Source organism: Amblyraja radiata, chromosome 15 (genome assembly GCF_010909765.2).
Source record: "Amblyraja radiata isolate CabotCenter1 chromosome 15, sAmbRad1.1.pri, whole genome shotgun sequence".
NCBI lineage: Eukaryota > Metazoa > Chordata > Chondrichthyes > Rajiformes > Rajidae > Amblyraja > Amblyraja radiata.
This window is the reverse complement of record NC_045970.1, coordinates 39,177,147-39,248,601: the sequence shown is the minus strand read 5'-3', so window position 1 is coordinate 39,248,601 and position 71,455 is coordinate 39,177,147. Positions and strand designations below refer to the sequence as shown.

Here is a 71,455-nt window from a genome sequence, read left to right as displayed (position 1 = left end):
AGCCCGGCCCCCCCGTGGTCAGCTCCAAGCCCACGTTGTGTGACACCAGAGGGATAAACGCAAAGGCCAGCCAGTGAGGAGCAGAGGAACCTTCACACACATACTCCTGATGCGCACCTAACATGCACACACACACATCCGTGTACACACACATTTATACATGCTTGGACACACACATGCATACAAACATACACACACAAGGGCACTACATACACACACATGCACGCATATACATACATACACACATTTATGCCTACACACACATATTCACGCACGCATTCACTCCCATATTCACACACACTCTTTTATCTCTACACTAAGCTTAATAAAGGTATATTGGGTGGGATAGATGTGACCGGCGTTGGTTTGCTGTCGGGACAAGGTGTGGCGGAGGGCCGTACGTGACGAGGTCTGGTCCCCTGCCTCGCTGTACCCGGGACCGGGCATCGAAAGCGGCCGCTGTCCCCAAACCCTGTCCGATGGTGTTCCTCAGCCCTGTGGCAGCAGAGCAGGCTGGGCTGGAGCTGTCCCTGGTACTGAAAGACCCCGTCTCTCGGCACTAAGGCCAGGAGGAGCATCGCAGGGAGTCTCGGACACATCTGCCGACAGATGCAATGCGAGGTCGTCGGCTAATGCACGGGTGGCATCATTGACGGTGGACGTGTCGTACAACAAAGTGGGTGTCACCCCCCCCCCCCCCATCCCACCCTCGCCCCCAGGACACCACGGGGTGGGGGCCAACACAAGGACCTGTCCAGCATTCCCCACCCCACCAGTCATCACGACCTCAGATGCCCTCAACTCCGCTTCTGTGCCTGATCCCCCTCAACCTCAATCTCCCCGATATTTATGGGCCAAATGCGGACAGGTGGGACTCGTGTAGTTGGGCATCGTGGTCGGCATGAAGGAGTTGGGCCGAAGGGCCTGTTTCCGTGCTGTATGACTCTCATCTCTCTGGCTGGCTGCCTCACAATGTCCATCCCCTCACAGCCCTTCCCCACACCCTTTGTCCCCCCCTCCCTTTTCCCCGCACCTCTTCTCCCATTGTCTCACCACCCCTTTGATCACCCACCTACTCCCGTCCACCCCCACCCACCCTATCCATTGTCTCCCCTGCACCCCCGTCCCGTACACCCTTTGTCACCTCCACACCTCGTCTCCTCCACACCCCTTCCCTCCACACACCCCTTCCCTCCACACCCCTTCACCCCACACCCCTTCCCTCCACACCCCTTCACCCCACACCTTCCCCACACCCCTTCCTCCCCCACACCCCTTCCTCCACACCCCTTCCCCCCACACCCCTTCCCCCCCACCCCTTCCCCCCACAACCCCTTCCCCCCACAACCCTTCCCCCCACACCCCTTCCCCCCACACCCCTTCCCCCACAACCCTTCCCCACACCCCTCCCCCCCACACCCCTTCCCCACACCCCTCCCCCCCACACCCCTTCCCCACACCCCTCCCCCCCACACCCCTTCCCCACACCCCTTCCCCCCACACCCCTGTCTCCCCCACCCCTTCCCACCACCCCTCCCCCCCACACCCCTGTCTCCACCACCCCTTCCCCACACCCCTCCCCCCCCACACCCCTTCCCCCCCACCCCCTGTCTCCCCCACCCCTTCCCCACACCCCTTCCCCCCCCACCCCTTCCCTCCACACCCCTTCCCCCCCACCCCTGTCTCCCACACCCCTTCCCCCCCACCCCTTCCCTCCACACCCCTTCCCCCCCACCCCTGTCTCCCACACCCCTTCCCCCCACACCCCTTCCCCCCCACCCTTCCCCCCCACCCCTTCACTCCACACCCCTTCCACCCCTTAACTCCACACCCCTTCCCCCCCACCCCTTCACCCCCCCCACCCACCCCTTCACTCCACACCCCTTCCCCCCCCCCACCCACCCCTTCACTCCACACCCCTTCCCCCCACACCCCTTCCCTCTGCACCCCCCTCTCCCCCGTCTCCCCATCCCCCTTTGCCCTGCATCCATGGTGTTACTCCCTCTACGATCCCCGCTGTCATTATTCCCTCTGACAATGAGGACAGGCACAGACGTGGAACAAAAAAGGCAAAGCATTCACGGAGTTAGCCCCAGAGTTGGGAGGAAATCTCCAAACTCGTTTCACTACAAACAAAAAAACATTCAGATTTGCTGGAAAAACGCCGCCATATTCCAAATCTGAGATCTTAGTGTTCCAACAGCAATGATGTCATCAGTTTACGCCGGGATATGATGACATAGTGTTATGCTGAGTGTGATGTCATAATGTTGTGCCTGGATATGATGTCATATTTTGCCCAAGTATGATGTCATCGCACCTGTGCCTGGATATGATATCATCATGCTGCGATGGGTTGGGATATGATGTCATTGTGTACTTGAATGTGATGTCATTATATTGCACCTAGAGATGATGTCATGGTGTGCTCGAGTATTATGTCATTGCATTGGTATTTGGGCTTGGTGTCATTGGGGGGGGGGGGGGGGGGGGGGGGGGTTGGGACTAGGAGAGGGCTATTGCCCATGGGCAGATGTGTCTCAGAGGGACATGCACACATTACCTGATCAAGGGCAAGCAATGGGAGTTCTAAAGTTCAGCATCTCCTACCGTTGATGTTACATCTCCAAGCAAGCAATGATCTCAGTGAGATAGACATGCCTCTTGACATAGAAGGGTCGGCACAGTGCAGTTTAAAAGATTTAGCGGTGCAGTGGGCAAGCAACTGGATCAGCAAGCAAAAGCCAAAGGGAACTACGTGGGTTTAAATCCCATAACTGCAACTAATTTCAGGCAGTTAAATAAAATCTACAATTATAAAGTTAGAATGTAATAAAAAAGGAACTGCAGATCTTCAGTCTGCAGAAGGGTCCCGACCTGAAACGCCACCTATCCATGATTTCCAGAGATGCTGCCTGACCCGCTGACTTACTCCAGCATTTTGTGTATCTATTTATGAATTTAATATTGATAACATTCACCATCAAACCCCAATTGCCACGGCGGCATGGTGACGCAGGTGGATGGAGCTACTGCCTCGCACTGCCAGACACCCAGGTTTGATCCTGACCTCGGGTGCTGTTCGTATGGAGTTTGCATGATCTCCCTTACTCTGCCCGGGGCCTCCTCCACTGTGAAGCTACAGTACATGCATATTTTGCTTGGGTGGCTTACAACGCAGTGGTATGACATTGATTTACCTACTTTCAAGTAACCCCTGATTTCTCTACTTTCAAGTAACCCCTGCATTCTCTCCCCCTCCCCCTTGCCGACCATCGATCACTCGTCCACACTAGTTCTATGTTATCCCACTTTCCCATTGCAGAGGGATAATTTACCGACACACCAGCACGTCTTTGGGATGTGGGAGGAAACCCACCTGGTCACAGGGAGAACATGCAAACTCCACACAGATATCATCCGAGGTCAGGATTGAACCTGAATCTCTGGCACTGTGAGGCAGCTGAGCCACTGTGAAATAATACTGGTGTGTTTTCTGCTCCTTGAAGTGATTTCAGGTCATTAGGTATGAGTGTTTAAAGGTGAGTGCAAGCCAGAATTTGGGGCATGCACACAATTCCAACACATGTTCCCTGTTACAGTGAGAGGGAACTGACGTTTTGACATTTGGGGAGAGTAGGTCAGGAAGAGATTATGCATACATCATTACAATTACAAGGAAAGATCTTAATGTGGTTTCCAATGCGTTCTCCAAATAAATTGCTGAAAAGCACATGAACAGGCCCTGCGGCCCATACTGTCCATGCTGAATATGATGCCTAATCTCTTCTCCCTGCACTTGATCAATATCCCCACGGAGAGCTATCCAAAAGTCTCTTAAACGCCACTATTGTATCTGCCTCCACCACCAGTCCCAGCAGCATTTTCCAGGCATCAACCACCCTCCGTGTAAAACATTTACCCGGTACATGTCCTTTAAATTCTGCCACCATTATGCCCTCAAGGTTGTGCCCTCTAGTCTTTGACATTTCCATCTTGGGGGTGGGAATAAAGATTCTGACTGTCTTATTCTATCTTTGCCTCTCATGACTTTATTTATTTTTATCGGGAAGGAAAATTGATTTATTATTTTACAAGATGTGGACAAGGCAGCACTGATTGTTAAAAAAAAACACAAGACACAACCTACCCACACCGACCAACACTAGTCCCACCTGCTACAGCTTGTTCCACACATACACACACCACCATTTGTGTGAAAATGTTACCCCTCAGTTCCCCCACCCCTCACCTTAAACCATGTAATTCTAGAAAGATGCCGGCAACAAATGTTTTGCACCCTGGGTGTGTTTGGGTTAGGTATCTGGGAGGCAGATATGAAGTGGTGAGTGTTTGTTTCTCAGTCACGTTATTATTCCGGGAACGCAATGGTGCTGATTCACTTGAAACCATGTCTGATATAACGACTCACTGCAAAGGCGAAAGGCTGTTGCTCTGTCCCCGTAAATAAATGCCAGACTACTGTGGGTGGGCATGTGGTACAGCCCGCGGCTCCATACCTTCTGGTTCATCTGGAAACACACACGTTCACGCACACTCATGCACAGACTCACGCGTGAACACACCCTCATGCACACACATTCTCGCAATATATGGATAAAAACACACACATAACTAAAAATACAAATTTATTTATAATTACTGCACACATATAATTCATCAAAACACACATGCATATAAACACAGAAACGTAATATGTGAAAATGTGCGCGCACACACACAATACAATAAAAACGCACACATACATATATACAAAAGAAACAGTCACACATAGATATACAAACAAGTCTCACATATATAACCATACACAAAGACGAACAGATAAGCACACCTATAAACACACTCTCGTGAACACACACTCAAACGAACATATACTCGAACAAACACACGTACCCAGCTGATGTGGCCAAAAGAAGATGAACACAATCAATGAGACTGTTGCAAAAACCATTGCATTTCCCTGGGTGACCTGTAGGCCGTTGTTAAGCATCGATCTGAATCAGCTGGGGAATCTGGCCGCTCATCACGTTTTCAATGTCTTTACTGATTGGTACAAAAGAAGACGCTTGAACCTTGACGCTGGAGGGGAGAAGGCAGGAACGGGGGTACTGATTGGGGATGATCACATTGAATGGCGGTGCTGGCCCGAAGGGCCAAATGACCTACTCCTGTACCTATTGTCGATTGAACCTGGTTCGTCAGCCCCGCCTGTACCTCGCTGCACACTCCCACTTTTCCCAATGTCCCTCAATAACGTTATTACCCCCAAGTCTCAGTGTTACGATTAGCAACAGGTGCTGTTTGTGCAGTTCCAAACTTGGCCTGGTATGGCAATTCCAACGCACAGGAACACAGGAGGCAGCAGGTGGACACAGCCCGGTCCACCCCACTGTTGAAAGCATCTACGCCAGGCACTGCCCCAAGAAGGCAGCATCTGCCATCAAGGATCTTCACAATCCGGGCCATGCTTCTTCTCGCTGCCTGAAGTCAGACATCACGGAGTTCACGGCTTCCGACAGGAGTCAAACGGTGCCGAACAGCCTAGGCTGCTGGGGGGACCGAGATACCGGCATGCAAAATTGGCCTCGGAAGTCATCTATGGGAACGAATCTGCCGACTCCGGCCAGGCTGGAGTTCCACAGCCCCGGCCGCAGGGAGCAAATTCAACTTGTTGCCCAGCGTGGAAGTCCCGATGAGGACGAGGTCGGCCTGGGCGCCACATTTTCGGGGGGATTTCAAGAGCATTCTCATAATTTTGTCCGGCTTAAAGGATGCCGGACCATCAGTTGACGGAAAATTGGTGATGGACCTGTAATATATGTATGATTTATGTCTGTGTTGCCTAGGTCCATGTGCCTGTGATGCCGCTGCAAGCAGTATTTTCATTGTACCTGTACCTCACCATACCATTGCCAATTTTAAACATGTGACTTGAGATTTTTGGTCAATAAAGTTGTTGAGAAAAGTGGGAATACAGGTGCATAGGACGATTGTCTCAACTTGATTTGACCCATGATGATTGCAGGCTAATTAAAAATATCACCGACACAAAATGCCATCTCATTCTCTGCTCCGTGTGTAGGAAGGAACTGGGAAATGCTGGTTTATACCAGACAGACACAACGTGCTGGAGAAACTCAGCGGGTCAGGCAGCATCTCTGGAGAACATGGACAGGTAACGTTTCGAGTCGGGACCCTTCTTCAGACAGATGGAGTAAAGAGAGGGAGTGAAGTAAAGAGATGGAGTAAAGGATGGTGGGGGTGAAACTGTAAGAGAGGTCAAGGCAAAGCCAGGTGAATAAGTGGTGGATACAGGAGAGGGGTTTTAATCGGCAGATTGCGGGACAAAGTCCAATGAAAGACCAAAAAGTGGGCCTCGAGCATGATGTGTTCTGGCCTTTTCCTCACCCCAGATCCCCCCTCCACTTTCAGGCTGAAGAAAAGCTCCGACCCGAAACCCCACCCATCCCTTTGCTCCAGAGATGCTGCCTGACCCGCAGTTACTCCAGCACTTTGTGTCCATCTTCGTTTGGTATGAACCAGCATCTGCAGTGCCTTCCTACACACGGTCATCTATCCCTTCTCTCCAGAGATGCTGCCTGACCCCCTAAGTTACTCCTGGACCTTTTGCCGCCGCCCCGTAAACCAGCACCTGCAGTTCCTTGTTTCTAATTAAAACATCGTCCAGCTGAAGGCATCTTGATGGATGTGGCTGCAATTCCTGGCAGGTCTGAAATGGCATGCAGATAATGTCCCACTGCAGCAACTGTGTGGGAATAAGGGTGCTATTGTAACAATGCCAATCTGCTCACAGCACGTCACTCACACGTAGCCCAACAGCCGCTATATCTGGCTGTGGCCGTGTTGTACTAATGTGCCACCTAGTGGGCACTTTGCCCACCGTGCGATTCACAGCAGACCAATGAATGATGCCTGAGTCTAGTTTAGTTAAATTCTATGATCAAACCTACACTAGCGTTCGTAGCACTCATTTCCCCTCGCAGTCCCACCCTAGTCATCCAGCAATTCCTCCCTCATCCTAGTCGTCGTCCCCCCACCCCACCAGTTCTACGGTTCACATTCCTGTATCCCTTCGTTATCACCTCTTCCACAGCCAACAATGGACCATTGTGGGCTCCATCCTCCCTTGTTCATCTATTGCCGGCATGATTTGATCTGGTCTTTTCCCACTTGCACTCCCCCCGACCTGAAACGTCACCCATCCCTTATCTCCAGAGATGCTGCCTGACCCGCTGCGTTACTCCAGCACTTTGTGTCTATCTTCGGTATAAACCAGTATCTGCAGTTCCGTCCGACACGCTGTCTCATGAGTTTACCCCTATAACCGACTCTCTCTCACACGTTCAAGTGTTTAATTGTCTTATGTACCAACTGAACAATGAAATCCTTACTTGCTGCAGCTTAACTGGCCCGTTAACACAACACAGATAAATATTATAATTATCAATACAATAAATTAATAACAGTGATATTAGGTAACCATAATAGTTCGAAACCAATGTCCATAGTGCAACCAGAGACAGTCTGTAAACGATCGCAGTTGCTGAGGTTAGTGTTGTGCAGTGTTCAAGAGCCTAATGGTTGCTGGGAAGAAGCTGTTCTTGAACCTGGAGGTCGCGGTTTTCAGGCTCCTGTACCTTCTTCCCGATGGTAGCAGCGAGCGTGGCCAGGGTGGTGTGGGTCTTTGATGATGCTAGATGTCTTTGTGAGACAGCACTTCGTGTAGATCCCTTTGATGGTCAGTACCTGTGATGGCCCATTGTCCACCACTCTCTGTGGTCTCCTTCGCTCCTGGGCATTCGAGTTACTGAACCAGGCCGTGATGTGACCAGTGTATGTCCTCTCTACCGTACACCTGTAGATGTTTGCATCATTTGCCACTTCTCCTGGCACCCACCTGCACGGGGGGGGGGGGGGAAGTTGAGCACCCAGGGGAAACCCCCGTAGTGACAGGGAGACACATGCAAGCTCCACACAGACAGCACAAGGTCAGGATGGAAACCCGGTCCCCTGGAGCCGTTGGAACTACTACCTTCACTGGTCCCTTAAAGTGGATCAGTCCCATAAGTCATTCAGCACAGAATCAGGCCCTTCGGCCCAACTCGTCCATGCCAACCAAGATGCCTCATCTTCGCTAGTCCCAACTGCCCGCTATCCCTCTAAACTTTTCCTGAACGTGTGCCAATGCAAATTATTTTAAATGCAGTTATAGCACCAGCGTCAACTACCAACTCTGGAAGCTCGTTCCATACACCCACCATCAAAGTTTGTCCAATAGCTGTAAATCTTTCTCCCTGCAGCTTCACAGGAATTTGGTTTGGCCACATTTGGGGTATTGTGTGCAGTTCTGGTCACCCCATTACAGTAAGGAAAAGTAAGGAAAGGTTGCCAGCCAGGTATCTGTTAAACCATTCCCCTCGCCTTAAACCTGTGCCCTCCGTTTGTTGATACCCCTTCCCTGGGAGAGAAACTTGTCGTAAGGTAGTTGTGAAAGAACAGATGGCAATTACAATAAAATGAGATCTAACAGGTAACAAGACATCTCGCGGTCTCCCCAAAGATGGACACAAAACGTTCGTGTAACTCAGCGGAACCAGGCAGCATCACTGCAGATAAACATAGAAAACAGGTGCCATTCGGCCCTTGGAGCCAGCACCACCATTCAATGTGATCATGGCTGATCATCCAAAATCAGTACCCCAGTTCCTGCTTTTTTTTCACATCACTTGATTCCATTAGCCCTAAGAACTATATCCAACTCTCCCTTGAAAACATCCAGAAGGAAAGGGTGACATTTCGGGTCAAGACCCTTCTTCAGACTCTGTCTCCCACTGGGTGTGATTGAAATGTATTTGTTAACGTGCGGCTTCCAGTGGTGATCGATCCATGATTGTTATAGGACCATGTAACCATCGCGTGCCTGCGGGAAGGAGCTGCACATCAAAAGGGAACTCGGTATATAAGGAGCAGATGGGTTGGATTGTTCCCAACAATTGTTGTAATAGTGCTCTTTAATAAAGTCTTGACTGTCCTGACCGATCTTGTTGCGCGTTTAAAGTCAGGTCCAGTGACCAATGACAAGGGATGGAGGGAGATGGATCAAGTGCAGGAAGATGCGAGAAGTGTCCCTTGGCATCATGGTCATCTATTAACTCAATCACAGATTCGATGGGTTGAATGGCCTGCTGTGAGGTGACAATTGATAGCACATCTTCCACTTCAAGATGAATTGCCAGACCTTTTCATGGAAGTGGATGGGATTATGGTTTGGTCACCCTGCTATAGTAAACACGTCATCAAGCTGGAAAGAATGCAAAGGTTTACGAGGATGTTGTCATGGGGAGTGCTATGGGGAGAGGTTGGGCAGGCTAGGGTTTGTTCCTTGGAGCACAGGATGATGAGGGGTGATCTTATTGAGATGTATAAAATCTTGTGTGGGAATAGATAGGGCGAATGCTGTCTTTTACCCAGGATTGGGGAATCAAGACCCAGAGGATAGTTTAATAGACGATAGGTGCGGGAGTAGGCCATTTGGCCCTTCGAGCCAGCACCGCCATTTAGTGATCATGGCTGATTATCCACAATCTCCGTTCCTGCCCTCTCCCCATATCCCCTGACTCAGGTATCTTTAAGAGCTCTATCTAACTCTCTCTTGAAAGCATCCAGAGAACAGGCCTCCACTGCCTTCTGAGGCAGTGAATTCCACAGATTCACAACCCTCTGTGTGAAAAGGTTTTCCTCATCTTTATTCTAAATGGCTCGAAACCTCTTATTCTTAAACTGTGGCCCCTGGTTCTGGACTCCCTTAATAATCTTAAGTTTCAATAAGATCCTCTCTCATCCTTCTAAATTCCAGAGTATACAAGCCCAGCTGATCCATTCTATCAACATATGACAGTCCTGCCATCCTGGGAATTAACCTTGTGAACCTACACTGCACTCCCTCAATAGCAAGAATGTCCTTCCTCAAGTTTGGAGACCAAAACTGCACACCATACTCCAAGTGTGGTCTCATTAGGGCCCTGTACAACTGCAGAAGGGCCTATTTGCTCCTATACTCAATTCCTCTTGTTATGAAGGCCAACATGCCATTCGCTTTCTTCACTGCCTGCTGTACTTGCATGCTTACTTTCAGTAACTGATGCACAAGGACCCCCAAATCTTGTTGTACCTCCCCTTTTCCCAACTTGGCACCATTCAGATAATCTGCCTTCCTGTTTTTGCCACCAAAGTGGATAACCTCACATTTATCCACATTAAACTGCATCTGCCATGCATCTGCCCACTCACCCAACCTAACTCACCCTGCATCCTCATAAGATCCTCCTCACAGTTCACACTGCCAACCAGCCTTGTGTCATCTGCAAATGTGCTAATGTTACTTTTAATCCCTTCATCTAAATCATTAATGTATATTGTAAATAACAGCAGTCCCAGCACCGAGCCTTGCGATACCCCACTGGTCACTACCTACCATTCTGAAAGGGACCCGTTAATCCCTACTTAGAAACATAGAAATTAGGTGCAGGAGTAGGCCATTCGGCCCTCCGAGCCTGCACCACCATTCAATATGATCATGGCTGATCATCCAACTCAGTATCCCGTACCTGTCTTCTCTCCATACCCTCTGATACCCTTAGCCACATCTAACTCCCTCTTAAATATAGCCAATGAACTGGCCTCAACTACCCTCTGTGGCAGAGAGTTCCAGAGATTCAACTCTCTGTGTGAAAAAAGTTTTTCGCATCTCGGTTTTAAAGGATTTCCCCCTTATCCTTAAGCTGTGACCCCTTGTCCTGGACTTCCCCAACATCGGGAACAATCTTCCTGCATCTAGCCTGTCCAACCCCTTAAGAATTTTGTAAGTTTCTATAAGATCCCCCCTCAATCTCCTAACTCTTTGTTTCCTGTCTGCCAACCAATTTTCTATCCATGTCATGTGCCCTAATTTTGCCCACTAATCTCCTATGTGGGACCTTATCAAATGCTCTCTGAAAGTCCAGGTGCACTACATCCACTGGCTCTCCTTTGTCCATTTTCCTTGTTACATCCTCAAAATATTCCTGAAGATTAGTCAACCATGACTTCCCCATCGTAAATCCATGCTGACTCGGACCAATTCTGTTACTGCTATCCAAATGTGCGGCTATTTCATCTTTTATAATTGACTCCAGCACCTTCCCCAGCACCAATGCCAGGCTAACTGGTCTATAATTCCGTTTTCTCTCTCCCGCCTTTCTTAAAAAGTGGGATAACATTAGCTACCCTCCAATCCACAGGAACTGATCCTGAATCTACAGAACATTGGAAAATTATCACCAATGCGTCCACGATTTCTAGAACCACTTCCTTAAGTACCCTGGGATGCAGACCATCAGGCCCTGGGGATTTATCAGCCTTCAGTCCCATCAGTCTACCCAACACCATTTCCTGCCTGATGTGAACTTCCTTCAGTTCCTCCATCACCCTATATCTTATGGCCACTAGTACATCAGGGATATTGTTTGTGTCTTCCTTAGACAGATCCAAAGTACCTGTTCAATTCATCTGCCATTTCCTTGTTTCCCATAATAAATTCACCTGTTTCAGTCTTCAAGGGTTCCACTTTGGTCTTAACTAATTTTTTCCTCTTCACATACCTAAAGAAGCTTTTACTATTCTTTATACTCTTGGCTAGCTTACCTTCATACCTCATCTTTTCTCCCCGTATTGCCTTTTTAGTTACCTTCTGTTGCTCTTTAAAGGTTTCCCAATCCTTTGGCTTCCCGCTCCTTTGCTGTTATATTTATCTTTTAATTTTATACTATCCCTGACATCCCTTGTCAGCCACGATCGCCCCTTACTTCCCTTGGAATCTTTCTTCCTCTTTGGAATGAACCGATCCTGCAGCTTCTGAATTATTCCCAAAAATACCTGCCATTGTTGTTCCACCGTCATCCCTGCTAGTGTATCTTTCCGGTCAACTTTGGCCAACTCCTCCCTCATTACTCCATAGTCCTTTGTTCAACTATAATACTGACACTTCCGATTTTCCCTTCTCTCTCTCAAATTGTAGATTAAAACGCATCATATTATGGCCACTGCCGCCTAATGGTTCCTTTACCTCGAGTACCCTCAGGTTCATTACACAACACTAAATCCAGAATTGCCTTATCCCTGGTAGGCTCCTGTAAAAGCTGCTCTAAGAATCCATCACTGAGGCACTCCACAAACTCCCTTTCTTGGGTCCAGTACCAGCCTGATTTACCCAGTCTACCTGCATGTTGAAATATCCCATCACAACCGTAGCATTACCTTTGCAACATGCCAATTATAACTCCCGATTCAACTTGCACCCTATATCCAGGCTACTGTTTGGGGGCCTGTAGATAACTCCCATTAGGGTCTTTTTACCCTGACAATTCCTGTTCTATCCATACTGACTCTACACCACCTGATTCTATGTCACCCCTTGCAAGGGCCTGAATTTCATTCCTCATCAACAGAGCTACCCCACCCCCACTGCACACCTGTCTGTCTTTTCGATAGGACCTTTACCCTTGAATATTCAGTCCCCAGCCCTGGCCCTCTTGCAGCCATGTCTCTGTAATTCCCACATCATACTTGCCAATTTCTAACTGAGCCTCAAGCTCGTCCACTTTATTTCTTATACTTAGCGCGTTCATATTCAACACTGAACCACCTCCCCTCTCACACCGGTCACTATTGCCCCCGACCTCTTATCCCTTCTCAAACTTTCCTTCCCATTAATTCGGGAGTCTTTGGTAATTTTCCCTGTACTCACTTCCCCTTTAACTCCATCTTTATACTCCCAATTTGTCAATCCCTCCCCTCCACTATGTAGTTTAAACCCACACGTGTAGCACTAGCAAACCTGCCTGCCAGAATGTCGGTCCCCCTCCAGTTAAGGTGTAACCCGTCCCTTTTGTACAGGTCACCCCTACCCCAGAAGAGATCCCAGTGGTCTATAAATCTAAATCCTTGCTCCCTGCACCAACCCCTCAGCCACACATTCAGATCCCCTATCTCCCTGTTCCTGCCCTCACTAACACAAGGGAATGGAAGCAATCTAGAGATAACCACCCTAGAAGTCTTGCTTCACAGTCTTCTGCCCAACTTCTTCCCTCTCGAGGATGTTCTGAAGTCGGTTGAACAGACTATCCTCGATTCTTACCTGCCGACACAGAATCTTCCAGTCCGCACCTTGGAAATTTGAGTCACCCACTACTATAGCTCTGCCCGATGTCGGTCTCGCCAGTTGAGTCTCATCACTAGGATTGGAGCCACCGACTAGTCCAGCGCTCGGACTGGAAGCGTCGTCTGCCCTGACAGCTCCCAAGAGAGCGTACCTGTTTTCATTCGGCACAGCCACCTGGGTCTCCTGCACTCCACGTTTACTCTCCTTTCTCACAGTCACACACCTTCGCTCTTCCTGTATCATTGGCATGATGACCTCACTGTAGGTCCTGTCCAGGGAACTCTCGTTTTCCCAGATGGCCCTGAGGCCATCCAGCTGCTTCTCCAGTTCAACATGTTCATTCAGGAGCTGCACTTGGACACAATTTCTGCAGGTGTAGCTTCCAGAAGCTCCCTGACTTCCCACATCCTGCAGGAAACACACTGCACCAACATGCCTGCCATTTCTTCAGTGGACAAAATTCACAAATTTCAAACAAGTGCAGCCTCCTTTCCTCAGTCTCCTTGCCGAAGACTCTCGAGCCAAAGACTCGCACTTTACTCACAATGCCGCTCCCCTAGAGCAAACCTTGCTTATATTGGCTGATTATTTGCCTAATTTGCCAATTTACCAATTTGCGAATTAAATTCCTCAGCCAATCCCCGCACTCCTTCAACAGCCGCTCCTGCTGACGATATAGGACCGTGCCTTGGCGCTCTTTTTAAACTGTCTTTCCCTGTCATTCACCTTCTTTCTCACAGACTTTCAAGCCAATAGTCTCTTCTCTCTGCTTCTGCTTTCTGCTTCTCCGAGCTCCACGTAAGGTGAGAGGGGGGAGATTCAAATAGGAACCTGAAGGGCAACTTATTCCACACAGAGAGTGGTGTTTATATGGAACCAGAGGAGATAGTTGAGACAGGTTTTAAAAGACACTTGGACAGCTCATGGATAGGAGAGGTTAAGAGGGATATGGGCCAAACGTGGGCAAATGGGACTGGCTTGGATGAGTTGGGTTTCGGGCGGAGAGGGCGAGCGTGGACGTTTGGGGGGTGTTGGATGCGGGTAGGGTGAGGGGGTTTAGGGGCAGGTAGGTGGGCGACAGGGTGGAGGTCTACTTCTTCTTGCGAATGATACATAAACCAAAGGAATAGTTAGATCTCACGCCGGGTGTTGAGCAGCCAGGTAGTTGTCTCTGCGTCAATGTCTGCCGGGCCCTGAGCTCCATTTATTTAAGAAGGAACCGCAGATGCTGGAAAATCGAAGGTAGGCAAAAAATGCTGGGGAAACTCAGCGGGTGAGGCAGCATCTATGGAGCGAAGGAAATAGGCAACGTTTCGGAACAAAACCCTTCTTCAGACTCTCGACCCGAAACGTTGCCTATGTTGCCTCACCCGCTGAGTTTCTCCAGCATTTTAGTCTACCTGAGCTCCATTTGGTGGGTGGTAGAGCGGGCACCCAGAGATGGCATGGTTGGCTGTTTAGGGAGGGGAAAGGAAGGGTTGGGGTAGAGTTAGGGATAAGGTTTATCTGATTTAATTGGATAGCGTACAAAAACACTCTACCTTGGTACCCGTGACAATAATAAATACAAACCTATAAATGGGAACCAGCCCAATTATGGCAACTTGGTCGGCACGGACAAGGTGGGCCGAATAATGGCCTTTTTCGTTTTGTATGTCTCTATGGCGCTGGAAAGGCGACCGCATTGGGACCGTATGACAGGAATCATTATTATCTCCTTACAGAACGGCCAAACACATGAGCGAGACTGTGAGCTGTTTCTCAACAGTCCTTCAGGAAGCAGCATAGCTGGGCAGACACAAAGTGCTGGAGTAGCTCAGCGGGTCAGGCAGCATCGCTGGAGAAAAGGAACAGGTGACGTTTCAGGTCGGGACCCTTCTTCCGACCCAAAACGTCACCTACCTGTGTTCTCCAGAGATGCTGCCTGACCCGCTGGGTTACTCCAACATTTTACGTGTCTTCGGTATGAACCCGCATGTGCAGCTCCTTCCCCCACACGGGGCAAAGAATGAGATGGCAAAAATATCTCATCCGTGTTCTGGAACCTGACCTGTCCCCCTCTCCTCCCCCCTCCATCCCCCCTAATGCTGAGAGCCCCCCCATGAATGTTCCCCTCCCCCTCCCCATCGCTCCTATGTTAGTGTCCCTGCATTCAAATGCCAGAGGTCTCCCTCCCAGACGCTCCCCATCTCTCCCTCTACCCTCGTTCCACTCGGTGTTGCACTAGTCCACCCCCCCCCGCTGTGCCCCCTCCCCCGATGCAATTCTCGCCGCAGATTCTTGCAGGAGACAGGCGTCGCAATTCTGGGCTTCAACATAAGGAGTCACCGACACGCTCCCCCTCGCACTCTCCCCACCCTCCCCTCCCCTCCCCAATCCCTAACCTCCCCACCCCTCCGGATTAAACTCCGCAACGCAGCGATGGTTCACAATACTCTGGTGACCGCCGTCGTCGCGGGAAGACGGCCGTCCGCTCGAGGGAGCAAAGCCGGAGCCGTCGCAACCCAGGGCGCAGCGCCGCGCCGTCACTGCCCGCTGCAACTACTGCTGCTGCTGCTGCTGCCGCTGCTGCTGCACCGGTCCTCGTAGATCGCAATCTCGATCTGGGCAGTGTCAAGGAAATGCAGACAGGCAAGAGACGAGAGACGGGGCGGGGGGGGGGGGAGAGACGGGGCGGGGGAAACACGCAACGTCCGAGACAGAGAGTGATCAGTCGCCATCGAGGGGAACGGGGGAGAGGGAGGAAGGGGGAGTGGGGGGGAGAGACAAGAGGGGGGGAGAGACAAGAGGGGGGGAGAGAGGGTTGGGGAGAGAGAGGGGGGGGGAGAGAGTAGGGGGGGAGAGAGGAGGGGGAAGAGGAGGGGGGAAGAGGAGGGGAGAGAGGAGGGGGAGAGAGGAGGGGGAGAGAGGAGGGGGGCGAGAGGAGGGGGAGAGAGGAGGGGGGAGGGGGGAGGGGGGAGGGAGGAGGGGGGAGTGGGGAGAGAGGAGGGGGAGAGAGGAGGGGGAGAGAGGGTTGGAGGAGGGGGGAGGAGGGGGAAGCGAGGGTGGGGAACTCACAATGGGGACTCACCCTGAATGATAAAATCCATTAAGGATACAACTCGCAGCCCTCGTTCGATGGGGTCCGTGAGCAACAGTCCTCGAGGGGCGTAGATCTTCTCATTTTGATCTTGGATGTATTTGGAAATCTTCTTCAAAACCTGAGAAAAAAAGCAGAGCAAATACCAGAGTGGTGTCAGCAGCAAGGGTGGCGGTCTGAAGAAGGTGAAGGAACTGCTAGGAGGTAGCGACCACAATATGATAAGATTTAACCTGCAATTTGAGAGGGTGAAGATGAAATTGTGGATGTGTCGGTATTGCAGCTGATCAAAGGGGACCACAGAGGCATGAGGGAGGTTCTGCTTACAGGTGATCTCGATGTTGAACACACCGAACCTCTGGCAGGCCTGTCATACCTTCTCATAGCGAGTCTCCATGCACATGAAGATCACATAGGCCGTTACACAAGCCATGCACCCCTCAAAGTACGACGTCCCTCCGATTTTCTCTGCTTCGGCATAGTAATTGTTCAAGGTCTTCACTGTTTCCTCAAAGTAATGCCTTTCCACCTGGAACAGAGAGTTTAGGGACGTCAGTAACTCTCTCTGACCAACGATGTGGTCTGATTACAGCCGAATGGGGAATGGACTCGCGCAAATGCAACTAAACCTTCCTCTTTGTGGAGATCTTGGGGAGGGCGCCACGGTGGCGCGGCGAGCAGCGACTACCGCTATCGCAACTAGTAGTCGCTGTCTCACCGTGCCAGAGACCCTGGTTCGATCCCGACTACGGGTGATGTCTGTACGGAGTTTGTACGTTCTCCCTGTGGAGAATCCAGTTGCTCCGGTTTCCTCCCACACCCCAAAGACATGCAGATTTGCAGGCTAATTGGCTTTGGTAAAATTGTAAATTGTCTCTGGTGTGTACGATAGTGCCGGTGTAAGGGGTGATCGCTGGTCGGCGTGGACTCGGCAGTCCGAAGGGCCTGTTTCCGCGCTGTATCTCTAAACTAAAACTAATCTTGTTCTCTCTGTGTACTGGCAACGTTGGTCTTAATAACAATAGTGTTTGCTTTGGAGTAAAGAACAAACTGCTGGAGGAACTGCTGAATGTCAATAAGATGAAAAGAGTGCAGATAAGAGTAAAGTGGACGTAGCCTGGACTCGAGGGCCTGAGCTATAGGGAGAGTTTGGGCAGACTAGGACTTTATTCCTTGGATTGCAGGTGGCTGATATTATAGAGGGGTATACAATTATGAGGGGAATAGACAAAGTGAATGCACAGAGTCTTTTACCCAGAGTAGGGCGATTCAAGTGGGCATTGGATTAATATGAGAGGGGGAATGATTTAATGGGAACGAGGGGCCACGTTTTCACACAGAAGGTGGTGGTTATCTGGAACGAGTTGCCAGAGGAGATAGTTGGCATTTAAAAGACACTGGACAGGCACATGGAGAGGAAAGGTTTAGCGGGATATGGGCCAAAAGCGGTCGTGTAGATAGCAAAATAGTGTAGATGGAGCATCTTGGTTAACATGAGCAAGTTGGGCCTGAGGGTCTGTTTCCATGCTGTATGACTCTGTAACTCTAGTTGGACCAAGTATCGATGAAGAAATGGTGATATACTTGCAAATCAGGATGGTTGCAACTTTAGTTTAGTTTGGAGGTACAGCGTGGAAACAAGCCCTTCGGCCCATCGAGTCCATGCTGACCATCAACCAAAGGGCCTGGTTCCATGCTGTATCTCTAAACTAAACGAAGGCAAAACTAATCTGTACACATGACAAAATAATGAAAGGGAACTATGAGGCATGGTAATTAGGATGCTGCTGAGGGGCGCATGGGGCTGGCGGAACAATAAATCTCAGATACCCGACTCTCCAGCTCCGGAGGGAACTTCGACTGAAACTGGCAGAGGATTCCCTCGGTGTAGTCCCGCTGGATGAAGACCTTGGTGGCCAGGGATGCACTTGGCTGCAATTCCTGGAGGTTGTGGGCCTAGGGGAGAGATCGAAGGTCAGCCCAGACCATCACATCAACCAACCTTTCTCACAGTTACTCTATCTACCTCGGCAAGGCCACCAGCATAATCAAGGACCAGTCTCACCCCGGTCACTCCCTCTTCTCCCCTCTCCCATCGGGCAAGAGGTACAGAAGTGTGAAGACCCACATCTCCAAATTCGGGGACAGTTTCTTCCCAGCTGTTATCAGGCAACTGAGCCATCCTATCACCTACTACAGAGCAGTCCTGAACTACTGTCTAACCCATGAGAGACCCTCAGACTATCTTTAATCAGACTTTTCAGGACTTTATCTTGCACTAAACAATATTCACGTTATTCCTTTTATCATGTATCTGTCTACTACGGAGGGCTCGATTGTAATCATGCATTGTCTTTCTGCTGACTGGTTAGCATGCAACAAAAGCTTTTCACTGTACCTTGGTACACGTGACAATAAACTAAACTCAAACGTCAGGCATCCCTACCCCTCCTCGCTCAATACCATTGAGGGATCCCAGCAGCCCTTCCAGGTGAGTCAGAGTCCACGTGCACCTCCTCTAACCTCATCAACTCCTTCAACGATCCCAATGCAAAGTTGTGCAGCGGTAGAGTTGCTGCCGCACAGCGCCAGAGAACTGGGTTCCATCCTGTCTATACAGAGTCTGCACGTTCTTCCCGTGACCACGTGAGGTTTTTTTTTTCGTGTGCTCCGGTTTCCTCCCACACTTTGTAGGTTAATTAGCATCTGCAAATTGTCAATTGTCCCGAGTGTGTAGGATAGTGCTATTGTAAGGTAATCACTGGTCAGTGAAGACTCAGTGGGCCGAAGGGCCTGTTCCACTCTGTTTTCTCTAACGTCTAAAGTGGTCAAGCGTAGACTCTGCGACCGTTTCTGCCAAGCACGTGCGTTCGGTCGGCCAAGGCCTGTTGGATCTCCCGGTTGCGAACCATTTTAACTCTCCTTCCCATCCCCACACTGCCCATACTGTCCTGGGTCTCCTCCATTGCCAGCATGAGGCCACACAAACTGAAGGAGCAGCACCTCATATCCCCTTGGGCACGTACAACCCAACGGTTTGAGCAATTAATTCTCCAATTTTAAGTAATACACTTTTACCCCCACTAACCCACTGGAGCCAATGAATGATGATTCAGGAGTTATTGAGATTGAATAACATAATGTGCAGGAAGGAACTGCAGATGCTGCTTTACTCTGAAGATAAGACAATAAAACAATGCAGGTTCACCAAAATATTGCTGAGCTAAACGGCGAGCTTTGCTGCTCATTGCCAGACGCAAAGAATCTTTAACAAAAAGCATTAATTCAGGCCTGTATAGTGATCAGCTGATCCCCTCACACACAGTACAAAGGTTATTTTAGACAACATTTCAGTAACGTTGCCTTTCATTGGATTGTAGACTGTGATCCCATGTAATCCCTTTATAACGGGAACATGGTTACTTTAATAACGCGTCCTTATAACATACCTTATTAATTTGCTGCCGCACGCAACGCCTTACACTGTTCGATGCAGAGAGTAAAAATAAATGCACTAATGCAACATTTAAATTGCAATCACAGCGTGCATGATTTCTTTTTTTTGTTGTTGCTTAATTCAGGTGCTCGTTGCAGGCCGCATTTTGGATAGGACCTGATCCACAGGGACTGTCCTCATTCCTGAACAGCTCTGTACCATCAACAATTCATGCGTACAGCCAGATGCCCCGGTTGCTATTTTTGCTTATTTCTCCCATTGCAAAAATCGACCAGCAATCGCCCCCACCCCCCGGCCGGGCGAGGCCGGGAGGTTGCATTGAAGGGATTGCACCCCGAACGCCGCCTTACCTCAGCCATTTCCGCACCGCAATCCCCTCCCGCAGCCTCTCCGCTGGATGACAGGCGAGGGCCGCTCCAGCCCTGCAGCCGGATTCCCGGGGAACGGCGCTGACTGACAGCCGCACCTGTGCCGGCCGGGCCCCGCCGGCAGCGATCGACAGCGGCAGGTGCGGCGCCGGCGCAGCTGCACCGTTGCAACGCACGGGAAGGCGTTTGCAACCAAGCAAAACCCGTGCATGCAAGCCTGCAAACCTCAAACTGACCACTCACCTCGTGGGTTGTCATTTTCTTAAACCATTTTCTGAAATATTTAATCCCTACAAAATCATGAGGGGAATGGATAGGGGTGAATGCACAGAGTCTCTTGCCCAGAGTAGGGGAATTGAGAACCAGAGGACGTAGGTTTAAAATGAGGGGCGAAAGATTTAATAGGAACCTAATGCCCCTGTCCCACTTAGGAAACCTGAACGGAAACCTCTAAAGACTTTGCGCTCCACCCAAGGTTTCCGTGCGGTTCCCGGAGGTTTTTGTCAGTTTCCCTACCTGCTTCCACTACCTGCAACCATCTGCAACCTCCAGGAACCGCACGGAAACCTTAGGTGGGGCGCAAAGTCTCCAGAGGTTTCCGTTCAGGTTTCCTAAGTGGGACAGGGGCATGAGGAACGAGCTGTCAGAGGAGGTACACAAAATTGCTGGGGAAACTCAGCGGGTGCAGCAGCATCTATGGAGCGAAGGAAATAGGCGACGTTTCGGGCCGAAACCCTTCTTCAGAGGAGGTAGTTGAGGCAGGGACTATCGCAACGTTTAATAAACATTTGGAAGGATACATGGATAGGACAGGTTTAGTGGGATATGGACCAAATGCAGGCAGGTAGGACCAGTGTAATGCCATCTTGGTTGGTTGGGCCAAGGACCTGTTCCCACGCTGTATGACAATGACCCTCTGAGATAGTATGAAACTTAATCATGTGCTGTGTTATCTGATTGAACTTCAAATACAGTGTTAATGTTCATACCTTTTTTATGTTTGTTAGTTTTTTCTGATTTGTGCATCGTACCTATGGCATAGAAGTCCTCGTTTTGCCGTGCTGAAGATAAAATGTCCCGGCAAACCTCTCCCAATAGAAATCTGTGCAATTCAAACACTGTGTTAGAGAAAGGATAAACCAAATGGTTTTTCATTGCATGGGTGGCGCAGCAGTAGAGTTACTACCTCACAGCACCACAATCCCCAGAGTCGATCCTGACCTCGGATGCTGTCTGTGTGGAGTTTGCACGTTCTCCCTGTGACCGCATGGGTTTTCTCCAGGTGCTCCGGTTTCCTCCCACATCGCAAAGACGTGCGGGTTTGTAGGTTAATGTAAGGAGGAAGGTACTGGAGCCTGAAAAATGTAACGACCAGGTTCAGGAACAGCTACTTCCCTACAGCCATCAGGCTATTAAACACGGCAGCAAATAAGCTCTGAACTATAACAGACTACTAGACTGTGCAACCCGTTGGGTCCCAGCTTCACACGGGAGGGCTGGTCACCCAACGCAATATTCCACCTCTCCACCAATTCCAATATTGCCTGCCAGAGGGAGGGGGGGGGGCTTTCTGGAGCGCTAGCATGGTGTTGTGGGCCGAGAGGACTGGTTTCCAGAGGGCTAGTATGGACATTGTGGGCCGAATGGATTCTTGGGCTGGCAGCTCAATCACTGAGACCACTCACACACACACACACAAGCACTCACACATACACTCACACACACTCACACACTCACATACACACACACTCACATACACACACACTCACACTCACACACACATACACTCACAAACACATACACTCACTGACTCACACACCATATATATGGTAGTAAACTTTCTTGAATACTCACATGGCTGAGCGCGGCCTCTCCACTTTGGGGCTTCCGCAGTCAGCGGCACTTCCGCAATCAGCGTGACCTCTGCACTCACCGGAAATCACGCAATCAGCGCGACCTGTCCACTAAGCGGAAGTCACGAAATGAGCGGGACTTTTGAACCAAACACAGTCGGACCTAATAAAGCATTTATTCCTTCCAAACACAGTCGGACCTAATAAAGCATTGCAGTTGCAAGCACAGGCAGGGCAGCAGGCCAAACAACTCATGGCATTGCCATTAAGGGCTAACAAACATTTATTGGAAGTACATTGCAGACTCACAGTCCAGTTGATTCACAGCCTCACCCTCGCGATCTTGCAGAGTGACTGAGTCATGTCTGGGGTTTTATAGGCCTGTCCCCCCCCACCCCGGAAGGGGCCTTACTTTCATTGCGGTGATTGACAGGCGAAAGGATCTCAAGGTTTTTTAAATACTCATAACTTTTTTATTTTTCATCGATGGGAAAAATCCTCGAGGCTGGCTCAGCTTGTGAGTAAGATGGCCAAAAATCATAGCAATATATGGGAGTGTTTTTTCTAAAATCAATATACAGCGCAGACAGGAAGTGGTTAAGATGAGACTTTTAATTATATAGATTATTATTATTGTGCTGTATTTGTTTATTTACTGAGTATATGTGTGAATGTGTATATATACACACTGAACTTTTATTCTCCCATTATGTACTATGTTTACATATTCTGTTGTGCTGCAGCAAGCAAGAATTTCATTGTCCTATCTGGGACATATATGACAATAAAACACTCTTGACTCGACTAATTGGCCCTCTATTGCCCCTAGTGTGTAGGGAATGGATGAGAAAACCTAGAACTCGTGTCAACGGGTGATCGATGGTCGGAATGAACTCAGTGGGCCGAAAGGCCTGTTTCCATGCCGTGCAGTCTCTTATGTTCAACAACAGCTTCTTGCCAGCAATCATCAGACTTTTGAACACTGCACAACACTGACCTCAGCAACTGTCATCTCCTGTGGACTGTCTTTGGTTGCACTAAGTACTTTGTTCTTTTGCACCAGTATTATTTTATTTATTTATTGATTATTATATAGTAGCTGTATGCATTGTGTTTAACAGGCCTGTTAACCTGCAGCAAGTTGGAATATCATTGTCCCATGATTGGTACATAGTCATAGAGTTTTATAGCATGGAAACAGGTCCATTGACCCAACTTGCCACGGCTGACCAACATGTCCCATCCACACTAGTCCTACCTACCTGTGTTTGGCCCATATTCCTCTATCATATTCCTCTATTCTATAGTCTATCCTATCCATGCACCTGTCTAAATGTCTCTTAAACGTTGCGTAGTACCGGCCTCAACTACCTACTCCGGCAGCTCGTTTGCCACTCAGGTTCCCATTAAATGTAACCCCCCCCCCCCCCCCCCCTCCCTGCTGAAACCTATGTCCTCTGGTTCTCAATTCCCCTACTCTGGATATATAACAATTCAACTCTCTTGACATAACTCTTGCCACAGATGAGTGCACGCACCACAACCTAAGCCCTGGCACTGAGCAGTTATAAATGGAACACTTAACATTTCCACCTCTTTGTACTGGCTGTGGAAGTTGATCTCTTTGGAAGGAATGTGATTTCAAGTTACTTATGTTTCACAAAAGAAGATCTTACTTTTTTTGCTGCAATTTAATTACTACCAGATACCTGGTCCAACTTTTAATCAGAGTGCAAACACTGAACACACAATGAACTCCTGTTCTCATAGATGATGGGAGAGCACTGGGCTGCACAGTGGCGCAGCGGTAGAGTAGCTGCCTCACAGCGCCAGAGACCCGAATTAAATCCTGACTACGGGTGTTGATTGTACGCAGTTTGTACGTTCTCCCCGTGATCGCGTTTGGGTTTCCTCTGGATGCTCCAGTTTCCTCCCACACTCCAAAGACAGGTACTGATTTGTAGAAATTGTACATTGTCCCTAGTGTGTAGGATAGTGCTGGTGTACGGGGTGATCGCTGGTCGGCGCGGACTCGGTGGGCCGAAGAGCCTGTCTCTGTGCTGCATCTCTAAAGCCTAATGGGCCTGTCCCACTTAGGTGATTTTTCCACGGACTGCCGGCGACTGTCAAGTTGCCAGCACTCGCCTGAAAAACCGGGAACTCGAAATGGCGACTGTCAGAGTGGAACACACACACATGGTAAAGACGGGGGCCTGGGCAAGCAGGGGAGCGCTGTCTGAAATTCACACGGTACAAAGCCAAGGTGATACAGACACACACCACGATGAACAGGAAGGTTGGTGCTGTAATTAGGATGGCTAGCACAGTGTACGGTAAGCCCTTTAAAAGAGGGGAGAAGAAAGGGGGAGAAAACTTTTAAGAAGCCAGACAACTTATAATAAGCCAGAGATACACAGCTGTGAAGTTCGGCGGGCATTTAACATTATCGGTCGGTTATCCTTGGTTCTGAAAACTCCTGTTTACGTTTTTTTCCCACAATGAGCCAATGAAAATGACCGGTCAGCAAAGGAGATTAACTAAAACTACCTACGACTACCTCAACTATCCATAACTACATGGCCACCCCACTACAACTGCACCTACGATTACAGGATTATCGATTTTCTCCATGGCGACCAATTTTTCAACATGTTCCCAGAATGCTGGAATTCCTCGCGACCATGAAGGAGACTCACCAGAGACCAACAGCGAACATCTGGCGACCATGTGGCGAGCGCAGTCTCCTGCACGTGCCTAAAAAGTCGCCTGAGTGGGACAGGTCCATCAAACTCAGATATACAAGACTCTACCACTCTATTTCTATCTGTAGACCATTGGCGGTAGTACTATCAGCTTCCACAGGGTGTCAGTAAAACACAAGTAAAACACACCTCACCTGAGTCTGAAGAAGGGTCTCGACACGAAACGTCACCCATTCCTTCTCTCCAGAGACGCTGTCTGTCCCGCTGAGTTACTCCAGCTTTTTGTGTCGATCTTCGGTTTAAACCAACATCTGCAGTTCCTTCTTACACACCTCATATTCTGCTTGGGCAGCTTCCAATCCTACGGTATGAACATTGAATTCTCCAATTTTAGGTAACCACTAATAACCCACTCCCCCTCCAGCTTCCTATTCTCCCTCCCCTCCCCTATGCCCCACCTAGACTCACACTTTTCTCTCTCCATCCCTCCCCTTCCTCCTAATTTTCTTCCTCTAGCTTCACAATTTCTGACACACACCTTCTGCTTTAATCTCTGGCCTTTGTCCAACTATTTGCCTCTCAATCCCCCCATCCCTCGCCATTGTCCACCTATTACTTGCCATGGTCCGAGGGTCTCCAATGTAGAGATGGGAGGTCAGGACCTCTCTCTAGTTGGTGATAGGATGGTTCAGCTTGCCTGATAAGAGCTGGGAAGAAACAGTCCGTGAAACTGGAGCGTTTTCACACTTTGTGCCTCATGCCCGATGGGAGAGAGGAGAAAAGGGAGTGACTGGGGTGAGACTGGTCCTTGATTATGCCTGTGGCCTTGCTAAAGTTGCGTGAAGTGGTTTCCAAAGTTTACTTTAGTTTAGAGATACAGCAACCACTACCCTTTGTGCAAAAAACTTGCCCCGGACATCTTCTATACTATTACTAAAAGTCTCATCTTGACCACTTCCTGTCTACATTGTAAATACATTTTAGAAAAAACGCGACCTTATATCGCTATGATTTCTTTCGCCATCTTACTCACCGTCCTTCTCTCCTCCAACCGCCCCAAGGTTTTTTCCGATTGGTGAAATAATAAAAAAGTTATGAATGTTTAAAAAATCGTGGGATCAGCAGATTGGTCTTCTCGCCTGTAGGTCACCATAATGAAGGTAATGCCCCTTCCCGGGGACCAGGAGAATAAAGCCCCGGAGGCCGGATGTGAGTCAGTCACCCCGGAAGAGTTGCGTGAGAGTTGAGTCCAGAACTATGAGTCTACGCCGTGAGTGAACTGAACTGTGAGTCTGCACTGTGCATGAAGTGAATTGTTGGTCTGCACTGTGCTGCTTGAACTGAATTGAATGATTGCTCCACACTGTGTGACTTGAACTGAATTGAAGGGTTGGTCTGCACTGTGCTGCTTGAACTGAATTGAAGGGTTGGTCTGCACTGCGCTGCTTGAACTGAATGTCACGCTCATTCCGGAAGTCCCGCTCACTGCGGAAGAGGCCGCGCTCAACCGTGTGAGTAGATTCAAGAGAGTTTTACTGTCATATATATGTTGTGTGTGAGAGTGTGTAATGGATGATGTGAGTGTGTGTGAGAGATGGTGTGCGTGTGAGATGGAGGGTGTGTATGTGAGATGGAGGGTGTGTACGTGAGATGGAGGGTGTGTGTGTGAGACGGAATATGTGTGGCTGTGTGTGTGTGAGATGGAGCAAGTGTGTGTGAGATGGAGTGTGTGTGATGGAGGGTGTGTGTGTGATGGACGGTGTGTGTGTGATGGAGGGTGTCTGTGAGCCCACCAGCCGTGAGTGAGTCAACTGCCAGCCCATCATTCGTGAGTGAGTCAACTGCCAGCCCACCAGCTGTGAATGAGTCAACTGCCAGCCCACCAGCCGTGAGTGACTGAGCTGTTAGCCCACCAGGCCTGAGTGACTCAGCTGCCAGCCCACCAGGCCTGAGTGACTCAGCTGCCAGCCCACCAGGCCTGAGCTGCCAGTCCACCAGGCCTGAGTGACTGAGCTGCCAGCCCACCAGGCCTGAGTGACTGAGCTGCCAGCCCACAGTGACTGAGCTGCCAGCCCACCAGGCCCGAGTGACTGAGCTGCCAGCCTAGCAGACCCGAGTGACTGAGCTGCCAGCCCTCCAGGCTTGAGTTACTGAGCTGCCAACCCAAGAATCCATTCGGCTCACAATGTCCATACTAGCCCTCTGGAAACCAGTCTCTTCGTCCCACAACACCCATACTAGTGCTTCAGAACCTCCCCCCCCCCCCCCCCCCCCCCCCCCACTGGCCACCAATATTGGAATTGGAGGAGAGGTGAAATATTGCTTTGGGGGACCAGCCCTCCAGTGTGAACATGGGACCCAACGGGTCCCACTTGGTCTAGTTTCCTTTAAACTTCGCCCCTCTCACCTTAAAAGTTCTGTCGTCAAATAATTGTTTTTCCCATCCTGAGAACTGTCTACCCTGTCTATGCCTCTCTGTCTCTCATGCCTCGTTAATCTCTGCCTGTACATTGCCTCACATTGGCAGTAGAGTTGCTGCCTCACAGAGCTGGAGACCCAGGTTCGATCCTGACCACGGGTGCTGTCTGTACGGAGTTTGCACATTCTTCCTGCGACCGCGTGGGCTTCCTCCGGATGCTCGGGTTTCCTCCCACATTCCAAAGACGTGCAGGTCTATAGGTTAATTGGCTTCTATAAATGCTCCTCAGTGCGTGGGATAATGCTAGTGTATACACGGGTGATCGGTGTTCTACACGGGCTCGGTGGGCCCTGTGCCTTAAAATAAACTAAATTACCTTTGCCACAGTTCTGCCCGACAGCCCAGACCAGCTACATCTTCCGGAGACAATGAGTGTGCGCTGCAGCCTCTGATCTGTTGCCAACTGCTCGCTGTTTCAATTTGGTGACCTTCTCCTGAATGAACCGTTGATTGAGCCAAGGCCTCACAAAGCTCCCCACCGATGAACACAGGCATCTGTTTGGACTAGGACCCAACAATAACTCCATTGACCAGACACAGAGGCAAGTCAGTGACATCTCCAGTTTGCTTAAGCCGAACATGGCCTTTCGGCGTTTCCACACATCTGCAGCTCCATCTCCCGGGCGCTGACGCAATGGTTGTTCTCTCGCACAACGTCCCATTGTTGCGTTGTGCTCCACGCCAAGTCCACACGGAGACCATTCACCGACCTCACTGGTGACTTGCGGCCAACATTAAGTTGCGGTTAGACACAAAGCACTGGAGTAACCCAGCGGGTCATGCAGCATCCTCTGGAGAGCATGCATAGATGACGTTTCCTTCTTTAGTCTCCCAAAGTTAGATACAAAGTGCTGGAGTAACTCACTGGGCCAGGCAGCATCTCTGGAGATAAAATAATGGGTGATGTTTATCGGGTTAGACCGAAAGTAGAGGGAATGGGGTGGAGGGGGGGTGGTGGAGGTAGGAAAGGGAACTGGAGGTAGGAAAGAGCCACCTCAGAGGGGGAGAAGTGAGAAAGGAGGAGAACTTCTTCCAAGCAGGCATACCTTGAGAACAGTTCACAGTGTGTAGGAAAGAACTGCAGTTGCTGGTTTATATTAAAGATAGACTCAAAGTGTTGGAGTAACAGCGGGTCAGGCAGCATCTCTGGGGAAAGAGGATGGATGAGGTTTCGGGTCGGAAACTTTCTTCAGATTAAAGTAGATTGGGGGGAACTGGTTTTTCAGAGTTAACACACTTAGGTGTAGGTTTATTATTGTCACATGTAACGAGGTACAGTGAAAAGCTTTGTCTTGCATGCTATCCAAACACAGATCAGATAAGAGTATGGAAGAGCCGATCCTGGACTGACTCTGGACTCTGGTCCTGTACACGGGGGGGGAAATGGAGGAGGACTGGCCGAATTTTTTGCCTTCCACCACAGTGATGAATGCTGTGGTGGATGTGTGTGTTACAGTTTTATTGTGTGTTCTTTATTATTGTACTGCTGCTGACAACCCAAATTTCCACCGACCCTGGTTGTGTGGCAATAAATTATATCTATCTATCTATCTATCTATCTATCTATCTATCTATCTATCTACCAATATCGATTGATTGAAAGTCTTTGGGATACAGCATGGATACAGGCTCTTCAGCCCATCGAGTCCACACAATCACTCTAGTTCTATGTTGACCTACATTCCCTGTGTTATCCCTCTTTACATAACCTATCAATGTACCTGTCCAAATGCCTTTTAAATGTTGTTGCAGTACCTGCCTCAACTACCTCCTCTGGCAGCTCGTTCCATATACCCCCTCCACCCTCTGTGTGAAAATATTGCCCCTTCAGGTTCCAATTAAATCTCTCCCTTCTCACGTAGACCTATGCACCCCCGTTCTTGATTTCCCTACTCTGGGTAAAAGACTATGCATCAATCCTCTCTATTCCCTTCGTGATCTCTACCACAAAGATGTCCCCGCAGCCTCCTGCGGCTCCAAGGAATAAGATCCCAGCCTGCCCAACCTCTTCCTATAGCTCAGGGCCTCGAGTCCTAGCAACATCCTCGTAAATTTTCTCTCTAGCTGACCAACATCTTTCCTCCAGCAGGGTGACTAAAGCTGTAAACACATTGACACATTTACCCAGTTCCCTATTTACTGTTGTCCCAATTCCCCAATTACTGTTACACTACTGTTGTCAAGCTGGAATGAGTGTATAGACGATTTTCGTGGATGTAGCCAGAACCTGAGGGCCTGAGCTATAGGGAGAGGTCAGCAGGATAGGACTTTATTCCTTGGAGTGCAGGAGGATGAGGGGGTGATCTTATAGATCGTACAAAATCATGAGAGGAATAGATCTTATGCCCGGAGTCTTGGAATCGAGAACAAGAGGAACTAGGATTAAGGTGAGGGGAGTGTATGGAACGAGCTGCCGGAGGAGATAGTTGAGGCAGGTGCTATAGCAACATTTAAGAAACATTTAGACAGGTTCGTGGATAGGACAGGTTTAGAGGAATATGGGCCAAACACAGGCAGGTGGGACTAGTGTAGATTGGGCATGTTGGTCAACGTGGGCAAGTTTCAACGCTGTATGAGTCTCTATGACCCATGATGCCACTTTCAAGGAACTATGCAACTGTATTCCTAGATACCAGAGCCCTGCTGCTCACTGTGAAGGTCCTGCCCTGCTTTGACTTTCCAAAATATGACACCTCCTACTTATCTGCATTAAACTCTTTTCTATGTAAATCAGCATCTGCGGTGCCTTGTGTCTCCATGGAGAAATGAGTATCTGCTGCAGCCCCCCCCCCCCCCCCCCATTCCCCCGCTTGCCAATTAACTCCCATCAACTCAAGGAGACGGGCCAAACATAATCCCTGACCAACATGAACATTTCTTGGCAATTTGAACAATACACTTCTCCAGTTTCAGCTCCAGTATTCCTTCGGTGTTTCTGAGCTCAAAATGCCTTGGAAGGTGACAGATTCCTGGTCAATCAGAGGCAGCTGTTGGAACAAGCAGCCCCCCTCTGGCCGAATGCCAATCTTTGGTTCCAAGTACGCTCCGCAGATGAATCGCACTCCTCTCCCTCGACAGCAACAGGAAGGCTTCAAGTTACAGTCAATAGTCCATGTAGGGCTGTGTCTTCACCACATGGAACATCCAACAGTACAGCACATGAACAGGACCTTCGATGCCGACCATGATGCCCAGACCATCTATCATCTGTCTTCACGTGATCCATATCCCTCCATTCCCTGCATATCCATGTGCCTCTCCAAAAGCCTCTTAGACACCATGATCGCATCTGCAGTTCTTTGTTTCTACAGTACCTAGTGTTTAATTGTCGTATGGACCCAAAACTGAACAGTGAAATTCTTAGAGTGTAGAAACAAGGAACTGAAGCAAGAAGTAGAAACAAGGGACTGCAGATGCTGGTTTACAAAAAGGGACACCAAAGAGCTGGAGGTTGCGTAATTTGCGTGCCAAGGACACGCAAATGGGACAGGCCCTTTTACTCAATGGATCAGGCAACATCTCTGAAGAACATGGATCAGGCAACTTGGGAAAAAAAGTTCGGACTATCTACAGATGCAATGCTTTTAAAATACATTTGGACAGTTATATGGATAGGAGGGGATTAGATGGATATTGGCCAAATGCAGGCAAAGGTATGCCTCATATAATTTTATATACTTCTATTAGACCTCCCCTAGAATTCTAGCATTTCAGAAAAAACAATGCAAGTTTGTCGAACCTCTCACCGTATCTAATGCAATGGATCTACTTGTGTTGCTACTTTCACAAGGGGAAATGTTCAATAGCAACCTGAGGGGCAACCTTTTCAAACAGGGGATGGATATATGGAACAAGCTGCCAGAGGAGGTAATTGAGGCAGGTACAATGACAACATTTAAAATGTATTTAGACAGGTACATAGATAGGAAAGGTTTAGAGGGATATGGGACAAACGCAGGCATGTGGGACTAGTGTAGATACAATGTGCAAGTTGGGCTGTACGGCCTGTTTCCACGCTGTATGACTCTATGACCCTCTGAGATAGCATGAAACTAAACCAGGCAAGTGGCACTCATGTAGATGGGGCATCTTTATCTGCAAAGAAGATTTAGGGGAATGTTTCCAGGACTCGAGGGCCTGAGCTATAGGGAGAGGTGGGCAGGCTAGGACTTTATTTCTTGAAGCACATGAAGCTGAGGGGTGATCTTATAGAGGTGTATAAAATCATGAGAGGAATAGGTAGGTTGGATGGTCACAGTCTTATTCCCCGGGGTAGAGTTGTCTAAAACTATAGAGCACAGGTTTAAGGTGAGAGGAAAAATATATAAATGGGATTTGAGGGGCAACTTTTTCACACAGGGTGTATGGAAGGACTTGTCAGAGGAGATGGTAGTGGCAGCTACAATAATAACATTTAAAGTACATTTGTACAGATGGGAAAGCTGTGGAAGGATATGGGCCAAACACAGGTAAATTATCTTAAATTGGTGCGCATTAACAAGTTGGGCCGAAGGGCCTGTTTCCATGCTGTGTAATTATAAATCCACGACTCTATATATATTTTTTATGAATAAATTTATTTTTCAAATGAAAAAAGTAACCAATCACCTTAGCATAGCAGAATATCCGTCTCATATTCCCCCTCAGAAACATTTTCCCCTTTAAATGTTGTGGATGCAATTTTGCGCACTTTGAACAAGGTTCAGGGCACCCTGGATTAAATAACTTTACCTCTCAGCTTTACCTGACAACAAAAGTCAGTTTAACCGACAATGCTTTTGTAGAAATAATGATTTTCTAAAATATCTTTCTGAATAACTAACTAAGATCAATACACATATCTCTTAGCCCAACCATGCAGAGCATAAAAACAAATGTTCTAATTGTACAGGCCTTTTGGCAAGCTCACAATTCACAAATGGTGACAAATTAGGCAGGATATACAATTTCATATCTGCAATTAATCTCTCACAAAAGCTCGCTCCTCATTACCTGCCCCAGTGAGTGCCTTACACCCACAAAACAATCAGTCCATGCTTTGAAATGTCAATGGTGCCAGATTGAGTTTCTAACCTTTGGGATGAACCTTGTAACCAATTCTCCATCAAGGACATTCTCCACCTCGTCTCGCCTCTCCAGTAAGAACGGTACAAGATACAAAAGCTTAAAAGTGCATACCACCAGAGTCAGGAACAGCTATTTCCCCTCTGTTATCAGACTGTCTCTCATGCGTACTGTCCTCTCATAAGTTAAGGTGTAGTCCTGATCTTCCAACGCACCTCACTGTGGACCTTGCACTTTTTCCTCAGCAACTGTAATGGTATAAAGCTGTAACATTATATTCTGCACTCTGGTATTTTTCTCTTTGCACTGACTGTCAGACTGCATTTGGAGTGTTGCGAGCAGTTTTGGGCCCCATATCCGAGGAGGGACGTGCGGGCATTGGCAAGGGTCCAGAGGAGGTTTACGAGAATGAGCCCAGAGATGATTATGTTAACATATGATGAGTGTTTGATGGCACTGGGCCTGTGCTCGCTGGAGTATAGAAGGATGAAGGGGGGGGGGGGGGAGAGTGGAAGAGTCTAGGATCAGAGGGCACAGCCTCAGAATTAAAGGACATACCTTTAGAATGGAGATGAGGAGGAATTTTTTTAGTCAAGAGTGTGGTGAATCTGTGGAATTCATTGCCACAGATGGTGGTGGAGGCCAAGCCATTGAGTATTTTTAAGGCAGAGATTGACAGATTCTTGATTAGTAAGGATGTCAGGGGTTATGGGGAGAAGGCAGGAGAATTCGGTTGAGAGGGAAAGATAGATCAGCCATGATGGAATGGTGGAATAGACTTGATAGGCCGAATGGCCTAATTCTGCTCCTTTTACACATGAACTTATGGTCCTATGATCTGCTTATATATGGCTTGATTGTACTTACCTGCACACACTAGTGACAATTCACAGTTTACAGAAACCAATTAACCTACAAACCTGTACGTCTTTGGAGTGTCGGAGGAAACCGGAGCTCCCGGAGAAATCCCACGCGGTCATGGGGAGAACGTATAAACTCCGTACAGACAGCACCCGAGGTGAGGATCGAACCCGAGTCACTGGCGCTGTGAGGCAGCAACTCTATCCGCTTACAAAAAAGAAACAAATTGCTGGAGTTTTGGTGAACTTCACTCAACAAAAGTTCAGTACATTTTTTTAAAACAATATTAGTGCAAAACAAAAGCCCGAAGTCTCTAGTGCGGCAATACGGCACCCGGGATGCGCTGCAGAGCCAAACAGCGACGGAGCCCGCGGCCTGGTGCGGCACAGGCCTGGCTCACCACGGGGAGGAAGATGCGGAGTTTGTACGTTCTCTTTACTGGATTTCATCTTGCACTAAACGTTATTCAAGTTATTCCCTTTATCATGTACCTGTACACTGTGGATGGCTCGATTGTAATCATGCATTATCGTTCCGCTGCACACAACACAAACGTGGCGATAAACTAAACTCAAACTGTGACCAGGTGGGTTTTCTCCGGGTGCTCCGGTTTCCTCCCACACTCCAAAGATGTGCAGGTTTGCAGGTTAATTGGCTTCGGTAAGAATGGTAAAGTGTCTCTGATGTGTAGGACGGTGCTAGTGTATGGGGCGATCGCTGGTCGGCGGGGACTCGATGGGCCGAAGGGCCTGTTTCCGCGCTGTATCTAAAGTCTAAAGTAAAGTCGTTATTGTACCTGCCTCAACTACCTCCTCCGGCAGCTCGTTCCATACCCACATCACCCTCTGAGTAAAAAGGTTGCCCCTCTCACCTTAAACCCATGTCCTCTGGTTGTTGACTCCCCTAGCCTGGATAAAAGGAATGCCCTGCATTCATCCCATCTATCTGCCCCATGACCTGATACCTGTCTGGCTACTGCACATTATGAGTGATATTGGAAGGGAGCCAAATATTTGCAGCAAAGAAACAGTCCCCCACTCTGGGATTAACTGCGACCCAAGAACATGACTCAAACCGTGCTGGTGTCTGATGTCAAACATCGATAATTTTATTAAAACTTCGACTCTTTGTGACGTGACCTTGGTCACTTGATCAGACGGTCAAATATCTCTTCAGGGAATTTGTTTTAGTCTGTATCTCCACTTCCATCTTTAATAACTTACTTACCCAGAAATTCAATCCTACGCCTCAGATTGCCGCGATCACTCCGCAGATAAAGTGTTCCGTTCTCTTTGTTCCTCGTCCAACCATCCAGCATCGCAGGTCCCAGATTCATTCTCCGATTACGATTGTCTCTGCTACCTCGCTTACCTTAGGCTGTAACGTCATCCTACAACGTTCCAGAGGTCCTTAAGACTGTGGGTGGCAGCGGGTAGAGCTGCTGCCTCACTGTGCCAGAGACCCGGGTTCGATCCCGACCTTGGGTGCTGGCTGCGTGTGTGGAGTTTGCACGTTCTCCCTGTGACCGTGTGGATTTCCTCCGGGTGATCCGGTTTCCCCCCCTCCCCCAAGTCCCAAGGATGTGACTGTGTGGGTTTGATAAAGTGTGGAAACAGGCCCTTCGGCCCTACTTGCCAACATGTCCCAGCTACACTAGTCCCACCTACCTGCGCTTGGTCCATATCCCTCCAAACCTGTCCTATCCATGTACCTGTCTAACTGGTTCTTAAACGTTGGGATAGTCCCAGCCTCAACTTCCTCCTCTGGTACCCACCACCTTATGTGTAAAAAAGGTTCACCCCTCAGATTCCTATTATATCTTTTCCCCTTCACCTTGAACCAATGTCCTCGATTCCCCCACTCTGGGCGCATTTTCTAGGTTAATTGATCTATTGTGGAAGGAGTGAATGAGAAAGTGGGATAATATAGAACTAGTGTGAATGGGTGATTGCTGGTCCATGTGGACCCAGTGAGGCAAAGAGCCTGTTTCAATGCTTTTATCTCTAAACTGAAGTAAACCAAACCACTGGTTGCTATAGAAACCAATGTCATCCTCAAATTGCGAGGTCAGGCAGGGGGTCATGGTCGTGCGGCGGGTAGTGCTGCTGCCACACACCCAGAGACACAGGCTCAATCCTGACTGCATGGAGTTTGCACGTTCTCCCTATGACCGCGTGGGTTCGCTCCGGGTGCTCCGGCTTCCTCCCACATCCCAAAAACATGCAGGTGTGCAGGTTAATTGCCTGCTGCAAATCACCACTAGTGTAGTGGGTGGGCGGTGGGAGAGAAAATGGGCTGCAGTCAAATAGGTGAAAATGTCATCACTGTAACTACATTTAAAAGATACTTGTAGGGATACATGGGCAGGAGATGGGCCAAACACAGGCTGGTGGGAATAGCGTAGAAGGGGCACCTTGGCTGGTGTGGATGAGTTGGGTCAATGGGACAGTTTCCGTGCTGTATGACTCTAATGCCCCTGTCCCACTGAGGAAACCTGAACGGAAACCTCTGGAGACTTTGCGCCCCACCCAAGGTTTCCGTGCGGTTCCCGGAGGTTGCAGGTGGTTGCCGGAGGTTGCAGGTAGTGGAAGCAGGTAGGGAGACTGACAAAAACCTCCGGGAACCTCTGGTGTGCTTGGACGCATCAGACAATGGTTACCTCCAGACTATGAGCAGTGTGTCAGACGTGGCCTGGCCTCAGGCAGACGCAGAGCCACCTGCGGGAGGTCACAGCTCCGGGGGAGGGAGGGTGTGATTGGCCCTGGTACCTGTAGATAAGGAGGGAGAGAGGGTGGGGGCGGTGTTTAATCAGCCAGTTTACACAGATTTGTAATTTTACAACACAATGTGCCAGGTGAACCGTCTGAATGGTTTAGAACTCCAAGCCACGGACAGCTTTGGGCAAATATTAGCCTTGTCACAGATACTGACAAGAGGGTTGTGTGTCTACTGGCCAGGCAGGGTAGGGAGGAGCGGTCAATGGGAGACCCTTTGACTACCGCCGAGGTCTCTGTTGTCACGTATGCACAACACAGTGAAATTCTGTTGCAAGACCCACAAATGCGCAGTCGCCATATTGTGGTGGCATTCACAAAGAAAAAGTCCAAAGTCGGGTCGACGTGCTGGAACTACTGGAGCGCCCCTGGTCCAGGTAAACCCAAGGCTGCTGCAGGCTGTTCCCAGGGACACATTCGGAGATGGACATCAAGTGCTACTGGAAGACCATCAACTCGGTGAAAGACACTCTTTGTTCTGCCCCGAAACTTGTTGGCCACCCAGCAGAGCAAGATGTCCGTCGGGGAATGTTGCCGACTGGCCCGCTCCAGACTGCAGGAGGACGCGCTGAGGGACGCACTGAAGCTCGGTGCAGCCAGCGCCAAGGCTCTGTGGGGGAGGACCACAGTCTAGGGCCCATCCGCTGCTGGACAGTGAGGGGGCAGAGTCCGGTGGGACACCCCTCAAACAAGGGAGGGCAGATCTCCCCAGGGGGACACATGAATGGCAACGATGCTGGGCATAAGGATATATAGTGAACACAACCAAATATAACACGAATGAAGATAGACACAAGATTGCCTGCTTCCGAGCTGTATCTCTAAAGTAAAGACCAAAATACACACTAACCACAACCCTACCTTAGCATCTATGACCTACTACAGACTTTGTTTTACTTGCGAAGATAGACACAAAATGCTGGAGTAACTCAGAGAGTCAGGCAGCATCTCTGGAGAAAAGGGAATAGGTGGCGTTTTGGATCATTTCAGACTGAAGAAGGGTTCCAACCCGAAACGTCCCCTATCCATGTTCTCCAGGGGTTCACAACCCAACAATGGCCAGGGGACCATCCAACCTGAGGTTATTTGTGGCTGCCCCCCCCCCACCCCCCAGAAGCCTCTAATTTCAGTCTGAAGAAGGGTCCCAACCCAAAACATCAGCCATTATTTATCTCCAGACATGCTGCCTGACCCGCTGAGTTACTCCAGCACTTTGTGCCTCTCCCTATAGATCAGGCACTCAAGTCCTGGCAACAGCCTCGTAAATCTTCTCTGAACTCTTTCCAGCTTAGTGGTATCTGTTCTGGGGGCAAGTTTGAGGGGCTTTGATAATTGATAGATTTCTACAACAACACCACAACGTCCCAGCTCAACATCGCCTCCTGAGAAAAGGTCAGAGGTTTCTCAATCATTCTCGCAAACTGAAGGAACGGCACCTCCTGTGCAGGAAGGAACTGCCGATGCTGGTTTACACCGACGATAGATGCAATAAACAGGAGTAACTCAGCGGGTCTAGCAGCATCTCTGGAGAAAGGGAATAGGTGACGTTTTGTGTCGAGGCCCTTCTTCAGACTGAGAGTCAAGGGGGAGGGAAAAGAGAGATATGAAAAGGTACATAGCAAAAAATTGAATGAAAGGCATGCAAAAAACGACATATCAAAGTCAGCAACCCATGATCAAGGAACGGTGGAGCCCACAATGGTCCATTGTTGGCTGTGGCGAAGGCGATAACATGTGATACAAGCAGGACGACAGTGAAACTTGTACCATGACCAGGGCGGCGTGGGGGAGGGACGGAGAGAGGAGGGATACAAGGGTTACTTGAAGTTAGAGAAATCAATCTTCATACGGTTGGGTTGGAAGCTGCCCAAGCGCAGCACTCAGTTCATATTCCGCTTGGGTAGTTTACAACCCAGTGTATGAACATTGAACTCTCCAAATTCAACCACATCCAGAGAAGGAAACGGGATGCCAGCTCACAGCAGGGAGAATCCAATGCTTATATTTATCACCTCAGAATTGCACAAGGCCTTCCTCATGGTGATTATCCAGGGATTAAGGAGTTCCTCGCTGTCTGTGTTTGACAACCCCTTATCTAAAGCCAGTCCTTTCCCACATTTGATCCGTGAATTCGCAGGATGCGAGATAACGTTGATAAATGTGCTGTTAACAAGTGCTATCTTATCGGGCGCAGTCTGGGTTAGGTATTAACGTGAAAAATTGCTAAAGCCCAGCCTTATTTCTGGGCGAGAGGCCTTCAGAGGGGCTTGACAGGAGATAAGGTGCAAGCAACAGATAAGAGCTTCTGGTCTGGGAGTGGGGTTGGGAGGGTTAGAAGCATTCAACAGGATCTTTAGATCGATGAGACCTAGCATAGAAATGCTACACTTGTCGCTTTACCTCCCCCCTTGACTCCATTCAAGGACCCAAGTAGTCTTTCCAGGTGCGGCAGAGGTTCACCTGCACCACCTCCAACCTCATCTATTGCATCCGCTGCTCTAGATGTCGGCTGCTCTACATCGGTGAGACCAAGCGTAGGCTTGGCGATCGCTTCGCCCAACACCTCCGCTCGGTTCGCAATAACCAACCTGATCTCCCGGTGGCTCAGCACTTCAACTCCCCCTCCCATTCTGAATCTGACCTTTCTGTCCTCGGCCTCCTCCATGGCCAGAGTGAGGACCACTGTAAATTGGAGGAGCAGCACGTTATATTTCGCTTGGGCAGTTTACACCCCAGCGGTATAAACATTGACTTCTCTAATTTCAGGTAGTTCTTACGTTCTCCTCCCCTTCTCAGCTCTCCCTCAGCCCACTGGCTCCACCTCTTCCTTTCTTCCTCCTGCCCCTCCCACCCTCACATCAGTCTGAAGAAGGGTTTCGATCCGAAACGTTGCCTATTTCCTTCGCTCCATAGATGCTGCCTCACCTGCTGAGTTTCTCCAGCATATTTGTCTACCTTCGATTTTCCAGCATCTGCAGTTCCTTCTTAAACACATACTCATTCCTTCCTGGTGTGCCGCACATGGAGGACCCGAAGGCTCGGCGGAACGCGTTGCCGTGAGGAAGGCGCTGGAGACGTCGGACGCGATGAGCAAGGGGCCGGTGGGAGGCAGAACCGGGGTAATGCCTCCTGCGCCTTCAAGGTTGGCTGCAGCAGGAGGTGACCCTGGGACACCGAGATGGCCGGGTGAGGGGAGGAGCGGGACATTGGCTCACAGGGAGTTCTGGTTGAACGTGACATAGAAAGGCCCTGCAGGTGCCTGGGGTTTACCTGGATCGGAAGCTGCTTCAGTAGACCGAGCGTGTAAATATGCAAACATGCCGTTACACCCTTGAACCATTGACTCCGCCATCGTTTCGTCGAACACTTGTGCCTGGTCCGCCAAGAAACTTGTTGCCTACCATTATAACTCCCCATCCCATTCCCACACTGACCTTTCTATCTTGGGCCTCCACCATTGCCAGAGTGAGGCCACATGCAAGCTGCAGGAACAGCACCTCATATTCCGCTTGGGTAGCTCATAACCCAACGGTATGAACATTGAATTCACCAATTTCAAGCTTTGTCCCTCTACCCCTTCTATCTCTCTTTCCCCTGCTCCCTCCATCCCATTCCAGCATTTTTCCCACCATCTCAAACTATTCCAGTCACTCGGTCCTTCCTCCTCTTCCGTACATTCATCTCCCATCCCAAAGTCCCCCATTTCCCTTTTATCCCCAACATTACCCTCCTCTTCCACCATATCCCCTCCCTCTGGCTCAACATTTCACTCCTCCTCCCTCTCCTTGTCTGACACCCTTTTCACCTCTAGCCTTTGTCACTTACTCCACCCATCTCTCAATTACCCCCCTAACCTGCATCCACTTATCACATGTCACGCTTTGCCCTGCCCCACCTCTCTTTTCCAGCTATCTCCTCCTTACTACATCAGGCAGACAAAAATGCTGGAGAAACTCAGCGGGTGAGGCAGCATCTATGGAGTGAAGGAATAGGTGACGTTTCGGGTCGAGACCCTTCTTCAGACCCTTATCAGGGAGAAGTAATTTTATCTATTTCTCATACTTTTACACACTTCTATCAGGTTTCCCGCAACCTCCGGCATTCCAGATCAAACAATCCAAGTCTATCTACCCTGTAGGGGATATCCCCTGATCCAGGCATCATTCTGGTAAAGATAGACACAAAGTGCTGGGGTAATTCAGTGGGTCAGGCAGCATCTATGGTGAAAAAGGAAGGGTGACGTTTTGTGTCCCGATCGTTCAGCCTGAAGGAGGGTCTCGATCCGAAACGCCACCTGTCCATGTTCTCCAGAGATGCTGCCTGACACACTGAGTTATGCCAGCACTTTGTGTCTGTCTTTGGTATAAATCAGCATCCCCTTGTTCTTTGTTTCTACGTCATTCTTGGAAATCTCCTCTGCCACCCTTTCCAAAGCCTTCACATCCTTCCTGTAATGGGGGAGACCAGAACTGCATGCAATACTCCAAATGCGGCCTGGCCAAAGTCCTATAGATCTGCATCATGACTTCCTGACTCTTATACTCATTGCCCTGACCTATGAAAGTGAACATACCATATGGGTTATTTACCTTCATGAAGCAGGATTTCTCAGAAGTCATCAGTAATATTCTCTGTTGGCCGTACAACCAGACATTTGCGTCATTCTCTTGAAACCAACCAGCTGCCGTGTGTAGAATCACTTGCGGCTTGGAGGAGTTAAGAAATGTCCCAGATTCACCCTTTCAAGTCTTTTTTTCCTTAACAAGGAGCTTTTATTACAAGGAAGAACCAAAGAACTGCAGATGCTAGTTAATACACAAATGGACACAAAGTGCTGGAGTAACTCATGCAGCATCTCTGGAGAACATGGATAGGTTGATAATTTGGGGGCAGGACCCTTCTTCAGACATCTCTACCCACTGAGTTACTCAAGCACGTTGTGTCTTTTTGAACTATTACTCCAGATTCAGTTTACAAAATGCTGCTTTACTTAATTTTGGTGTATTACAAAGGATTACAAATTGTATGAAGGATGTGGAGGCTTTGGAAAGAGGTTTACCAGAATGATGCCTGGATTAGCTACAGGGAGAGGTTATGAGTACAATGATAATCTATGTAATAGCTTGTTCATAAGTGATAGAAGCAGAATTACGCCATTCGGCCCATCAAGTCTAATCTGCCATTCAATCATGGCTGATCTAACTCCCCCTCAACCCATTCTCCTGCCTTCTCCCCATAACTCCTGACGCACACACATATATATATTATATATATACACATATCTGCCATACAAATATCCATTGACGGCCTCCACAGCCTTCAGAGAATGAATTCCACAGATTCACCACCCTCTGACGAAAGAAATTCCTCCTCATCTCCTTCCTGAAGGAATGTCCTTTTATTCTGAGGCTGTGACCTCTGTTCCCAGACTCTCCCAATGGTGGAAACATCCTCTCCACGTCCACTCTATCCAAAACTATCATCTATCATAGTTTTTCATCTATGAGAAATATCAGTTATGTTGCTGCAAGTAAGAATTTCATGATAGATACAAGGAACTGCAGATGCTGGATTACAAAAAAAAAGACACCAGGGTGCTCGGAGTAACTCAGCGGGTCAGACAGCATCTCTGGAGAACATGCATAGGTGACGTTTCGGGTCAGGCCCCTACTTCAGATTTTCACAATCAGATCATTACATATGACAATTAAACATCTTGCCTCCTGACTCTGAGACAGGCTAGATTGTTTTCTCTGGAACATCACAAGTTGAGGTGAGACCTGATAGAAGTATATAGAAACTTATAGAGGGATTGGACAGGAAAAAATGTTCCCGATATTGGGGAAGTCCAGAGCCAACGGGTCACAGTTTAAGAATAAGGGGTAGGCCATTTAGCACTGAGAGTGAAAGTGAGAGAGAGTGAAAAGAGAGGGGAGGGAGAGAGAGAAAGGGTGAGGGAGAGTGAGAGAGGAAGGAGAGAGAGTGGGAATGTGAGGAAGTAATGGAGGGGAGAGAGGGTGGGAAAGGAGAGGAATAGAGTGACAGAGAGGGGGGAGATGGTGAGAAAGAGAAGGAGAAAGAGAGGTAGGAGATGAAGGGGAAGCAAGGGCGAGAGGGGAAGAGGAGAGGGGAAGAGGGGAAAAGGAAGTGGGGACAGAGGAAGATGGAGGGAAAAAGAGTTAGGTTAGAGGCAGAGGGAGAGAAACAGATATATTGAAAAATACACATACACATACATGCCAGACGTAATCAGACAAGCACACAGATTGACACACACACGACACAAACCACACATATACCCCATGCACATACATGTACACATATATCACACAGGCACACATATATACACACACAGATACATATCACATACACACACATACATCACACACATGCACATACATACATGACACACACATCACACTCGTATAGGCACACACACATACATCACATACAAACATCACACCCACATACATCCATCACAAACATATACAGACACACACACACACAGACGTGACTGAGCTACAGAGTGAGGCCACACACAGAACTGAAGCAGGAACAGGCAGGGAACGATGGACAAAGAAACAACACGGACAAAGGGGCTGGGAATAAATAACAAAGTGAGTGGATCGAGAGGTGAGAGTGGAGAGAGGAGAGAGCGAGGAGTGGGAGAGAAAGCAGTGGGAAGAGAGGAATGGGGAAAGGAATGGGGAGAGAGGAGTGTGGAGAGGAGAGGGGAGAGGAGTGGAGAGAGGAATGGGGAGAGAGGAGTGGGGAGAGAGAGGAGAATGAGGAGAAAAGAGGGGGAGAGGAGGGGGGAGAGAGGATGAGCTAAGAGAGAGGAGAGGGGAAATTGAACTAGAAAGTTATAAAATGGAATGGAAATGAGAGGAGAGGAGAAAGTACAGGGGAGAAAGTGAGATGAGAGAGAAGACATTGAGAGAGGAGAGGGGTGGAGAGGGGAGGTGACAGTTGCCAGATAGGGAGGGGAATGAAAAGAGGGGTGAGGGAGAGGGAGAATGAGGAGAGGGAGAGGAGAACAGCGAACAAAACAAAAGGAAAGGAAAAGTGAGAGGAAAGGGGGAGGAGAGAGTTAGAGGCAGGGAGTAAGAGAGGAGAGGAGAATGAGAGAAGAGAGTAAAAGATAACGAGAGAGTGAGATAGAAAGAGGGACAGATGAAAACATGTGAGAGATAGAAAGTAAGAGAGAGGTGAAGAGGAGTGAGAGGGAGATATGAACGTGTGAGAGAGAGAGAGCGTGGGAGGGAGAATGGAAATAAAGTGAGGTGAGAGAGAGAGAGGGAAAGGTACAGAGAGTGAGAGTGAGGAGAGGAATGGAGAGAGCCAGTCAGAGAAAGAGGAGAGAGAGATGTGTGTTCAGAAAGGAACTGCAGATGCTGGAATATCGAAGGTATTCCGAAACCCTTCTTCAGACCCTGAAGAAGGGTTTCGGCCCGAAACGTCGCCTATTTCCTTCGCTCCATAGATGCTGCTGCACCCGCTGAGATTCTCCAGCAATTTTGTGTACCTGAGAGAGATGTGTGTTTGTGAGAGAGGAAAAGAGTGGGGGAGAGGGTGATAGAGAGAGAGAGGATAGATAGATAGGGTGCAAGGGGTGAAAGAATGAGAGAGATATAGGGGGGGGGTGAGAGGAGCGAGAGAGAGAGGTGGAGTGGGAGAGAGTGAGAGAGACAGAGAAAGTGAGAGCCAGCGAGTGAAGAGAAATGAGGTAAAGAGGGGCTGAGAGCGAGAGAGGTAGATGGGGTGAGAGACACAGAGAGTGAGAGGGACAGAGAGTGAGAAAGGGAGAGGTAGTCAGAGAGGGGAGGGGAGAGGGAGAGGGAGAGAGGGAGGGGGGGGGGGGGAGGCAGTGGGGAGCTGCCTTTGGCAGGCTCGGCGCCGTGTCCGGGGCAGCGCTGACTGACACAAGTTGGAGAGGGTGATTGGCGTCTGTGAGACGCTGGCGGCTTTGTGGGGAAGCCCCGGGGGCTGGTCTGTGGCGGCGGGGAGGGAGCAGCTAAATACTGTGCCATCCATCCACGCAGCTCACCACACCCGCCTGCCCGAGTGTGAGAGGGTGTTGTGTGTGAGCGAAGTACAACAGCACACACGCTCACTCTCCCTATCACTCTCTCCTCTCCCACTCCCTCTCCCACTCCCCCCTGTGTGTGTGTGTGTGTGTGAACACTCTCTCTCTCCCTCTCTCTATCTTTCTCTCCCACTCCCTCCCGTGTGTGAACTCTCTCTCCAACCCCTCTCTCTATCCCACTCACTCCCGTGTGTGAGTGAACACTCTCTCTCTCTCTCCCTCCCCTCTCTCTCTCCCTCTCTCTCCTGTCCCTCTCTATCTTTCTACCTCTTCTCCCACTCCCTCCCATGTGTGTCTTTCCCTCTCTCTGTAACTCTCTTCTTTCGCTGTAACTTCTTTCTCTCTCCCTCTGATCTCTAACTCTCTCACACACACTCTTCCTCTCTCCCCTCTCACCCCTCCCTCCCTCAGTCTCTCTCGCTCTCATTCACTCTCACCCTCCCGTGTGTCTCAGTGTCTCTGACCTCTGGCCAGCGCCGGGCGGGGAGAGTCAGTGTCCGTGAGGCCGGCGCCCGGAGCGCAGATCCAGGGCGAGATGCGGCGTTTGCCGGCGCCGGCTTGGTCGCTGCTGCTGCTGCCGCTGCTGCTGTTGCTGCTGCTGCTGTGCCCGGGACGGGCCGAGGAGTACGAGTATTACAGCTGGCAGTCGGACCACCTGCAGGCCGGCCGCTTCTACACTAAACAGCCGCAGTGTGTGGACATCCCGCCCGACCTCAGGCTGTGTCACAACATCGGCTACCGCAAGATGCGGGTGCCCAACCTCCTGGAGCACGACTCCCTGCCCGAGATCAAGCAGCAAGCCAGCAGCTGGGTGCCTCTCCTGGCCAAACAGTGCCACCCCGACACGCAGATCTTCCTCTGCTCCCTCTTCGCCCCCATCTGCCTGGACCGCCCCATCTACCCGTGTCGTTCCCTCTGCCAGGCCGTGAGGGACGGCTGCTCGCCCGTCATGGGCTCCTTCGGCTTCCCCTGGCCGGACATGCTGAGATGCGATCGCTTTCCCCTCGACAACGACCTCTGTGTCTCGCTGCAGTCTCCCGGGAGCCCCGTCACTCAGCCTCCAGGTATGGGGAGGGGAGGGAGGGGGTTGAAGGGAGGGGAGGAGGGGGGGGGGGGGGGGGGGGGGGGGGGAGGGGGAGAGGAGGGTAGGAGGGGAGAGGGGAGAGGAGCGGTGTCAAAGATTCAAGTAGTCCAGAGCGTTTGATTGCCAAACCTATCTGTCTTGAGAGCCAGAGGAATATGCTTAAGATGAAGAGGGGAGGGGGAGGGGGGGGATAATAGAATGGGGTTACTTTTGACCGGTGAAGTTGCACAAAGGGTGGTGGGTTTATGGAACGAGCTACAGGAGGAGGTAGTTGAGGCACGTACTATGCCGATGTATAAGAAACATTGAGACAGGTACATGGATAGAGGGGAAGAGGGGTATATATGGGCCAAACGCAGGCAGGTGGGACCAGTGTAGATGGGAGATGTTGGCCGATGTGAGTAAGTTGGGCCGAATGGCCTGTTTCCATGCTGTAGTCTAAAAGGACACAGTGTGCTGGGGTAACTCAGTGGATCAGACAGCATCTCTGGAGAACATGGCTTGGTAACGTATCAGGGTCGAGACACATCTTCACATCTGTCCTTTTATGTATTAAACAGCATCTGCAGTTCTTTGTTTCTACCGTGTGTTTAATTGTCACATGTGCCCAAAACTGAACGGTGACATTCTTACAGCGTTGAAGCAAGTAATTAAAACGGGCAGAAACGCGAAATTGCAGATGCTGGTTTACAACAACAACAAAAAAGACACAAAGTGCTGGAGTAACTCTGCGGGTCAGGCAGCATCAGCATCTGGAGAAGATGGATACATGACATTTTGGGTCAAGACCCTTCTTCAGACTGGTTCTGCAGAATCTGAAGTGACCCAACCTGAAACATCACCTATCCATGTTCTCCAGTGATACTGCCCAACCTGCTGAGTTACTCCAGCACTTTGTGTCTTTTTGTTTACAATGAAATTCTTACTCGCAGCAGCATAACAGGTCTGTAAATAAAGTGGAAATGAACTGCAGGTGCTGGTTTACAAAGAAAGACAACATAGTGGTGTCAGGCAGCATTGCAGGTGAACATGGATAGGTGATGTTTCAGGTTGAGACCTTTCTTTACCGTAAACACAATATTCAGGTAACACAATAGACAAAAGAAAGTTCAATTAGTTTTAAAAAACAATAGACAATGCATAGTTTGTAGTAATATGGTGTTTGTAGTTCAAAAGCCTGATGGTTGTCTGTAAGAAGCTGCTCCTGAACCTGGAGGTCACGGTTTTCAGGCTCCTGTACCCTCTTCTCGATGGAAGCAGTGAGATGAGAGCGTGGACAGGGTGGTGTGGGTCTTTGATGATGCTGGCAGCATTTTGAGGCAGCGCCTCCTGTAGATCCCTTGGATGGTGGTGAGGTCATTACCCGTGATGGACCGGGCAGTGTCCACCACTCTCTGTAGTCTCCTTTGTTCCTGGGTATTTGGGTTATCGATCCAAGCAGTCTGTGGGCTCTCTGCCGTACACACCTGTAGAGGTTCGATAATTTGTCGACACACCAAATCTCCTCGGTGTTGTGAGCTAGTAGAGGCTTTCTTTATGGTCAAAGATACGTCCGCCCAGGAACTTGAAATTGTTGATTCCTGGTGGAATTGTTTGGAAACTGGGATGGTCGTTCGGAGACGAACAGAGAGGAAACAACACAGAGGGAAGGAGGAGGCGAGAGAGGGAGGGATGGATTGGGAGGGAGGGAGAGGTAGAGAATGGGAGGCAGAGGTTGGGAGGTGAAGGTGGGAGAGGGGGAGGGAGAGATCGGGACGGTGGGAGAAATGTAGGGGGAGTGCGAGAGAGTGGGTGAGACGGGGAGGATGAGAGGAGATTGGAGATTGGGGGAGTGAGTGGGAGATGGGAAGGGAGAGGGAGAGACAGACAGAGGGAGAGGCGGAGAGAGAGACAGATAGATAGAGAGTGAGAGAGAGAGACAGAGAGAGAGAGCAAAAGAAAGAGAGACAGAGAGAAACAGAGAGACAAAGGGAGAGGCAGAAAGAGAGAGACAAAGGGTGGGGCAGAAAGAGAGACAAGAAGAGAGAGAGATACACGGAGTAACAGAGACAGAGGAGAGACAGAAACAGATAGAAAGTGAGAGTGAGAGACAGAGAGGAAGAAATAGAAAACAAGTGAGACAGAGGCAGACAGACAAAGCAGCAGAGACAGGCAGAGTGTGAAAGAGTGAGTTATCAGAAGAGAGAAGGGAAGGTTAGATATAATGAAGGAGAACGGGTCTGAGGGAGATGCTGTTTTACGAGTCCAGTTGGAGTAATGCACCAGTTACTGAGACCTCGTAGACCTCGTTTTAAGCATGATTTGTTTCACTTTGGTCTCTCATTCCTTTCTTTATGTTGGCTACGAATAAGTTGCCAGGAATTGAAAGGTCTGCTTGCTGCAGCTCCCGTCCATTCAGTGCCCAGTCACTCCTGTAAATCCTCTGGTATAACGGGCACCTTCAGCGAGAGAGTTTGCTCCACTTGTGTGAGTTTCAGTGCTTTGAGGAAAGCGTCAGAGGTTCCCAGTCGCTTGCCCAACTACTACCCCTCCACCTTGCTGAAGATCCCTCAAATTCTTCGGAATCAGGGGCGGCACGGTGGCGCAGTCATAGAGCTGCTGCCTCACAGCGCCGGAGACCCAGGTTCGATCCTGACCACGGGTGCTGACTGTATGGAATTCGTACGTTCTCCCCGTGACCGTGTGGGTATTCTCCGGATGCTCCGGATTCCTCCCACACACCAAAGACGTACAGGTTTGTAGGTTAATTGGCTTCTGTAAAGTTGTAAATTGTTCCTAGTGTGTAGGATAGTGCTACTGTACGGGGTGATCGCTGGTCGGCACGGACTCCGTGGGCCGAAGGGTCTGTATCTCTAAAGTCAGGTCAGTCTGAAGAAGGGTCCTGACCCGAAATTTTTGAGGCTGGTACTATCCCAACGTTTAAGAAATATTTAGGCAGGTACATGGATAGGACCGGTTTAGAGGGATGTAGGCCAAATGCCGACAGGTGGGACAAGTGTAGATAGGGCATGTTGGTTGGTGTGGGCAAGTTCACTGAAGGTCTGGTTTCCACAATGTATGACTAATTATCTAAGCTAGTCCCATTTTCCCACGTTTGGCCCATAACCCTCTAAATCTTTCCTGTCCATATCTGTCTAAAGCTTACTCTGTCCAAATGTTTTTCAAATGTTGCTATTGTACCTGCTGCCTTAACCACTTCCTCGGGCAGCTCATTCCATTTACTCATTCCTCTCTGTGTTTAAAAAGTTCCCTCTCAGATTTAAATAAAATCCTTCTGCTCTCACCTGAAACCCATGTCCTCTGATTCTACTACCCTTGGTAAAAGGCTCTGTGCATTCACCCTATCTATTCTCCTCATGATTTTATGCACCACTATAAGATCGCCCCTCAGCCTCCTTCACTCCAAGGAATAGAGTCCTAGCCTGCCTAACCTTTCCCTGTAGCTCAGGCCCTCGAGTTCTTGCAACATCCTCGTGAATCTTCTCTGCACTCTTTCCAGCTGACTGGCATCTTTCCCAAAGCAGGGTGATCAAAACTGAGAAGCGTGGCCGCACTTATATCTGTACAACTGTAACATAATGTCCCAACATCTATACTCAACACCCCTGACTGATGGCCAGTAATACAAAAGTCTTCTTCATCACCCTACCTACCTGTGACGTCGCTTTCAGCGAACCATGTACTCGAAGAAATAGCATCTGCAGTTTGCTGTGTCAAACTACTTGTACTCCTAAGATAGACGCAAAGTGCTGGAGTAACTTAGCGGGTCAGGCAGCATCCCTTGAGAAAAAGGATGGATGACGTTTCGGGTCGGGACCTTTCTTCAGACCCACAAAGTCTCTGGAACAAAAGGGCGGGTGACTTGTACTCCTCGATTCCTCTGCTCTACAACATTCCCTGGGGCCTGCAGTTCATTGTTAGGATCAAAGACCTGTTGGAAAACGTTGACAAAAAGCAGAAGATAAGCAGAGAAAACTGGGGCAGAACGACGAGAGAGGTACTTCCTACCTCCAGTTCCCCGTCCCCCCTGACCCCCTGAAGAAGGGTTCTGACCTGAAACGCCACCTGCCCCGTTTCTCCAGAGATGCTGCCTGTACCGCTGAGTTACTCCAGCATTTTGTGTCTGTCGTAGAACTCTCATTGAGAGCCTCCTCGGATGAGGAGGCAGTGAAGAGGATTTCAGGTGGATTGTTAAAATGGAGGAACAAGTGCCGAGCTCTGACATCCCTTTTACACTGGTTGTACATTTCAACCAAACGACATCTAAGGACAGAGTAATATTCTTGCCTTGGCGTTGTGTTATTTTGCTAGATTTAAGATAACAGTGTCTTAATATTTGCACTAAGCTCAATTTAATTAAGTCCCCTGATATAATCTTTCCAGGGATTTATGACTGAGTGGTTCAGGCATTCATTTATGAAAATTCGATTGCGTCTTAGACCAAAAGTCTACCCCGTCTGCCCTGTCATGACCAAGGGGTTCCTGAGACCCCGCAGAGAGGTTGGAAGGAAATCAGGCTGTAGAACATGGGCTGACGGAGCACTGAGAGAATGTTCCCACAATGAGGGCGGCACGGCAGCGCAGCAGGTAGAGCTGATGCCTCACGGCACCGGACCCCCGGGTTTCATCCTGACCTCGGGTGCTGTCTGTGGGTGGATATTATGCCTTCTCCCTGTGACCACGTGGGTTTTCGCTGGGTGCTCCGGTTTCCTCCCACATCCCAAAGACGTGTGGTTCTTTTAGGCTAATTGGCCCTCTGTAAACTGCCTCTTAGTGTGTAGGGAGTGGATGAGGAACTGGGATGACATAGAACTAGTGAGAATGGGGGATCAATGGCCGGTGTGGACTCGGTTGGCCGAAGGGCCTCTTTCCACAGGTACATGGATAGGACAAGTTTAGAGGGATATGAGCCAAACACAGGCAGGTGGGACAAGTTGGTCGGTATGGACAAGTTGGGCCGAAGGGCCTGTGTCTGCGCTAATGTCCCTTGACATTATGTTCGACACAGACATTGTGGGCTGAAGGGCCTGTTTCTGTGCTGTTCTATGTTAACCTTATTCACCTAACTTGGTCCTGGATAGGCTGTGGTTCTAGGGGTATAAAGAAGATCCATTGTAGAATGAAGTTTAGGTGAAGAGTACGAAGCTTAGTTTTGCATACTAGCTAATCATATCGGATAATACTATACATACATACAATCAAGTCAAACTCAAGTACAATAGATAAAGCAAAGGGGGAGATACAGAGTGCAGAATATAGTTCTCAGTATTGTAGTGCATCCAATGTCCGCAATGGGGTAGAGGTGAATCGGACAGTACCCTAGCTTGTGGAAGGACCGTTCAGAAGCCTGATAACAGAGGGGAAGAAGCTGTTCCCGAGTCTGGTGGCGCGCTCGTTCAAGTTTCTGTACCTTCTGCTGGACGGGAGCGGGTAGAGGAAGGAATGACCGAGGTGGAACAAGTCTTTGATTATGTTGGCTGTTGTTCTGAGGCAGGGTGAAGTGTCGATGGTGTCAATGGTGGGGAGTCTGGTCTGTTTGATAGGCTGGCCTACATCCACAACTCACTGCAATTAATTGAGATATAAATAAAATTCTGAGGAACCTGGAGAGTAAATACAAGCGAGAGCCTTGGAGAGTGTCACAGAACAGAGAGATGGAGGAGTACAGGTGCATGGTTCCCTAAATGTGGTGATTCAGGTAGACATTGTGATGAAGAAAGCGTCTGGCACACTTGCCTATGATGTTTAGTTTAGTTTAGTTTATTATTGTCACGTGTATTGAGGTATTGCATCCCATCCAGTCAATGGGAAGACTATACATCATCAAGCCGTCCAAATCGTACGTATGAAGGGAATAACGTTTAGTGCAACATAAAGTCCAGTAAATTCCGATTAAAGATAGTCCGAGGGTCTCCAATGAGGTAGATGGGAGCTCAGGACCACTCTCTAGTTGGTGATGGGACGGTTCAGTTGCCTGATAACAGCTGGGAAGAAACTCCTGAATCTGGAGGTGTGCGTTTTCACACTTCTGTACCTCCTGTCTGATGGGAGAGGGGGGGAAGAGGGAGTGACCAGGGTGAGACTGGTCCTTGATTCTGCTGGTGGCCTTGCCGAGGCAGCGTGAGGTGTAGATGTAGTCAATGGAAAGGGAGGTTGGTTTGCGTGATGGTCTGGGTTACGTCCACAACTCTCCGCAATTTCTTAAGGGTGTTGGGTGGAGCTGTTCTCAAACCATGCTGTGATGCATTCTGTTGATACATTTGAACATTCAAATTGTGGCCGGGGAGGGAAGTAGCTCGGGTGGCTGCGAGCATCCGCCGGGACCGGACAGTGGAACCGACCGTCACCTCAGCGCCTTCTGCCGGCCACGGTGTCCTTTGGCACAGGCGCAAAGGTGGAGGTGGTATTTAGCGGGTAGCTGCTGGATGGAAGGCTGGCTACTCCTACCCGGGCTCGCTCTCTCTCTACTAGTCCCGGGGCAGGCGACCAGGGAACTGCAGCTGGGCCCAGCACTCGCAGGTGACCTGGGCGCTACAGCCAGTCCCGGGGCACACAGGCGATGTTGACGACCCCTGGACTAAACCAAACCCTTGATCCTGTCCCGCCATCCTTTTTGCAAAATGTAGCAACTCAAATCGGGGGTGTGTCTTCGACGCAGGTGCGTCTTCATTGCCGGGAATATATGGGTACATGTTCTGTTGTGCTGCACCAAGTAAGAATCTCATTGGGACATATGATAATGAAACACTCTTTACTCTATTCTTGTCAAGGTGGGCTGAAGGGCCTGTTTCTGTGCTGTACAGCTCTGTGAATCTATGACATGATGTTATGTTCATGAACCTCAGAATGGGCTTAATGGTTGACTCCTGTTCTTACTTCTCTGTCAACAGTACAAACTCTAAATGGCGTTATGTTTCTCCTCTTGTCCCCCACTCCCTTCCCTGCAGTCTCGAAGATCTGTCCACCTTGTGACAACGAGATGAAGGCGGACGTTATTCTTGAGCACTACTGCGCTAGCGAGTTTGGTGAGTCTCTACTCTATGGTTTAGTTTAGAGTTAAAGCATGGAAACAGGCCTTTCAGCCCACCGAGTCCACGCCGACCATCGATCACCCTGATACTAGTTCAATCTTCCACACTCAGCACAATTCACGAAAGCCAGTTAATGTACAAACCTGTACGTCTTTGGAGTGTGGGAAGAAACTGGAGCACCCAGGGGTCAAAGGGAGAACATACAAACTCCGTACAGACAGCACCCGTAGTCAGGATCGAACCTGGGTTTCTGGTGTAAGACAGCAACTCTACCGCTGCCACTGTGCTGACCTAATCTGCTCAGCTATCCTCCATGTTGGCACTTAAAGGTCAAGGCACGTTTCTTGTAGACACCAGGAACCGCAAATGCTGATTTACAAAAAAAGACACAAAGTGCTGGAGTCTTGGTATACAGGGTCTCGACACAAAACATCCACCCTACGTTTGCCTCCATGAATGCTGCTTGAACCACTAAGCTGGTGATATAACCATATAACCATATAACAATTACAGCACAGAAACAGGCCATCTCGGCCCTACAAGTCCGTGCCAAACAACTTTTTCCCCTTAGTCCCACCTGCCTGCACTCATACCATAACCCTCCATTCCCTTCTCATCCATATGCCTATCCAATTTATTTTTAAATGATACCAACGAACCTGCCTCCACCACTTCCACTGGAAGCTCATTCCACACCGCTACCACTCTCTGAGTAAAGAAGTTCCCCCTCATGTTACCCCTAAACTTCTGTCCCTTAATTCTGAAGTCATGCAGCACGGAAACAGGCCATTCGGCCCAACACATCCATGCCCAGACTGTCACACCAAAGATCAAAGGGTAGCACGGCAATGTAATCATTTGCAAGAGGCGGTTCATAAGTCATTGGAGCGGAATTAGGTCATTCGGCCCTACTCCGCCATTCAATCATGGCTGATTTATCTTTCCCTCTCAACCCCATGCTCCTGCCTTCGCCCCATAACCCTTGACACCCTTACTCATCAAAAACCTGTCAATTCAAGGAAGCATTCGTAGCACATTTTATTGTGTTTATCTTATCGAGTGTGCCGGTGCCCGGAATTAAAGATTACCGAATTAAAGATTAATTTAAGCAACATTTGTACAGCACTTTATCAATGCAAGGGTGCCCGAGTGCCAAGTGCAATCACGAGCTGCAGCCAACACCATAAATAGTGATGAGGGGGTGTTGTGTGTGGGACCCATTAATTATCCACCAACATTAACCCCAACATACAGAGCGGGACAGTACAGGAACAGGCCCTTTGGCCCAGTACGTCCATGCCAACCTTTATGCCCATCCACACCAATCCCATTAGCACGCATTAAGACAATGCTTCTGTGCCTTGCTTATTGAAATCATGTCTAAATGCCTCTTAACTAGTTTCTTTTTAGTTTAGTCTTAGTGATAAATAAAGTAATAGGGAATAGGAGTAGAATTAGGCCATTCGGCCCATCAAGTCTACTCCGACATTTAATCATGGCTGATCTATGTCTCCCTCCTAACCCAATTCTCCTGCCTTCTCCCCATAACCTCCCACTCCTGTCTGCATGGAAACAGGCTCTTCAGCCCATCTAGTCTGGACTGGCCGACTAGTGATCACCTAATTATATTCTACACAGTCAGTACAATTTACAGAAGCCAATTAACCTACAAACCTGCACGCCTTTGGGATGTGAGAGGAAACTGGAGCACCCCAAGAAAACCCACGCGGTCACAGAGAGAACGTACAAACTCCGTACAGACAACGCCCGTGGTCAGGATCGAACCCGTGAGGCAGCGGCTCTACCTGCTGTGCCACCGTGTGCCGATGAGCTGGTGATTGTATCTCGATTCCACCACCTCCTCTGACAGCGCTTTCCAAATATCAACCACTCTCCCTATAAAAAAACTCAGGTCCCTTTGAATCTGAAGAAGGGTTTCGGCCCGAAACGTTGCCTATTTCCTTCGCTCCATAGATGCTACTGCACCCGCTGAGTTTCTCCAGCATTTTTGTGTACCTTCCCTTTTAAATCTCCTTCCTTTCACCTTAAACCCACGTCCTCAGATGCACAGAGTAGGGGAATTGAGGACCATAGATTCAAGGTGAAGGGGAAAAGATTTATTAGGAATCTGAGGGGTAACCTTTTCACACAAAGGGTAGTGGGTGTATGGAACAAGCTGCCAGATGAGGTAGTTGAGGCTGGGACTATCGCAACATTTAAGAAACAGTTAGATAGGTACATGGATAGGACCAGTTTGGAGTAATATTGGCCAAGCGCAGGCAGGTGGGACTAGTGTAGCTGGGACATGTTGGCCGGTGTGGGTAAGTTGGGCCGAAGGACCTGTTTCCACACTGACTATGACTCTATGACTCTTGTTTTTGATAGCCCTACAGGTAGGAACTTGTACTACTTTCGCTATCTGTGCCTCCTGTAATTGATATTCCTCCATCAGATCACCTCTCAGCCATCTTCACACCAGGGAGAAACAAGCCCGGTGCGGCATAATGACGCAGTCATGGAATTGCTGCCTCACAGCGCCAGAGACACAAGTTCAATTCTGGCCACGGGTGCTGTCTGTACGGAGTTTGTAGGTTCTCCCTGTTACCGTGTGGGTTTTCTCCAGGTGCTCCTGTTTCCTCCCACACACCAAAGATGTACAGGTTTGTAGGTTAATTGGCTTCGGTAAAACAATTGGTGTGTAGAATATTGCTGGTGTATGGGGTGATCGGTGGTCAGCAGAGACTCGGCGGGCCGAAGGGCCTGTTTCCGCGTTATATCTCTAAAGTCTAAAGCCCGGCCTCTCTAATCTCTTCCCACTACTAAAGGCCATCAATCCAAGCAAGATCCTGATGAATCACCTCTCCAGTATCACTCTCTCCAGCTGAATCGCATCCTGGAGTTAGGACCAGGCAGAAGTTGTAATTCGGAACAAAAAAAATCAAAGTACTGGAGGAACTCAGCGGGTCGGGCAGCGTCTGTGGAGGGATTCAATCGTGAACGTTTCAAATCGAGTGTGTACACTCTCAGTCCTGGATGCAGGGTCTCGACACAAAACATCCACCCTCTCTCTGCCTCCACAGTTGCTGCTTGACTCGCTGAGTAATGCCCCTGTCCCACTTAGGAAACCTGAACGGAAACCTCTGGAGACTTTGCACCCCACCCAAGGTTTTCGTGCGGTTCCCGGAGGTTGCAGGTGGTTGCCGGAGGTTGCAGGTAGCGGAAGCAGGTAGGGAGACTGACAAAAACCTCCGGGAACCGCACGGAAACCTTGGGTGGGGCGCAAAGTCTCCAGAGGTTTCCGTTCAGGTTTCCTAAGTGGGACAGGGGCATTAGTCAGAGCACGGAAATAGGCCCTTTGGCCCAAGTCGTCCATGCCGATAACAATTCCCCATCCAAGCTTGATTTGATTTAAATTATTGTCATTGTCTTTAATGAAGAGACAACAAAATTATTTTTCCCTTACAGTCATACAAAAAAATAAAATAAAAAAACACAAACACAGAACACAGTAGTCCACAACACAAACATCCCCACAGCAGCACCAAAGTTCCCCACTGTGAAGGAAGGAACCAAAGTCCAGTCAACCTCCTCGCCGATGATCCCCAATGTTCACCCGTGGTCGGGGCCTCCCGAGCACCCAGTAGTCTCCACTCCGGGCGGCCCGATGTTCAGGCCCTCTCGCCGGGAACCTCTCGACGGCCATCTTCCACCGGAGTCCGCGGCTCCCGATGTCCACAGGCTGCGCTGGGCGGAGATTCGCGCTGGCGAACCCCGGCAAAGGGTCCCGGGACTCCGCGATGTTAAAGTCAGCGCCACCCGCGTTGGGAGCTCCGCACCCACAGCTCCGCGATGTTGGAGCAGCGGCCCAGCACTCCGGAGCTCAAAGCGGCGATCCCAGGAAGGCCTCGCCCGCTCCGCGATGTTTCCAGCGCCTCGCCGCCGCTGCTGAAGCTCTGGTCTGCTCCTGGCAGGAAAGGCCTCGCCAATCCAGCTGGTAGGCCGCGAGGGGGGACGAGGACGCGACTTGGATAATAGCCGCATCCTCGCCAGGAAGCGACTGAAGGATGGTTTCCTTCTTACCCTACCCGCTTCCCCCCCACATAAAATACCCCCCCAAAAATGCAGCTATTAGCCTACATTTGGCCCATATCCTGCTAAATCTTTCCTATCCCTGTACCTGTCCAAGAGTCTTTTAAATGATGTTATTGTACCTGCCTCAACTACCTCCTCCCACAGCTCGTTCCATATGCCCACCGTCCTCTGGATGGAAAAAGTTGCCCCTCAAGTTGCTATTAAACCTTGTCCCTCTCTCCTTTAACCTATGTCCTCTAGTTCGTGTTTCCTCTACTCTGGGTCCAAAAAAACTCTGTGCATTCACCCTATGTATTCTCCCCCTGATTTCTCACACCTCTATAAGATCACCCCTCAGCCTCCTGTACTCCAAGCCTGCCCAACCTCTCCCTGTAGCTCAGGCCCTGCAGTACAGACAATATCCTTGTAAATCTTATCTGCACTGGTTCCAGCTTAATGACAATCAGCAGTTCCTCCAGCAGTCTGTTCTTTGCTCCAATGTAAACACTGTTGTTATTAAGACCAGCGCTGCCAGCACACAGGGATAACGAGACCACCCCCAAAGAGTTGCTTGTGCGTAAGTCCATTTCCCATTCTGCCGTAAGTAAACCACAAAGTGCCGGAGTAACTCAGCGGGTCAGGCAGTATCTCTGGAGGACATGGATAGGCGACGTTTTGGCCCCCTTGCAGAGCTTGAGAGGTGCCATTGGTCTCTGAGTGTCTCCGAGCTTAATTTTGTTTAGTTTAGAGCTACAGTGTGGAAACAGGCCCTTCGGCCCGCAGCGACCGATAATCACCCACACACTAGTTCTATCCTGAACACTAGGGATATTGTTACAGAAGCCAATTAACGTACAGACCTGCGCGTCTTTGGAATGTGGGAGAAAATCCGGAGCACCCGGGGAAAAGCTACCACGCGGTCACAGGGAGAATGTGTAAACAACGCAGAGACAGCACCCGCAGTCAGGATCGAACCTGGGTCCCTGGTGCTGTGAGGCAGCAACTACCGCTGCATCATTGTGTCACAACATCTTTTGGTGATTTTAAGTGTGTTTAGTTTAGTTTAGTTTACATTGAGGGTTGTGGCTCACAACTAGATTTGCCGAGATGCACAGTCTGAGAGACTCATGCAAGAGGAGCAATAGACAGAAAATGTGGCGATCAGATGTGCAAGTTCGGTTTCATTTGATGGACGTATAACGTGGGCTCAACTGCAAAAGGATTCCATATGTAGCCAAGTCGGGGAAGTGGACAAAGCCAGGCACAGACCACATCCGATCAAATACTCCACTTCAAGACTGAGATCCCACGGATAAGGCCAGCTCACCACCACCACGCTCGTTCACACCGACACGATCGCATTTTCCATCTTTTGGTCTTGCTAAACTGCGTCAGCAGTTTAGTTTAGTTTAGTTTGTTGTCATGTGAAGGACCAGCAGACGCTGAAAATCTGAAATAAAAACACAAATCTCTGGAAATACTCAGCAGGTCAGGCAGCATCCTTGGAGCAAGAAGCAGAGGTCATTTTGTTTAGTTTATTGTCACGTGTACTGAGGTACAGTGTAATGCTTTTATGTTGCGAGCTACCCAGTCAGCGGAAAGACCATTCATGATTACAATCAAGCCGTCCACAGTGTACAGATATAGGATAAAGGGAATAACGTTTAGTGCAAGATAAAGTCCAGTAAACTCTGATTAAAGATAGTTTGCGGGTCTTCTATGAGGTAGATAGTAGCTCAGGACCACTGTCTAGTTGTTGGTGGTTCAGTTGTCTGATAAAAGCTGGGGAGCAACTGTCCCTGAATCTGGAGGTGTGCGTTTTCACACTTCTGTGCCTCGTGCCGAGTGGGACAGGGGAGAAGAGTGTTTTATTGTCAGATGTCCCAAAATAGAACAATTAAATTTTTAGTTGAAAGAAGACTGACGCAGTGACGCAGCGGGTGGAGCTGCTGCCTCGCAATGCCAGACACCCGGGTTCCATCCTGGCCTTGGGTGCTGTCTGTATGGAGTCTGCATGTTCCCCCTGTGACTGTGTGGGTTTTTCTCCCTGTGCTCCGGTTTCCTCCCACTGTCTAAAGATTTGTAGGTAAATTGGCTTCTGTAAACTGTTTCTAGCGTGTCCTGTAGAACTACTGTCAACAGGTGATCATGTGTCGACGCAGACTCGGTGGGCCAAAGAGTCTTTTTTACACCACATTTTACCTCTACAGCTAAAACTGAAGACTAAACCTGGACATTACAGTTTTGAGCAAGTGTAGGAGCATCTGGGAAGTGCCTGGGCTGATAACGCCTCTCATTGTTTCCCCACTGCATATGTAGCCCTTGTGATTTAAGCTTGCCATACAGATACTGTTAGCAAGACCAACGTCATTGCCAGCTGCCATCTCCCCGGGGATTCAATGAGGAGCAATCATCGACTGATGTTTTGGGTCATTTTAGACATACAGCGTGGAAACAGGCACATCGGCCCGCTGACCCCCCGCCAACCGTCGATCACACTAGTTTAAGGGGTTGGACAGGCTAGATGCAGGAAGATTGTTCCCGATGTTGGGGAAGTCCAGAACAAGGGGTCACAGTTTAAGGATAAGGGGGAAATCTTTTAGGACCGAGATGAGAAAAACATTTTTCACACAGAGAGTGGTGAATCTCTGGAATAATCTGCCACAGAGGGTAGTTGAGGCCAGTTCATTGGCTATATTTAAGAGGGAGTTAGATGTGGCCCTTGTGGCTAAAGGGATCAGGGGGTATGGAGAGAAGGCAAGTACAGGATACTGAGTTGGATGATCAGCCATGATCATATTGAATGGCGGTGCAGGCTCGATGGGCCGAATGGCCTACTCCTGCACCTATTTTCTATGTTTCTATGTTTAGTTTAGTTTATTGTCATGTGCAGTGAAAATCTTTTTTTTTTGGTGCGTGCTATCTAGTCATTGGAAAGTCTGTGCATGATTACAATCAAGCCGTCCACAGTGCACAGATACAGGATAACGGGAATAATGTTCAGTGCAAGATAAAGTCCAGTAAAGTCTGATTAAAGATAGTCTGACGGTCCCCAATGAGGTAGATGGGAGGTCAGGAGCGCTCTCTAGTTGATGATGGGATGGCTCAGTTGCCTAATAACAGCTGGGAAGAAACTGTCCGTGAATCTGGAAGTCACAATCCAAAACGTCATCTATCTATTTCATTCCTCAGACCCACTGAGCACCTCCAGCCCTTCGTCTATTGCTCAGAATCTGCCCGTCCCCTTCCACCTGCATTGACGTTCCATCAAAAGACAAGGTGCTGGAGGAACTCAGCGGGTCAGGCAGCATCTGTGGAGGGAATGGACACACACACACACACACACACACACACACACACACACACACACACACACACACACACACACACACACACACACACACACACACATAATAAATTATAAAAAATATATAATGGGAACGAACAGACGACATATTGGGTCCTGACCCGAAACATCGCCTGTCCATTCCCTCCACAGCTGCCTGACCCGCTGAGATCATCCAGCACTCCACGCTGTTCTTTGTGTCTCTGTCCTTCTGTCTCCAAAATCAAATAAATTAATCCAAGTTTGGGAAGGAATGAATGTCATGCTCGGGACGACAGATGGCACAATGGGCTAAGTGTTCGGCTGGCAACCGGAAGGTAGCCGGTTCGAATCCCGCTTGGAGTGCATACTGTCGTTGTGTCCTTGGGCAAGACACTTCACCCACCTTTGCCTGTGTGTGAATGTGTGTGAATGTGTGTGAGTGATTGGTGGTGGTCGGAGGGGCCGTAGGCGCAGATTGGCAGCCACGCTTCCGTCAGTCTGCCCCAGGGCAGCTGTGGCTACAGAAGTAGCTTACCACCACCGAGTGTGACTGAGGAGTGAATGAATAATGCGATGTAAAGCGCCTTGAGTATTAGAAAGGCGCTATATAAATCCCATCCATTATTATTATTATCATGCTGTCATAACTATCCTAATCATGCCAACTATCCCGATTCCAACAGTGGCAATGATCAGGCCTCACAGCGCCACAGACCTGGGGTCCATCCTGACCTCTAGCACGTCCGAAGAAGGGTCTTGACCCGAAATGTCACCTATCCATGTTCTACAGAGATGCTGCCTGACCCCACTGAGTTACCCCAGCACTTTGTGGCTTTTTAAGATTAATATTTTAGTTTAGTATAGTTTATACAGTATGGAAACAGGCCCTTCAGCCCACCAAATCCGCGCCGACTAGTGGTTACCAATGCACTAGTTCTACCCTACACACTAGGGACAATTTACAGAAGCCAATTAACCTACAAACCCACACGTCTTTGGAGTGAGGGAGGAAACTGGAGCATGCGAAGAAAACCTACACTGTCACAGGGAGAACGTGCAAATTCTGTACAGACAACACCCCGTAGTCAAGGTCGAACCTGGGCCTCTGGCACTGTGAGGCAGCAACTCTACCACTGGCCACTGTGCCGACTTCTTGCAGTCTGAAGAAGGGTCCCGACCCGAAACGTTGCCTATCCACGTTCTCCAGAGATGTCGCCTAGCCCGCTGAGTTACTCCAGCACGTTGTGTCTTTTTAAGATTAATATCTGAATGGACAAAAGATCAGTCTGGACAAAGATGGCAAAATTTGATATTAGTAAACTAAATTGTTTTTTAATAACAGTTCAGTTGTTTCATGTCACAAATGTTAGCTATTTATGACATTTATTTTTTAACTTGAATTTAATTACCAAAATGCCTTTGTAGGATTTAAAACACATGTCAGCAGATATGAGTCTTTGGATTATTGATCTTGTAACACAAGGCAAGGGGTAGCACAGCTAGTAGAGCTAGTTAGTCTCACAGCTCCAATGACCCAGCCTCAGGTCTGTCGTGTGTGACGTTTGCACATTCTCCCTGTGACCGCATGGGTTTCCTCTGAGTGCACCATTTTCCCCCCCAAATCCCAAATACATACAGGTTTGTAGGTTAATAAGACTTTACTTTGGATTTTAGAGATACAGCGTGGAAACAGGCTCTTCGGCCCACCGAGTCAGCGCCAATCAGCGATCACCCCATACACTAGCGCTATCCAACACACTACGGACAATTTAGAATAGAAGCAAGGCAATTAACCAACAAACCTGTTCGTCGCTAGAATGTGGGAGAAACCGGAGCACCCAGAGGAAACCCACGTGGTCACAGGGAGAATGTATATACTCTGTACAGACAGCACATCTAGTCAGGATTAACCCCGGGTCTCTGGCGCTGTGAGGCAAGCAGCTCTACCACCGTGCCACCCTAAGTTCAGGCCTGTTGAACCTCTTCTGCATGCCCACGGTAGCACTCTCCCAGTGGACGTTACAAACAAGGGGGGGAAGGGAAGGAGAGAAGAGGAGGAAACAAAGGAAGTCTGAATGGCAAGTGGGACTAGCATGGATGGGGCATCTTGGTCAGTCTGGATGAGTTGGGCCGAAGGGCCCGCTTTCCCAGCCGTACGACTGTGTTTTCACCCAGTCTGGTGTGGTTTTAGTTACAGCTCTGATCACCCGCAGTTTATGAAAAGCCCGTTTTCCACATAAAACTGAGAATAAAGTGGAATAAAATGCAGGAAAACCCCCCACTCAGAAAGAGCATCAGCTGGGATGGATTTGGAAAATGCCCAATGTGCAATACCAAAGTGATGAGCAGCCTTAACCACGCCGCAGGCAAGGCCCCAGGAGTGAGATCTCCAGATGCTGGAAGTGATGTCCTGAATTGTTGGCTCCCTGCTCTATCCAAACAATGCATCAAGGCACCAGAGAGGTCCATTTACTGGTATTTGATCTTGAATGAAAGTGCACTGCTTGTGATTAAAGAATAACCCATCTTTATTAAGCAACTCGAATGTAGCAGAGATGAATGTGGGCAATCGAACCTATCGGGACGTCTGACCGCAAGCTGCACTAGAGAGAGGGTGATTTATTGGAGGGGAGGACGAGAGGGTGAGCTGGAGATCGAGAGAAAGAGAGAGAGTGGGGCAGAGAGGAGGAGGGAGAGAAAGAGAGAGAGAAAGAGAGGAGAAAGAGATAGAGAGAGGACAAAAAGTTAGAAAGCAGTTGAGTTAAAAACAAAGAATGCTAGAGAAAGGAGAAAGAGAGTGCCAAATATAAAATATAGAGAGGACAGAGGAAAGAAGGGAGAGAGAGAGAGAGAGTGAGAGAGAGAGAGAGAGAGAGAAATGTGTTTAAGAAGGAACTGCAGATGCTGGAAAATCGAAGGTACATAAAAATGCTGGAGAAACTTAGCGGGTACAGCAGCATCTATGGAGCGGAGGAAATAGGCAACGTTTCGGGCCGAAACCCTTCTTCAGACTGATGGGGGGTGTGGGGGGGGGGGGGGGGGGGGGGGGGCGGGGAGAAGAAAGGGGAAAGGAGGAGGAGCCTGAGGGCTCAGGGAGAGATAGGAAGGGGAGGAGACAGCAAGGGCTAACGAAATTGGGAGAATTCAATGTTCATGGCCCCAGGATGCAGACTCCCCAAGCGGAATATGAGGTGCTGTTCCTCCAATTTCCAGTGTTGCTCGCTCTGGCCGTGGAGGAGACCCAGGACAGAGAGGTCGGATACGGAGTGGGAGGGGGAGTTGAAGTGCTGAGCCACCGGGAGGTCAGGATGGTTATTGCGGACCGAGCGGAGGTGTTCGGCGAAACGATCGCCCAACCTCCGCTTGGTCTCACCGATGTAGATCAGCTGACATCTAGAGCAGCGTATGCAATAGATGAGGGAGAGAAAGATGGGGAGAGTGAGAGAGAGAGCTGGAGAGAGGTAGAAAGGTTTCGGAGGGATACCTGGAGTTCAGGATGTAGGCCGTCAAAGGCACTGCCTAGGATGATGAAGCAATATCAACGGGGAAATAAAGGTATGAAGAAGGTTCTAAGATGGGTCCTGATCCGAAATGTTATCTGGTTTATGTTTCATGTTGTTGTGTATCGAGGTACAGGGAAAAGCTTTGTTTTGTTTACCATCCTATCACATCAGATAATACCGTACATAAAAACAATCAAGTCAAACTCTAGTACAATAGGTAGAGCAAAGGGGAAGATATAGAGTGAAGAATATAGTTCTCAGCATTGTAGCGCATCAGTTCCAGAGACAAAGTCCAATGTCCGCAATGGGATAGAAGTGAATCGGACAGTACCCTAGCTGATGGAGGACTGTTCAGAAGTATGATAACAGAGGGGAAGAAGCTGTTCCTGAGTCTGGTGGTGCGCACTTTCAAGCTTCTGTACCTTCTGCTGAACGGGAGCAGGGAAAAGAAGGAATGACCGAGGTGGGACATGTCTTTGATTACATTGGCTGCTTTTCTGAGGCAGTATGAAGTGTAGATGGAGTCAACGGTGGGAAGTCTGGTCTGTGTGATGGACTGGGTACATCTCTCTGAAACGGGCCCTTCAGCCCATCTAGCGATCACCCCGTACACTAGCACTATCCCACACACTAGGGACAATTTACAGAAGCCAATTTACCGTACCTATAAACCTACACATCTTCGGAGTGCAGGAGGAAAGCAGAGCACCCGGAGAAAACCCACGTGGTCACAGGTTGAATGTATGAACACCGTACAGGAAACCCCCTTAGTCAGGATCGAACCCAGGTCTCTGGAGCTGTGAGACACAACTGTACCGCTGCCACCCCCCCCCCCCCCCCCCCCCCCCCCGTGCGGCCCCATCTTGGGTTTTTGGGCAGAGCTGTTCCCAATCCATGTTGTGATGCAACCCGGACAGTATGGTGCATCTGTAGAGGTTGGCAACAGTCACGTATGCCCTCCCTCACCCTCCCACCGGCCTTTGCTCCTCGTGTCTGACGTCTCCAGTGGCCCTGTGGTTGTGGTGCTGATCTCACTGGGAACAACAGAGCAGCGTGGGGTAACGCTAGTGTCCCAGCAGCCGACTGACTGTCTCCATGGAAGTGCGGATCAGGAATCTCCCTGATGTTTGTGGAATGTGGATCACACGTTATGAGCTGGTTGTGGTTGGGTCACTGTGGCTCGTTGTGTTATTCTTGCCAAGGAAGCTCAGGATGGTGGGGATTTGTCTGCATTTAATCCGTGGTATGTTGGGCTTACTGATGGAAAACTGGAGTCAAGCTCTTACACAGTTGGTAAAGCTTAGTTTGCACAAGTCCTTGCTTCAAACATTCAGGCAACAGCAAGGAACCAGAAAGAAAGTCTTAGAATCATAGGCGTTTAAGAAAGAACTGCAGATGCTGGAAAAATCAAAGCTAGACAAAAAATGCTGGAGAAACTCAGCGAGTGTTGCGTACAGTTTTGGTCTCCTAATCTGTGGAAAGACATTCTTGCCATAGTGGGAGTATAGAAAAGGTTCACCAGACTGATTCCTGGGATGGTAGGACTTTCATATGAAGAAAGACTGGATAGACTCGGCTTGTACTCGCTAGAATATAGAAGATTGAGGGGGGATCTTATAGAAACTTACAAAATTCTTAAGGGGTTGGACAGGCTAGATGCAGGAAGATTATTCCCGATATTGGGGAAGTCCAGAAATAGGGGTCACAGTTTAAGGTTAAGAGGGAAGGAAGTCTTTTAGGACCGAGATGAGAAAAACATTTTTCACACAGAGAATCTCTGGAATTCTCTGCCGCAGAAGGTAGTTGAGGCCAGTTCATTGGCTATATTTAAGAGGGAGTTAGATGTGGCCCTTGTGGCTAAAGGGATCAGAGGGTATGGAGAGAAGGCAGGGATGGGATACTGAGTTGGATGATCAGCCATGATCATATCGAATGGCGGTGCAGGCTCGAAGGGCCGAATGGCCTACTCCTGCACCTATTTTCTATGTTTTCTATGTTTCTATGAGTGAGGCAGCATTTATGGAGAGAGGGAATAGGCGACGTTTCGGGTCGAGACCCTTAAGAAGGCCGGGTGGGGATAGACACAAAGTGGTGCAGTAACTCAGCGGGTCAGACAGCATCTCGAGAGAAACAAGATGGGTAATGTTTTGAGTCGGGATTCTTCTTCACACCCTTCAAGTCTAGCTCTACACCGGAGTGCGTAGGAAGGAACTACAGATGCTTGTTTACATCGAAGATAGACACAAAATGCTGGGGTAATTCAGCGGGTCAGGCAGCATCCTTGGAGGAAAGGAATGGGAGACGTCATCCATTCCTTATCTCCAGAGTTTGCGAGCTGACCCGCTGTGTTACTGCAGCATTTTGTGTCTGCCTTGAGTCCTACAGGAACCTGTACATGGAGCAAAGGGCTTCTCCCTACGGAAGCTGTTCATTCTGTACTCATCACTAAACGCTGATGAGCTGGCCATCTGTGTGTCGCTGTTCCAGAGCCTTTGTTGCGCACAAGTTGTTCCTCATGTTCCCAACACCAACCACACATTGCTTGGGGACATTCTGACCTCATTAGAAACCGCCCGCTGTAGGAATGCAAGTTCTTCATTTTCATTCACTAAGGCGATGCGAAAAATACTGTAATGGGGGAACTATTCTACGATAGACACACCAGGGCCCTTCTTCACTGACGGTGTGAGGGGGGTTGGAGGGAACGCCAGGAATGAGAGGTGATCCCAGAACAAAATCCGGAAACTGAAGAAAGGTCTCGACCCGAAACGTCACCCATTCCTCCTCTCCAGAGATGCTGCCTGTCCCGCTGAGATACACCAGCATTTTGTGTCTACACCGGAAACTGATAGGTGGACCTGAAAAGGGTCCCAACCCAAAACACCGTCTGTCCATTCACTCCACAGATGCTGCTTGGCCCGCTGAGTTCCTCAAGCATTCTGTGGCCTATTCTACAATAGTTCTTCAAGGAAGACTATTTCAATGGTTTCAGAGCAGATCCAGGGTAGCAACACACACACACACACACACACCAGTTAAACAACCTGGGGTGGCACAGTGGTGCAGCGGTAGAGTTGCTGCCTTACAGCGCCATAGACCCACGTTCGATCCTGACCTTGAGTGCTGTCTGTGCGGAGTTTGGACGATCCCCCACGTGAAATTGCTCCAGATTCCTCCCACATCCCAAAGACTTGCAGGTTTGTAGGTTAATTGGCTTCTATAAATTGTATATTGTCTCTAGTGTGTAGGGGTGAGAGTGTAAGGGGTGATCATTGGTGGGTGGGACTCAGTGCGCTGAAGGGCCTGTTTCCACTCTGTATCTTGAAACTAAACTAAACTTCTTTTGACCTCTCAAGCCATTCCCTGGGTTTCTTTGTTTAAACTGTGTGGTCCCACACACCTTAACTCTTCCTGCCCTTCTCTTCATTCCTGCCTCTGTTGTGGTGCCGTTTTCCAAAGCCATATCAACCACATCTGCTGTATCTCCCTGATTACCTTCATGTCTTCAAAGGATTCTGCCTTCTTGTTCTTGATTCTCCTACTCTGGGAAAAAGTCTCTGTGCGTCCAGCCAATCTACTCCCCTCATGATATTACACATTTCTCTGCCTGTGAAGTGGCCGCAAGTAGCGCAGCGGGTAGAGCCGCTGCCTCACAGCGCCAGAGACTCGGGTTCAATCCTGACTACGGGTGCTGTCTGTACGGAGTTTGCACGTTCTCCGTGTGACTAGATGGGTTTTCTCCGGGCGCTCCGGTTTCCTCCCGCGTTCTAAAGACGTGCAGGCTTGCAGGTTAAATGGCTTCTGTAAATTGTCCCTCGGTGTGCAGGATAGAACGAGTGTAAAAGCGATCGCTGGCCAGCACAAACTCACTGGGCCAAAGGGCCTGCTTCCACGCTGTATCTCTGAATTAAACTAAACAAAACCCATGCAAACCGCCGCAGAACTCAAGAGAAACATCTCACTTTCCCCCTCTTTTGTCACTGTTCTCCGTGAGCTGCTGTGCATCATAGAAACATAGAAAATAGGTGCAGGAGGAGGCCATTCGGCCCTTCGAGCCAGCACCGCCATTCATTGTCATCATGGCTGATCATCCCTATCAATAACCCGTGCCTGCCTTCTCCCCATATCCTTTGACTCCACCAGCCCCTAGAGCTCTACCTAACTCTCTCTTAAATCCATCCAGTGACTTGGCCTCCACTGCCCTCTGTGACAGGGAGTTCCATAAATTCACAACTCTCTGGGTGAAAAGGTTTTTTCTCACCTCAGTCTTAAATGACCTCCCCTTTATTCTAAGTCTGTGGCCCTTGGTTCTGGACTCACCCAACATTGGGAACATTTTTCCTGTATCTAGCTTGTCCAGTCCTTTTATAAATATATATGTTTCTATAAGATTCCCCCTCATCCTTCTAAACTCCAGTGAATACAAGCCTAATCCTGTACTAAAACCTCAGTGCTTATTCCTTGCTGGGTCTACGTAGCAACTGTCTGCACCGTAAGATTTGATTCGAGCCTGTGGTGCACTCCCAGGGACATTTTGATCTATACGTGGCAACTCCCCCCCCCCTCCCCCCTCCAACCCACCCCCCACAGTCCGCAGTCTGTGTATGTATTACATGGCTTCCCCCTCGACAACGTCCCCTCGATTAGATTCCAGCCCGTAGCCCACAGCCAAGGACCTATTATCTATACATAACCTCCCTCCCCACACGACTCAGAAGACCAAGGAAGTTCGGCATGTCTCCAACGACTCTCACCAACTTCTACACATCACTGTAGAAAGTGCTGGAGAAACTCAGCGGGTGCAGCAGCATCTATGGAGTGAAGGAAATAGGCAACGTTTCCCAAGGGTTTCGGCCCGAAACGTTGCCTATTTCCTTCGCTCCATAGATGCTGCTGCACCCGCTGAGTTTCCCCAGCATTTTTGTGTACATTCGATTTTCCAGCACCTGCAGTTCCTTCTTAAACACTGTCGAAAGCGCCCTATTAGGATGCGTGTGGCAACAGCTCTGCCCCAAGACCGCAGGAAATTGCAGAGTTGTGGATGTAGCCCAGTCCATCACGCAGACCAGACTCCCCACCATCGACTCCATCTACACTTCACACTGCCTCGGGAAAGCACACCGACATAATCAAGGACCACTCACACCCCGGTCATTCCCTCGTCTCCCCTCTCCCGTCGGGCAGAAGATAGAAAAACTTGAAAGCGCGTACCGCCAGATTCGGGAACAGCTTCTTCCCTACTGTTATCAGACTAGTGAATGGTCCTCCCACAAGCTCGAGTGTGTTCCTGATCTTCAAGAGCAAGAGTGTTAATTTGCCGCATGCGTTGGGGATGAACAATGAAATCCTTTTGCCTGCTGCAGCTTTACAGGTAAATGAACGCAATAACCCACAAATAAATGCACAATCGTCGATAATACTAGATATTAACAATCAGTGACAAGGCCATAATAGTGCAGAACCACAGAACATAGTGCAACCAAAACCCATTGTAGATGGCTGCTGAGGCAGGGTTGTGGTGACAGTTGTGTGGTCTGATTCAAGAGCCTGATGGTTGATCTTCCAACCAACCTTATTGTGCATTGCGCACTTTTTTTAACCTGCACTTCCTCTATAACTGTAATGCCACAACGCTGTAATATACTATATGGTATTTTTCTACTTGCAATACCTATTGTACATGCGTATGGTTTGATTGTACTGATGTATGGCAGGATTTAACCGGATCGCAAAACAGAATGTCCCCACCGTGCCTCGGTACAGGTGACATTAATGCACGGATGCTGATGTTGTACAGATATTACGTGAGAGACCCATCCTCCCACTTCTTTCAAGGAAAGGGTTGGACGGTTAATGATTGTGCGCCTTGTCTTTGCAGCGCTGAAGATGAAGATCAAGGAGATAAAGAGGGAGAAGGGCGATCGCAAAATCATCTCCCAGAGGAGGAAGAAGGTGCTGAAGATGGGACCTTTAAAGAAGAAGGATCTCAAGAAGTTGGTTCTATTCATTAAAAACGGAGCGAGCTGCCCGTGCACCCAGCTGAACAATCCTAGCAGCAGCTTCCTCATCATGGGCCGTAAGTGGGACAACCAGTTTCTCCTCACCGTCATCCACCGGTGGGACAAGAAGAACAAGGATTTGCGGCATGCCTTGAAGCAGATGAAAACCTACCAGTGCCCCACATTCCACCACATCTTTCAATGACTGCTCTTGGGCCAAGGGCTCCGTTTAGGATAGACACACGCAAGCAAAGTCACAACAATTGCTTTTATGGCGTCTCTGTTATAAAAATAATCACGCATGGTTTCTGCCAGCCTTATCCAATGACCTTGTCCATACATAGCAATTATTCTATAATCTCTCTAGCGCTGATAACCTGATGGAATGGAACGTGAAATCCTGCTTTAAATGGGCGTGATGGATGGATGGATACTTATAAGGACATTTAGGGAGCGATTGAAAAACACTGCACGGAAACGGGCCCTTCGGCCCATCGAGTCCACGCCGGTTCTATGCCATCCCACTTTCTCATCCACTCCCTGCACACTAGGGAACGATTTACAGAGGGCCAATTAACCTACAAACCTACCGTCTTTGGGATGTGGGAGGAAACCAGAGCACCCGAAGGAAAGTCACAGAGAGATGAGAGAGTTTTTTTATAACAAGCCACATTTTCTCACTCTCCTCTCTCTCCCCCCCCTCTCTCTGTTCAGCCCCCCCCCCCCCTCCCCCTCTCTCTCTCTCTCTCTCTCTCTCTCTCTCTCTCTCTCTCTCTCTCTCTCGCTCTATATATATATATCTCTCTTCCTTGTCCAAAGATAATATGGCCTAGATAACTTGGCAGAGGAAGAACCTTTGGCGTGGCATGTTGGAAAAACAAACATGGATTAAGTGATTCAGATCGCATACTCCAAGAGAACAGTTGGCTCCACAAGTCTGCCACAGGCTTAAACTTGGTGGAAACTTGCTCCGCTCATGGGACAACTGTCAGGGACACAGTCTCCTCGGGTAAGGGGAGAACCTGCTTGAAGATACACAGCCCACGGTTTCATTGCGAGTGAAATCAATTGGTGGCAAAGCATGGCCACTGGGTGAAGAAAGTGGCGGAACACCCTCACCTGGTTTTAAATTGTTTTGTTTGTGGGGCCGTACAGTTTTAACCAGGATTGTTGATTATGCAATATTTGGGAATGGGGGGATAATCGCCCTAGTCATCTACTGTGGATTAAATGTTTGTACGTGCTAGAACCACTAATGTGAAAAGATGTGACTCTGCTCCTGAAATGTGGTGGGTGACAAGGGGGCATTATGTTTGAGTCTACACCTATATGCATCATCTTGTATTCAGAGCTACCTACCAACAGTGTTTATTTTGTTCTTTTTGAAATATTATTTTGATTTGCCACTATTTTATTTTTTACCGATATTGCCACAATCAAGAACCTACTCACATTTAAATAATAAAAAGGAATTAACCATAATTAGCTTTGATCGTACGTTATACGTATCTGGTTTGGCGTTTCATGTTGCAATCCCTCTGCACCCTAGCCTAGGACTGGGACATCATTTTCAGAAGGACAAGCACAACGATCATGAGAACATTGGATATAAACTAAATTGGTAATTCACTCATTCTGACTTCTGAGTCTGAAGAAAGGTCTCAACTCGAAACATCACCGACTCCTTTTGTCCAGAGATACGGCCTGACCCACTGAGTTATTCCAGTCTACCCCATTATCTTTCGTCTGGATATCGGGTTAGAAACATAGACAATAGGTGCAGGAGTAGGCCATTCGGCCCTTCGAGCCAGCTCCGCCATTCAATATGATTACGGCTGATCATCCAAAATCAGTACCCCGTTCCTGCTTTTTCCTCATATCCTTTGATTCCGTTAGCCCTAAGGGCTAAACCGAACTCAGGAAATTACTAGGCCGTGCTGGCAACCATGGTTGAATAGCCTGTTGACTGACTAAATAAAGTCAGAGATAAAGTCCAGAGAAACAAGAAATCCTGAGCAAAACACAAAGTGCTGGAGTAACTCAGTAGGTCAGGCAGCATCTCTGGAGAACATTCATAGTTGACGTTTCGGGTCAGGACCCTACGTCAGAAGCCAAGAGAACAGTCACCGCACTTGGTTCATTGCGCCTTTCTTCCTTGACTCTGGCATTAACCACTAGTCATAAATCTCTTGTTTGGTCGTAGACTACGTATTAGTTCTGTTTTGATTTTGAGCAAAACAAAGTGCTGAATGAACTCAGTGGGTTAGGCAGCATCTGACGGTAGTCAGTCTTTAGACTTTACAGATATAGCATGGTAACAGGCCCTTCGGCCCACCGGTTCATCGCTGACCAGCGATCGCCCCGTACACCAGCATTATCCTACACATCAGGAACAATCTTACAATTTTACCAAAGCCAATTAACCCACAAACCTGCACATCTTGGAAGTGTGGGAGAAAATCTGCAGTCACATGGA

General features: G+C 49.1%; 3 protein-coding genes and 1 long non-coding RNA gene across 4 annotated transcripts in view; 2 read left to right on the top strand and 2 right to left on the bottom strand.

Annotated features, from left to right (window-relative positions):
• The window catches only part of crtac1 (cartilage acidic protein 1), a 140,376-nt gene extending 140,184 nt beyond the window's left edge, over nucleotides 1-192 (top strand). The window contains exon 15 of the mRNA XM_033034149.1: nucleotides 1-192. This exon is cut by the window's left edge and continues 346 nt beyond it. The gene's annotated coding sequence lies outside the window, so the exon portion shown is untranslated.
• A 4,440-nt stretch (nucleotides 193-4,632) lies between these two features.
• LOC116981258 lies at nucleotides 4,633-9,095 on the bottom strand. The gene is made up of 2 exons (XR_004414193.1): nucleotides 5,212-9,095; nucleotides 4,633-5,093 (listed from the first exon to the last, which is right to left on the bottom strand). It is a non-coding gene; the product is annotated as an uncharacterized LOC116981258 (long non-coding RNA).
• A 5,291-nt stretch (nucleotides 9,096-14,386) lies between these two features.
• On the bottom strand, nucleotides 14,387-20,276 carry golga7b (golgin A7 family member B). The gene is made up of 6 exons (XM_033034148.1): nucleotides 20,127-20,276; nucleotides 18,150-18,275; nucleotides 16,696-16,848; nucleotides 16,339-16,440; nucleotides 14,641-15,843; nucleotides 14,387-14,433 (listed from the first exon to the last, which is right to left on the bottom strand). The coding sequence occupies exons 1-5, from the start codon at nucleotides 20,133-20,135 to the stop codon at nucleotides 15,766-15,768; spliced, it is 468 nt and encodes a 155-aa protein (XP_032890039.1). The 5' UTR covers nucleotides 20,136-20,276; the 3' UTR covers nucleotides 14,387-14,433; nucleotides 14,641-15,765.
• A 23,470-nt stretch (nucleotides 20,277-43,746) lies between these two features.
• sfrp5 (secreted frizzled related protein 5) lies at nucleotides 43,747-69,572 on the top strand. The gene is made up of 4 exons (XM_033034147.1): nucleotides 43,747-44,210; nucleotides 44,375-45,027; nucleotides 51,995-52,072; nucleotides 68,859-69,572. The coding sequence occupies exons 2-4, from the start codon at nucleotides 44,499-44,501 to the stop codon at nucleotides 69,182-69,184; spliced, it is 933 nt and encodes a 310-aa protein (XP_032890038.1). The 5' UTR covers nucleotides 43,747-44,210; nucleotides 44,375-44,498; the 3' UTR covers nucleotides 69,185-69,572.
• The last annotated feature ends 1,883 nt before the right edge of the window (nucleotides 69,573-71,455 follow it).

Bases quoted from the DNA above. Each gene is read 5' to 3' on its own strand.
- golga7b (XM_033034148.1), bottom strand. The intron at 16,849-18,149 runs GTATCTGAGATT...TCTCTGTTCCAG, and splicing joins CTCCGGAGCTGGAGAGTCGG to GTGGAAAGGCATTACTTTGA. The intron at 15,844-16,338 runs GTATCCTTAATG...GACACTGCCCAG, and splicing joins TCGAACGAGGGCTGCGAGTT to ATCGAGATTGCGATCTACGA.
- sfrp5 (XM_033034147.1), top strand. From the start codon at position 44,499: ATGCGGCGTTTGCCGGCGCCGGCTTGGTCGCTGCTGCTGCTGCCGCTG. The intron at 45,028-51,994 runs GTATGGGGAGGG...CCTTCCCTGCAG, and splicing joins CCCCGTCACTCAGCCTCCAG to TCTCGAAGATCTGTCCACCT. The intron at 52,073-68,858 runs GTGAGTCTCTAC...TTGTCTTTGCAG, and splicing joins CTACTGCGCTAGCGAGTTTG to CGCTGAAGATGAAGATCAAG.